The 72,089-nt window shown below is 44.4% G+C and overlaps 2 protein-coding genes across 2 annotated transcripts in view; one reads left to right on the top strand and one right to left on the bottom strand.

Moving 5' to 3' along the window:
* LOC115167123 (START domain-containing protein 10) overlaps nucleotides 1-16,994 on the bottom strand; it is a 19,688-nt gene extending 2,694 nt beyond the window's left edge. Inside the window, exons 1-4 of the mRNA XM_029721235.1 lie at nucleotides 16,546-16,994; nucleotides 3,285-3,432; nucleotides 2,371-2,474; nucleotides 1,664-1,781 (exon numbers count right to left, since the gene is read on the bottom strand). Of these exons, the coding sequence (XP_029577095.1) occupies nucleotides 1,664-1,781; nucleotides 2,371-2,474; nucleotides 3,285-3,432; nucleotides 16,546-16,692 (517 nt within the window). The 5' untranslated portion in view covers nucleotides 16,693-16,994. The remainder of the gene's footprint in view (nucleotides 1-1,663; nucleotides 1,782-2,370; nucleotides 2,475-3,284; nucleotides 3,433-16,545) is intronic.
* Nucleotides 16,995-42,968: 25,974 nt separating this feature from the next.
* Nucleotides 42,969-71,418, top strand: LOC115167117 (transforming growth factor-beta-induced protein ig-h3). The gene is made up of 17 exons (XM_029721224.1): nucleotides 42,969-43,141; nucleotides 43,430-43,528; nucleotides 55,347-55,411; nucleotides 55,624-55,781; nucleotides 58,703-58,867; nucleotides 59,298-59,444; nucleotides 59,613-59,754; nucleotides 59,865-60,077; nucleotides 60,629-60,766; nucleotides 60,956-61,098; nucleotides 62,388-62,524; nucleotides 66,142-66,272; nucleotides 67,221-67,345; nucleotides 68,703-68,805; nucleotides 68,917-68,975; nucleotides 70,722-70,749; nucleotides 70,842-71,418. Exons 1-17 carry the CDS (start codon nucleotides 43,026-43,028, stop codon nucleotides 70,901-70,903), a joined length of 2,031 nt encoding a protein of 676 aa, XP_029577084.1. The 5' UTR covers nucleotides 42,969-43,025; the 3' UTR covers nucleotides 70,904-71,418.
* Nucleotides 71,419-72,089: the final 671 nt, after the last annotated feature.

The following is a 72,089-nucleotide window of genomic DNA, read 5'->3' as shown; positions in this document are numbered from 1 at the left end:
GCACACACACACACACACACACACACACACACACACACACACACACACACACACACACACACACACACACACACACACACAGCGAGTCTCTTCACACTCAAGGACACACACACACACACAGCGAGTCTCTTCACACTCAAGGACACACACACACACACACACACACACACACACACACACACACACACAGCGAGTCTCTTCACACTCAAGGACACACACACACACACACACACACACACACATCAATGGAACAGAAGGCATTTATTATCAACGGGGTAGCTTGGAGCAGCACAGAAAACAGATGACATCAGCAGATTCAGAAAACATGTCTTCAGCAGCAGTGGTGTTATACTGGTGCAGGGGGCATCAAAGGCTTCCTGATGCTTCACCCTCAAGGACACACACACACACTGAGTATCTTCACACTCAAGGACAGACACACACACACACTCACTGAGTCTCTTCACCCTCAAGGACACACACACACACACTCACTGAGTCTCTTCTCCCTCAAGGACACACACACAAACACTGAGTATCTTCACACTCAAGGACACACACACACACACACACTGAGTATCTTCACACTCAAGGACACACACACACTGAGTCTCTTCACACTCAAGGACAGACATTTGGCTGGAGTTAAGCTGTATTATAAACTAGGTCCAATGATGAAAAGTGTTGTTAAATTACAATGGAGCACACAGAGTCCTTTCAGACAATGTGTTGATCTGCTGCCCCCTGACATTGTGTTTACAAAAGGTGCAAGAGAAGACATACTGTATACTATAGTGAAACAGTCTCTCCTCACTTTAATCAGATGCAATGTGAGATCAGATGCAAGCTTTCTGTCAGCAATGGCCTTCTTTAGAGCACGGTCATTAAAAGCACCTTAAATATCTTTGATAGGAAGGATATGCCACAGGTCATATCATCGGCCTAATAGATTATTATTATTTTTTAAGTTACTTATGAAACATAATCTTGTTGCGTTTGATCTTTGCCTGATTCCTTCCTAAGACCTGTGTCTGTGTACACAGAGGTATTTCAACAGGACTCTCTCAGTGTGGAGTGAAGCCAGGGGAGTTTGAGCTAATAGGACTGGTGTTACGTACACAAACAGACAGAGCAGTTTTCTCATAGCACCCTATGACAGCGATGCACTGTATCCAGATCCGGTGTTGACCAGCATAGAGCTGCTGTCACGTCCTGACCCTTGTAAGATGTTATTTTCTATAGTAGAGTAGGTCAGGGCGTGACAGGGGGCGTTTTGTGTGGTTTTCTATGTTTTCTATTTCTATGTTTAAGTTCTAGTTTTTCTATTTCTATGTTTTTTTGGGGGGGGTTGATCTTCAATTGGAGGCAGCTGGTCCTCGTTGCCTCTAATTGGAGATCATATTTAAGTAGGGTTTTTTTCACACCTGTGTTTGTGGGCAGTTATTTTCTGTTTAGTCTCTGTACATGACAGAACTGTATTCTGATCGTTTGCCGTTTGTTATTTTGTCTTTAGTGTTTTTGAGTTAATAAATATCATAATGAGCACTATACACGCTGCCCTTTGGTCCCCTCTATACGACAGCTGTACTGTAAACACCAAAACATGATGTTATGTAAATCATTTAGATGTACAGTACTGTATATAACCAGTTAAAAGGCTTACCTTTGGGATCGACCTGCGTTAGGTAATAGAGAGTGGAGGAGTTTGCTCCGTTGGACTGAATCAAGTAGCCTGTCAGCAGAGACACCGCTCTCACACAGTCCTTTCTGGGTGGATATTGCTGGAATAAGACCAATCAAATGACTAATCAAATGAAAGTATTATTCATACATGGATTACCATAACACATGAAAGCAGTCAGCTGTTCACATTATGTTTAGACTTCTTCTGTTTAACAAACCAGATTTCTTCTGTTCTGAGTCACAACAGAGTCATTTAGAGATGTTCACCTGACTTCTACAGTGACTGGGCCTCTGGCAGAACTTTCTCACTGACTCTGCCAAACAGCACTAATGGAATCTATCTATTGTACAAAATTCACTAGACGACATGTACAACTTTAGATAAGTCAAATCATCTTTGTAATCCTACTTGTATGAAAAAGAGGTCCAGCCACTCGTCCATTGTGACGTTGTTTTTATGTAACTAGGCAAGTCAGTTAAGAACAAATTCTTATTTGCGATGACGACCCTACCACCGGTGCTCCTCCTAATCAAGGCCGGATGTGATACAGCCTGGATTCAAACCAGGGACTGCAGTGACACCTCTTGCACTGAGATGCAGTGCCTTAGACCTCTGCGCCGCTCGGGAGCCCCACGGTTGATAATATTCAGAGCAAAGCAACACCGTGTGTAGATAAAGGTACATACCGGGTGTTTGACAGAGTAGTTGATGATCAGGTAGTCGTTGCCCAGAGGAAGCCATGATCTCATGGTGATAAAGTCCCTGTTCTTCAGGGGGCTCGGGCACTTCCCTACAAACACAATGACAACATGACTTCAGTGGAAGATGTTTCATGAGTCCAAATGTCCACATACAGTAGCATTCTATTGTCTAGTTCTCTAGAGTTCTCAATGATTCTCAGTGACAAACTGCCTCACAACCCAGTCTATACAGTCTATTTCTATGCCTGATTAGATTGCTGTACCTTTCATCTGCAACATGTGGTTACAGCAGGCCTAATCATAAAAACACATTTCACTTTGAGAAACATGGTTCAGTCTACTACATCTGTTGCATACTGACTCATACTGACTGGTGTTCACGTTCGGCAGTTCAGAATCCTCTTTCTCCTCCTCCTCCCCCTCCTCCTCTTCCTCCTCCTCCTCCTCTTTCTCCTCCTCTTTCTCCTCCTCCCCCTCAATCTCCTCCTACTCCCCCTCTTTCTCCTCCCCCTCATTCTCTTTCTCCTCCCACTCCCCCTCCTCCTCTTTCTCCTCCTCCTCCTATTCCTCCTCTTCTTCCTCCTCCTCCTCCTCCCCCTCCTCTTCCTCCTCCTCCTCCCCTCCTCCTCCCCTTCCTCTCTTCCTCCTCCCCCTCCTCCTCTTTCTCCTCTTTCTCCTCCCCCTCCTCCTCTTTCAGCTCTTCCTCATATTCCCCCTCCTCCTCCTCCTCCCCATCCTCCCCTCCCCATCCTACATCTGACAATAACTCTCAGGAGTAAAATCCTATTTCTGAAACTAACTCTCAGGAGTAATATCCTGTCTGAAACTAACTCTCAGGAGTAATATCCTGTCTGAAAATAACTCTCAGGAGTAATATCCTATTTCTGACACTAACTCACAGGAGTAATATCCTACGTCTGCGTTGACAGTAAGTCTGCCGATATCATGGGTGTCGATCATGTTGCTGTCCCAGTTCTTCCGGTAGCTGGTGTCATGAAGGACGTCGTAAAGGGTCTCAGCAGTCACGTCCTTACACACTATCCTCATCTGAAACAATAAGTTAAACAACACATTATATTAAAAAATGTATTGATAGATATATCTGTGTAATAACCTTAAACCTTGTTACCACGTTATTACATAGTAATTTCTATGCCACTACTGTTCTGCTACTGCTAATTACTGTGTAATTACATAGGACTAGGTTAGCTATGAATAACAAGGTAAAACAGAGATTGATTCGACTTGCCTGAACTGGGTCCTCTGAAGCTGTAACTGTCTTTAGTATCGACGAAGTTTAGAACGATGTAGTAGTGCATGCCATAAAAATAGATCTGACACAAAAACCTGCTACAGACTTGATTCCAGAAGGATTTATGTTACAGTTAACACTGTTGGAATGTTCCCAATAGATCAGTCTGTGTTTTACAGTAAAGATTACACTGTGCAGAAAACCTTCATCAACTAGATTTCAAAAGATCTCCAGGTGGGAATACAGTACATTACACCACCATAACAACAACATTTGAAGTTGAGGAAGTTGAATATATTCTATTACTGTAATTCCTGTGTGACCACATGGAACCAACGGAATAAACCAGGACCTAACTACATTCATTTACCATAGGATATATATTAGTTGAATTAAAAATAAACTATAGGAAGTGTTGCCTTGGAGATATTACATAAGATTACATCCATCCTAATGCTCTCTGTTGACATTACATCCATCCTAATGCTCTCTGTTTGCATTGCATCCATCCTAATGCTCCCTGTTTACATTACATCCATCCTAATGCTCCCTGTTTACATTACATCTATCCTAATGCTCATTATACAGTATAATGTACATCATATTAAACTCTATACAGTATAGTGTACATCATATTAAACTCTATACAGTATAGTGTACATCATATTAAACCCTATACAGTATAGTGTACATCATATTAAACTCTATACAGTATAGTGTACATCATATTAAACTCTATACAGTATAGTGTACATCATGTTAAACTCTATACAGTATAGTGTACATCATATTAAACTCTATACAGTATAGTGTACATCATATTAAACCCTATACAGTAAAGTGTACATCATATTAAACTATATACAGTATAGTGTACATCATGTTAAACTGTTTACAGTAGGCCTAGCTACAAGCCAAGCACAGTGTATTATATTACAACGTAAACAAGCAAACAAGTGGATTTCCCCCATATCTCTGACGCATCACTGAGTGACTGATATATATACAGTTCTGCCTGCGCCACAGCAGCAGAGTGGGATGGGAGCGTGGGATAGCTGGGGGTCTTCAAGCCTTTCCTTGTGTTTGGGTTTGAGTGTTTTTATGTCCAAGACAAATGTATATATACAGTTGAAGTGGGAATTTTCCATACACTTAGGTTGGAGTCATTAAAACTCGTTTTTCAACCACTCCACAAATTTCTTGTTAACAAACTATAGTTTTGGCAAGTTAGTTAGGACATCTACTTTGTGCATGACACAAGTAATTTTTCCAACAATTGTTTACAGACATATTATTTCACGTATAATTCACTTTATCACAATTCCAGTGGGTCAGAAGTTTACATACACTAAGTTGACTGTGCCTTTAAACAGCTTGGAAAATTCCAGAAAATAATGTCATGGCTTTAGAAGCTTCTGATAGTGTCACGCCCTGACCTTAGAGATCCTTTTTATTCTCTATTTTGGTTAGGTCAGGGTGTGATTAGGGTGGGTACTCTTGTCTTTGTATTTCTATGTTGGCCTGATATGGTTCCCAATCAGAGGCAGCTGAATCTCGTTGTCTCTGATTGGGGATCATATTTAGGCAGCCTTTTCCCACCTGTTGTTTGTGGGATCTTATTTTGAGTCAGTGCATGTAGCAGCTCTGTCGTCATGGTTTGTTGGTTGTTTCTTTTTTTTTGTTGGTTGTAAAGTTTCACTAAAATAAAATGTGGAACTCAGAGCACGCTACGCATTGGTCCTTCTCTACACACAATCATGACAGAAGATCCCACCACCAACGGACCAAGCAGCGTGCCCAGGAGGAGCAGGGATCCTGGGCCTGGGAGGAAAGCCAGGAGTGGAGGACATCCTGGACTTGTGAGGAAATAATTGCAGGAGACAAAAGCCTGCCATGGAAACAGGCGGAAGCAGCGAAGGAGGAACGACGACGACGCCAGGGTGCGCGGCCAGGACGCAAGCCCAAAAGACAGCCCAAATATTTTGGGGGGGAGGGACACACAGAGTGGTCGGCGGAGCCGAGGGGTGAACCAGAGCCAGTCGGGGAGTCGAGTGAGGAACTCGACAAAAGATTCCGGAGAGAGGTGTTGGCGTTGAGAGCGCTGCAGAGCGGGCGTGCTGAGGAGCGTGACACCAGTCCGGTGTCATATGCACCAGTTTTACACATCTGGCCTCCAGTGCGCCTCCCCAGTCCGGTACGTCCTGTGTCTCCCCCACGCACTCGCCCTGAGGTGTGTGTCACCGTTTCGGTACAATGTGTGCCGGTTCTACACACCGTGTCTCCAGTGCGCCTCCACAGCCCAGTGCGTCCTGTGCCAGCCCCCCGCACTTGCCGTGCGATTGTGGTCATCTGTCCAGGACGTGTTGTGCCAGCTCTACGCTCCAGACCTCCAGTGTGCCTCTACGGTCCAGTACATACTGCACCGGCTCTACGCTCCAGACCTCCGGTGCGCCTCCACAGTCTAGTACGTCCTGTGCCTCCTCCCTGCACTCGCCCTGAAGTGCGTGTCACTAGTCCGGTGCCACCTGTACCGGCCCCACGCATCAGGCCTCCAGTGCGCCTCCCCAGTCCAGTACGTCCTGTGCCTCCTCCTCACACTCGCCCTGAAGTGCGTGTCACCAGTCTGGTGCCACCTGTTCTAGCTCCACGCACCAAGCCTCCAGTGCGCCTTCATAGTCCAGAGCATCCGGCGACAGTTCCCAGTGCAGAGCTTCCGGCGACAGTTCCCAGTCCAGAGCTTCCGCCGACGGTCCACGGTCCGGAACCTCCTGAGACGGCCCACGGTCCGGAACCTCCTGAGACGGCCCACGGTCCGGAACCTCCTGAGACGGCCCACGATCCGGAACCTCCTGAGACGGCCCACGGTTCAGAGCCTCTAGTGACGATCCACCGCCCGGAGCCTCTAGTGACGATCCATGGCACGGAGCCTCCAGGAATGATCCAGGGCCCGGAGCCTCCAGTGATGATCCAGGGCCCGGAGCCTCCAGAGACGATCCAAGGTCCGGAGCCTCCAGCAACGGTTCCCAGTCCAGAGCCTTCAGCGAGGGCTCCCAGTCCGGAGTCCCCGGGGGTGATCCACAGTCCAGTTCCTCCGGCGACGATTCACGGTCCAGAGCCTCCGGCGACGATTAGGGAGCCTTTTCTCACCTGTTGTTTGTGGGATCTTATTTTGAGTCAGTGCATGTAGCACCTCTGTCGTCACGGTTTGTTGGTTGTAAAGTTTCACTAAAATAAAATGTGGAACTCAGAGCACGCTGCGCCTTGGTCCTGCTCTACACACAATCATGACAGATAGGCTAATTGACATCATTTGGGTCAATTGAAGGTGTTCTTGTGGATGTATTTCAAGGCCTACCTTCAAACTCAAGTGCCTCTTTGCTTGACATCATGGGAAAATCAAAAGAAATCAGCCAAGACCTCAGAAAGCAAACCAGACGGCATAATTTCTTGTTTTATTAATTTACGGATAGCCAGGGTCACGCTCCTACACTCAGATGAATGAAGCATGTGTTTAATGAGTCCGCCAGATCAGAAGCATTAGGGATGACCAGGGATGTTCTCTTGATAACTGTGTGAATTAGAAAAAAAATCTGTCCTGCTAAGCATTCCAAAAGTAACGAATACCTTTGGGTGTCAGGGAAAATGTATGGAGTAAAAAGTACATAATTTTCTTTAGGAATGTAGTGACGTAAAAGTTGTAAAACATATAAATAGTAAAATACAGATACCCTAAAAACTAATTGGAAGTATTTGTACTTAAGTACTTTACACCACATGCCACACCAATGTGTTGGAGGAAACACCCTACAGCTGGTGACCGAAGTCAGCGTGCATGCATCCTACCTGCCACTAGGAGTAGCTAGAGCGCGATGGGACAAGGACATCCCGGCCGGCCGGCCAAACCCTCCCCTTACCCGGACGACGCTGGGCCAAACCCTCCCCTAACCCGGACGACGCTGGGCCAAACCCTCCCCTAACCCGGACGATGCTCGACCAAACCCTCCCCTTACCCGGACGACGCTGGGCCAAACCCTCCCCTAACCCGGACGATGCTGGACCAATTGTGCACCGCCTCATGGTTCTCCCAGTCGCGGCCGACTGCGACACAGCCTGGGATCGAACCCGGGTCTGTAGTGACGCCTCAGACCGCTGCACCACTCGGGAGGCCAGACATGGAATTGTTGTGCAATTTAAATATTTAAATATGAAACTATTTGTGAAAAGATTAAATGTAATTTAGCTTCTTAATGAGAGAACGGTTTATCGTAGAGTAAACTATGCTCAACTCAGTGGCCCTGCCCATGTATATTTTCTTCTCTTATTTGATCAGATCTTTTCTAATAATGGTGGCCCCTAGCCTTTCCTTGTGTTTGGGAGAGGAAGGAAGGACTTAGAGAGAGGAGCCAGTGGTCAGAAGTTTAGTGTTTGTATATAACCATGAGGCTGCAACAGGAGTTTCCCATAACATTTCGTATGGATTATAAGCATTATAAGCGCATTTCTAACACCTTATTAGCTGTGCATAATGCATTATAATGTACAACTTAGTTTACTTTCCTGGTGCTCTTCATAGCTGAAGTAAATATGTTTATTTTGTCTCTTCTGTGATCAATGAGCTTGATTCTATGAAACTCATCTTCAGTGGGGACCACTGGTTATTTGGCTGATCAAACGGCTCATCAAATGTTGGACTCTTTGTGAGTAAATAATTAAGAAAAGACAGGATTCAAGATTCAAGTGGAAACAACAGGACAAAGAGTGGATTCATTCAATTCAATTTGACCCATTATCATAGAGGTGTAAAGTACAGGATAGGAAAACTGTAAAGAGGGGTTAGGTAGGCCAAGACCGGAATAAGGATTCCACTTCCTTCCATTCTAAATCTTACAGGATGCCTTTAGTTAATCAGTGTGCAGGGACTACAGTGCTGTATAGCATGCCAGGTGTGACACAATCAGATATTGTGTGTCGGATCAACGTAGCAAACGGCTCCACGTAACTCAATCAGTAGATCGCTTAGGTTGAGTTAATAATTCACCATCACATCCCCCTGTCCAACCCCTGTCTGGGCCTGGCTTCTAACAGAAGGCCTAGTCGCTCCTCATTTCCACTGCCTGGGTTGCCTCCTTAGGTTAGGTTATGTCCCTCTGAATGGAATGTCGTCAATACCTAACTCTATGTTCTATTATTCAGGAGCCAAGAAGTGCATCACTGCCCCGGAAATATTCATGTACTATAAAGAGAGATCAATCTAGACATCATCTCTTGTTTTGTTGATGTTTGTTCCGGGCGTCAACATTTGTTTTCTCATTCATCCTTCTAAACAATTCATCATTCATACCCTGTTTCTTTTGTCTTGCCTCTTTATCTGGGTTCCAGACGGGATCAGCTGGAGTTCCTTCAGTAAGAGCTGTTACCCTCTTGGCCTGGCAGCAGGGGGAATAGGGTTTCCTCGTTACTAGCTGCTAGCCATTACGAAAGTTTTCCACTCTTCATTTTTCAGGACCTCTCCTGGGTGGACGTCACATCAGAGACCCAGCCTGCCTTAGCTTTCTGACAGACAGAAACTGTCTGATGACCTAGTCTTACCCTAGGACTACAGTATAGCTACAGAGGTATGGTCAGATGATTGAGTCTTACCTACTGTAGGACTACTATATAATATAGAAGTATACAATACATATTGCGTAATATCGTCTAGTGTGTTGAGAGTTCTGTTTCTGAATGAATTATTTGGACCCTACTTGGTTACAGTATGCATCTACATTAGGTCAACATAGGCTATACGGCTATACTGCTATGCTACTATACTACAATACCACTACACTACTATTCCACTATACTACTATGCTGCTAAACCAATATACAACTATACCACTATACCAGTATACTACTATACTCCTATAGTAATATACAACTACACTACTAATAAACGGCTATACTCATATACTACTAGGCTACTATGCTACCATACCAATATACTAATATACTGATATGCTACTATACCACTATACTAGTATACCAATATAATGCTACACTGATATACTACTATGCCACTATGCTACAATACTACTATACTACCATACTAATATACTGCAATGCTACTATACTGCTATACCAATATACTACTATGGTACTATACTACTATACTGCTATATTGATATACCGCTATACTGCTATACTGCTATCCTGCTATGCTACTATACTACTATGCTACAATACTACTATATTGCTTCACTAATATACTATTATACGACTATGCAACCATGTTACTATGCTACTATACTAGTATACTAATATACTGCTATACTATGGCACAAATACACCACTATACTACTATACTAATATACAACAGTACTGCTATACTACTATGCTACTACACTGCTATGGTGGTATACTGCTATACTACTATACTGCTCTGTCAATATACTGCTATACTAACATACTGCTATGTCAATATACTGCTATACTACTATACTGTTATACTGCTATACTACAATGATAATATACTAATATACTACTATACCGCTATACTACTATCCCACTACACTACTATACTGCCACACTACTATACTACTATATTAATATACTGCTAAACTACTATAACACTATACTCATATATTACTACACTGCAATACTACTATACTACTATACTATGATACTAATATACTGCTATGCCAATATACTACTACACTTCTATACTACTATGCTACCATGCTATTATACTGCTATACTACTATACTACAATACTACTGCTACATTAATATACCTCTATACTAGTATACTACTACATTACAATACTGCTATACTGGTATATTGCTATACAACTATACCGCTATATTAGTATACCACTATACTACACACATATACTACTATACTACAATAATACTATACTAATATACTACTACACCGCTATACTGCTATCCTACTATACTGATATACTGCTATATTAAAATACTGCTATACTACCATAATACTACACTAACATACTGCTATACTTCTATCCTGCTATACTACTGTACTAATATACTGCTATGCAAATGCACTACGACACTCCTATACTATTATACCGCTATACTACTATACTACTATACTGGTGTACCAGTAGATCCCGTGTGGCTCAGTTGGTAGAGCATGGTGTTTGCAACGCCAGGGCTGTGGGTTCGATTCCCATGGGGGACCAGTACGGAGAAAGAAATGTATGAAATGTATGCATTCACTACTGTAAGTCGCTCTGGATAAGAGCGTCTGCTAAATGACTAAAATGTAAATGTACCAATATACTACTATGCTGCTATGCTACTATACTACCATGCTACTATACTAATATGCTTCTATACCACTATACTGGTCTACTGATATACTACTATGCTGCAAAATTAATATACCACTATACTAATGTATTGCTATACTACTATCCTAATATACTACTATCCTACTGCTATGTTGGTATACTGCTATAATAATATACTGCTATACTACCATACTACAATACTGCAATAATATACTGCTATACTACCATCCTGCTATGCGACTATACTACCATACTGCTATTCTGCAATATTAATATACTGCTACACTACTATAATACTATACTATACTAGTATACTACTATACTATTATCCTACTATACTGCTATGCCAATATACTACTATGGTCCTGTACTGCTACACTACTATACCACTATGTTAATGTACTGCCATACTAATATACTAATATACTAATATACTGCTATACTAGTATACTACTATGCTGCTATGATGGTATACTGCTATACCACTATACTGCTATATCAATGTTCTGCTATACTACTATACTACTATATTGCTATATTAGTATACTGCTATACTACTGCACTGTTATACTACAATACTACAATAATACTATACTAACATACTACTATGCCGCTATACTACTATACTACTATTCTGCTATATTGACATATTGCTATACTAGTTTAATACTATACCAATATACTACTATACTGCTATACTACTATTCTGCTATGCTACTATACCACTATGCCAATAGAATACTATACTCCTATACTACAACTGTACTATGCTTCTATACTACCATGTTGATGTACTAATATACCGCTATACTTCTATACTACTATGCTGCTATACTACTATATTAATATCCCAATATACAAATAAACTACTATGCTGCTATTTTACTATACTACTACACATATATACTACTATACTGCTATACCACCATACTACTATACTGTTGTACCACTATACTACTAGACTGCTATACTAATATAGTACAGCACAGCTATACTGCTACTACTATGCTAAATTACTGCTATATTGATATACTGCTATACTACTATACCGGTCTATTGATATACTGCTATATTAATATACTGCTATACTACTATACTGGTCTATTGATATACTGCTATACTACTATACTGCTACACTGCTATTTTAACATACTACTATACCACTATATTAATATACTGCTATACTACTATATTACTACTATACTGCTGTGCTACTATACTACCATACTAATATATTGCTATACTGCTATGCTATTATACCACTATACTACTGTACTACTATACTGCTATGCCACTATACTAATATACTGATATACTACTATACTGATATACTACTATATTGATATACTACTATACTACAGTGCTGCTATACCACTATACTAATATACTTCTATATCAATATACTGCTATACTACTATATTGTTATGCAACTATACTACTATACTACCATACTAATATACTAATATGTTGCTATTCTACTATACTGCTGTACTACTATGCTAATATACTACTATACTACTTTGCTACTATACCAATATACTGCTACACTGCTACACTGCTATATTACTATACTAATATACTACTATACTACTACACTGCTATACTGCTATGGTACTATACTACTATACTACTATACTACAATGCTGCTATACTGCTATATTGGTATGCTGCTAGGCTACTATACCACTATACTGCTGTATTAGTATATTGCTATACTACTATGCTGTTATACTGTAATGGTACTATACTAATATACTACTATACTGCTATGCTACTATCCTGCTATACTACTATACTGTTATACTGCTATGCTACTATACTGCTCTGCTACTATACTGCTATGCTGCTAAACTGCTATCCTGCTATGCTACTTTACTACTATACTGCTATACTAAAATACTGCTATACTACTATACTGTTATACTGTTATGCTACTATACTGATCTGCTACTATACTGCTCTGCTGCTATACTGCTATGCTACTTTACTACTATACTGCTATACTGCTATACTGTAGGGCAGAATTGGGATCCACCTGAATTCCTATCCAATGGTGCAATAACAAACCTTCCATGAAATGTGAATGAATCCTCTAGAACTGATGAGTATTTTAGGACATGAGTACAGAATTAGACAAAAAGGTGCTATCTAGAACCTAAAAAGGGTTATTGGCTGTCACCATAGAGAACCCTTTGAAGAACCCTATTTGGTTCCAGGTAGAACCCTTTGGGGTTCCATGTGAGGCCCTTTCCACAGAGGGTTCCATATGGAACCAACAGGGTTCTACCTGGAACTGAAAAACGATTCTACAAGGAACCAAAAAGGGTTCTCCTTTGGGGACAACCGAAGAACCTTTCTGGAACCATTTTTTTCTCAGAGTGTAGGCAATGCTTTCGGAAACCGCAACATTCTTGGTACATTGTACTGCATAATGTTGCTGTCCTAAATGATCATAAATGAGAGGAAGCTCTCCTTTTAATAAATAAGCTCTCTCTCTCTGATAAGCTCTCTCTCTCTCTCTCTCTCTCTCTCTCTCTCTCTCTCATCATCATCATCATCATCATCATTATTATCATGTCAGCCCTATTCACTAGACATGAAGCTCTGAGACTGAATAAACTACTCTCGTATCAACAAGCATTTGCTGCAAGATGAGAAGATGAGAAACCTCAGCAGTTATTTATCTAGTGAGTGTTACAGTATAGGAGAGAGTGTATTAGAGCTGACACAGCAGTATGGGTAATAGAATGCTCGAGGGATCTCTAAGGGGGAGGACAGAAGAGAAACACAGCAGTATGGGTAATAGAATGCCCCAGGGGTCTCTAAGGGGGAGGACAGAAGAGAAACACAGCAGTATGGGTAATAGAATGCTCCAGGGGAGGACAGAAGAGAAACACAGTAGTATGGGTAATAGAATGCCCCAGGGGTCTCTAAGGGGGAGGACAGAAGAGAAACACAGCAGTATGGGTAATAGAACGCTCCAGGGGTCTCTAAGGGGGAGGACAGAAGAGAAACACAGCAGTATGGGTAATAGAATGCTCCAGGGGTCTCTAAGGGGGAGGACAGAAGAGAAACACAGCAGTATGGGTAATAGAATGCTCCAGGGGAGGACAGAAGAGAAACACAGCAGTATGGGTAATAGAACGCTCCAGGGGAGGACAGAAGAGAACCACAGCAGTATGGGTAATAGAATGCTCCAGGGGAGGACTGAAGAGAAACACAGCAGTATGGGTAATAGAATGCTCCAGGGGAGGACAGAAGAGAACCACAGCAGTATGGGTAATAGAATGCTCGAAGGATCTCTACGGGGGAGGACAGAAGAGAAACACAGCAGTATGGGTAATAGAATGCTCCAGGGGAGGACAGAAGAGAACCACAGCAGTATGGGTAATAGAATGCTCGAAGGATCTCTACGGGGGAGGACAGAAGAGAAACACAGCAGTATGGGTAATAGAATGCTCCAGGGGAGGACAGAAGAGAAACACAGCAGTATGGGTAATAGAATGCCCCAGGGGTCTCTAAGGGGGAGGACAGAAGAGAAACACAGCAGTATGAGTAATAGAATGCTCCAGGGGTCTCTAAGGGGGAGGACAGAAGAGAACCACAGCAGTATGGGTAATAGAATGCTCCAGGGGTCTCTAAGGGGGAGGACAGAAGAGAAACACAGCAGTATGGGTAATAGAATGCTCCAGGGGAGGACTGAAGAGAAACACAGCAGTATGGGTAATAGAACGCTCCAGGGGAGGACAGAAGAGAACCACAGCAGTATGGGTAATAGAATGCTCCAGGGGTCTCTAAGGGGGAGGACAGAAGAGAACCCCAGCAGTATGGGAAATAGAATGCTCCAGGGGTCTCTAAGGGGGAGGACAGAAGAGAACCACAGCAGTATGGGTAATAGAATGCTCCAGGGGTCTCTAAGGGGGGAGGAAAGAAGAGAACCACAGCATTATGGGTAATAGAATGCTCCAGGGGTCTCTAAGGGGGAGGACAGAAGAGAAACACAGCAGTATGGGTAATATAATGCTCCAGGGGATGACAGAAGAGAAACACAGCAGTATGGGTAATAGAATGCTCCAGGGGTCTCTAAGGGGGGAGGACAGAAGAGAAACACCGCAGCATGGGTAATAGAATGCCCCAGGGGTCTCTAAGGGGGAGGACAGAAGAGAAACACAGCAGTATGGGTAATAGAATGCTCCAGGGGAGGACAGAAGAGAAACACAGCAGTATGGGTAATAGAATGCCCCAGGGGTCTCTAAGGGGGAGGACAGAAGAGAAACACAGCAGTATGGGTAATAGAATGATCCAGGGGTCTCTAAGGGGGAGGACAGAAGAGAACCACAGCAGTATGGGTAATAGAATGCTCCAGGGGTCTCTAAGGGGGAGGACAGAAGAGAAACACAGCAGTATGGGTAATAGAATGCTCCAGGGGTCTCTAAGGGGGAGGACAGAAGAGAACCACAGCAGTATGGGTAATAGAATGCTCGAGGGATCTCTAAGGGGGAGGACAGAAGAGAAACACAGCAGTATGGGTAATATAATGCTCCAGGGGATGACAGAAGAGAAACACAGCAGTATGGGTAATAGAATGCTCCAGGGGTCTCTAAGGGGGGAGGACAGAAGAGAAACACCGCAGTATGGGTAATATAATGCTCCAGGGGATGACAGAAGAGAAACACAGCAGTATGGGTAATAGAATGCTCCAGGGGTCTCTAAGGGGGAGGACAGAAGAGAAACACAGCAGTATGGGTAATAGAACGCTCCAGGGGAGGACAGAAGAGAAACACAGCAGTATGGGTAATATAATGCTCCAGGGGTCTCTAAGGGGGAGGACAGAAGAGAAACACAGCAGTATGGGTAATAGAATGCTCCAGGTGTCTCTAAGGGGGAGGACAGAAGAGAACCACAGCAGTATGGGTAATAGAATGCTCCAGGGGTCTCTAAGGGGGAGGACAGAAGAGAACCACAGCAGTATGGGTAATAGAATGCTCCAGGGGTCTCTAAGGTGGAGGACAGAAGAGAACCACAGCAGTATGGGTAATAGAATGCTCCAGGGGTCTCTAAGTCTACTGTAGACTATTGAGATGCATCCCAAGTGATGGAGAGACACTGACAGTATTTGTCATTATGTGCCACTAATATGGTTAAGAGACCAGCACACATTATAATAAGTTGTGGTTGACTATGTTAACAGTCACCAGTGTGTTATGAAGCCTAAACCCTGGTGTACTTAGTCACCTATCTAATCAGAACATATTAACTTTGTATGAACAGGGGAATTACTCAATGCCATGTTATTCACAAAGGTAAACCTACATCTCAAGTCGAACTTCTCAAGTCTACTCCAGACACAATATCATGAATACGGCTGTATACAGGATGTATTGATGATCGTATTGATTTTAAAGTTAGGGAAAGTATCATTATGATTCCACACGTTAGATTCAAACCTGTTCAGTTGAAAATAAAATGATACTAATCTTGAGAAGCGCTACAATATTTCGGTTTCTCCTGGAAACCTGACTTCCAGTCTCCTCTCCTCTCCGCAGTGCAGTGCTTTCTCTTTAAGCACAGCACCAGACGTACCAGAATTAATCTGTAGTAGCGACACACTTGCCTTTAGTTTCTGGATAGTTTTACACTCTTCATCCCTGCACCACACCGTCACGTTTCCCTTGTAGTAGCGCGCTGTCCATCCTTCCTGGTTTTCACATTGTTCCTTGAAGGAGGTAAAGTCTGTATCGTCTGGTATCTGAACGGGCATCTTCTTGTACCCTACTTGTGATGTGGTACAAATGTATCAGTAGGAGACAACAGACAGAAAGTGGTAATCTCCTTTTGTATTAGATCTTCCTTTGCCTTTGTTAGCTCCCACTGCAGTGCTGAGTTCGATGGTTATGGTAGATGTCAGCACAAAGTGCTTTCCAGGGGATATTCAGTAACAATTCAAGTCCCAATAACAAGTAGAAACTAATTTGAAGGTAGAGGTAAGACTAATTTTCGAGGACTTTTGTCCGGAGTCCTGTTGATTCTGCCACCGCTACGTCGTCCTAAAGTCCCCTGCCTCTGAAGCTCTCACACCCCATCACTAGTCACTGTGGTGCAGCACGGTAAATAGGTAGAGGCGTCCGGTTACCAAGGTGCCGGTATCAGGTGCGGTAGTCCTAGACAACACAACATGGCCGCGTAGTTAGTCACACTGACAGATGAACAACATGATCAGGTGTCATGTTTATGATGTGTTTGTTTTGGTCTAATTGTCTGCTGGTGAGGGTAGGTGAAAAAACGTAGCCTTTTATCTAGCAACCTGTAATAACGTTTATAATCACTTTATAATCACATTTTTATTAATGTTGCATATTTAAAAACGTCACTCTGTCCACTAATGAGTCACTGTATATAAGGACAACGATGTGGGCTCCTACAGATTAGGCATATTATTTTAGATGTGTTTTAAGGTTTTATTTCAGTTTTGCATTGCCACAACCACTAGTTGCCACCTGAAATAAAATGTAAAAAATATGAACAATGGTTTTGAGAATACATTCTACCACTCATCCACCTGAAGAACAGTCATGATGATGATGACGATGATGATGATGATGATGATGATGATGTGTGACATTTATCTTAGCTTGCTATTCATCCATGATAATAGGACCCAATTCATTGCCTTTCTAACAATGAAACCTGACCACAATTGACTACCTCAATGGTTGATGATATTGAATCCAGGGGACAGACGTTGTCAGTGAAACTATACAGATGGGTTTCCCTTTCAAGGGAAGGCTGTTCAACTTTACCACAGTAATGTGAGGCCACAGGCTTTGTGAGTCTACAGGTAGGCAGGGAGTTGATCCCACCAACACAATTCATTGGAGTTCAGTGGGAGCTTGCAGTAAACATGGCTCAGAGCACTTTTGTGAGCCACTGACCCTTGTCACTTCAAGACATCTGCCCTGGTAACCTGACCCAACTACAAGCACAAAGCTACACCAGTATGATAGCCGATTAATCTAAATGACCATATTCTACTTTAAATGGACAGATTAAACAACCTGTTCTTCTTAACGATGAGTACCCTACAAACTCATCATTAAGCTCGGGACCCTGGGAATGAACCCCGCCCTGTGCAACTTGGTCCTGGACTTCGTGACGGGCCGCCCCAAGGTGGTGAAGGTAGGAAACAACACCTCCACTTCGTTGATCCTCAACACAGGGGCCCAACAAAGGTGTGTGCTCAGCCCCCTCATGTACTCCCTGTTCACCCATGACTGTGTGGCCAAGCATGCCTCCAACTCAATCTTCAAGTTTGCAGACGACACAACAGTAGTAGGCCTGATTACCAACAATGACGAGACATCCTACAGGGAGGAGGTGAGGGCCCTGGGAGAGTAGTGCCAGGAAAATAACTTCTCACTCAACGTCAACAAAAAAAAGGAGCTGATCGTGGACTTCAGGAAACAGCAGAGGGAGCACGCTCCTATCCACATCGACGGGACCGCAGTGGAGAAGGTAGGAAGCTTCAAGTTCCTCAGCATACACATCACTGATGATCTGAAATGGTCCACCCACACAGACTATGTGGTGCCGAAGGCGCCTCTCCAACCTCAGGAGGCTGAAGAAATTTGGCTTGGCACCTAAAACCCTCACCAACTTTTACAGGTGCACACCTCCAGAGGGTGGTGCGGTCTGCCCAACGTATCACCGGGGGCAAACGACCTGCCCTCCAGGACACCTACAGCACCCGATGTTATAGGAAGGCCAAAAAGATCATCAAGGCCATCAACCACCCGAGCCACAGCCTGATCACCCCGCTAACATCCAGAAGGTGAGGTCAGTACAAGTGCATCAAAGCTGGGACAGAGAGACTGAAAAACTGCTTTCATCTCAAGGCCATCAGAATGTTAAAAAGCCATCGCTAGCTGGTTACTCAACCCTGCACCTTAGAGGCTGCTGCCCTATATACATAGACTTGGAATCACTGGTCACTTTAATAATGGAACACCAGTCAAATCAAATCAAATCAAATTTATTTATATAGCCCTTCGTACATCAGCTGAAATCTCAAAGTGCTGTACAGAAACCCAGCCTAAAACCCCAAACAGCAAGCAATGCATGTGAAAGAAGCACGGTGGCTGGGAAAAACTCCCTAGGAAAAACTCCTGAGAAAGGCCAAAAACCTAGGAAGAAACCTAGAGAGGAACCAGGCTATGAGGGGTGGCCAGTCCTCTTCTGGCTGTGCCGGGTGGATATTATAACAGAACATGGTCAAGATGTTAAAATGTTCGTAAATGACCAGCATGGTCAAATAATATTAATCATAGTAATTGTGGAGGGTGCAACAAGCACGTCCGGTGAAACAGGTCAGGGTTCCGTAGCCGCAGGCAGAACAGTTGAAACTGGAGCAGCAGCATGGCCAGGTGGACTGGGGACAGCAAGGAGTCATCATGCCAGGTAGTCCTGAGGCATGGTCCTAGGGCTCAGGTCCTCCGAGAGAAAGAAAGGAAGAGAGAATTAGAGAGAGCATATTTACATTCACTCAGGACACCGGATAAGACAAGAGAATACTCCAGATGTAACAGACTGACCCTAGCCCCCGACACATAAACTACTGCAGCATAAATACTGGAGGCTGAGACAGGAGGGATCAGAAGACACTGTGGCCCCATCCGATGATACCCCCGGACAGGGCCAAACAGGCAGGATATAACCCCACCCACTTTGCCAAAGCACAGCCCCCACACCACTAGAGGGATATCTACAACCACCAACTTACCGTCCGAAGACAAGGCCGCGTATAGCCCACAAAGATCTCCGCCACGGCACAACCCAAGGGGGGGGCGCCAACCCAGACAGGAAGACCACGTCAGTGGCTCAACCCACTCAAGTGACGCACCCCTCCCATGGACGGCATGGAAGAACACCAGTAAGTCAGTGACTCAGCCCCTGTAAAAGGGTTAGAGGCAGAGAATCCCAGTGGGAAGAGGGGAACCGACAAGGCAGAGACAGCAAGGGCGGTTCGTTGCTCCAGCCTTTCCGTTCACCTTCACACTCCTGGGCCAGACTATACTTAATCATAGGACCTACTGAAGAGATAAGTCTTCAGTAAAGACTTAAAGGTTGAGACTGAGTCTGCGTCTCTCACATGGGTAGGCAGACCATTCCATAAAAATGGAGCTCTATAGGAGAAAGCCCTACCTCCAGCCGTTTGCTTAGAAATTCTAGGGACAATTAGGAGGCCTGCGTCTTGTGACCGTAGCGTACGTGTAGGTATGTACGGCAGGACCAAATCGGAAAGATAGGTAGGAGCAAGCCCATGTAATGCTTTGTAGGTTAGCAGTAAAACCTTGAAATCAGCCCTTGCCTTAACAGGAAGCCAGTGTAGGGAGGCTAGCACTGGAGTAATATGATCAAATTTTTTGGTTCTAGTCAGGATTCTAGCAGCCGTATTTAGCACTAACTGAAGTTTGTTTAGTGCTTTATCCGGGTAGCCGGAAAGTAGAGCATTGCAGTAGTCGAGCCTAGAAGTAACAAAAGCATGGATTAATTTTTCTGCGTCATTTTTGGACAGAAAGTTTCTGATTTTTGCAATGTTACGTAGATGGAAAAAAGCTGTCCTTGAAGCAGTCTTGATATGTTCTTCAAAAGAGAGATCAGGGTCCAGAGTAACGCCGAGGTCCTTCACAGTTTTATTTGAGACGACTGTACAACCATCCAGATTAATTGTCAGATTCAACAGAAGATCTCTTTGTTTCTTGGGACCTAGGACAAGCATCTCTGTTTTGTCCGAGTTTAAAAGTAGAAAATTTGCAGCCATCCACTTCCTTATGTCTGAAACACAGGCTTCTAGCGAGGGCAATTTGGGGCTTCACCATGTTTCATTGAAATGTACAGCTGTGTGTCGTCCGCATAGCAGTGAAATTTAACATTATGTTTTCGAATAACATCCCCAAGAGGTAAAATATATAGTGAAAACAATAGTGGTCCTAGAACGGAACCTTGAAGAACACCGAAATTTACAATTGATTTGTCAGAGGACGAACCATTCACAGAGACAAACTGATATCTTTCCGACACTAGTCACTTTAATAATGTTTACATACTGCTTTACTCATCTCATATGTATACACTGTATTATATTCTACTGTATTTTAGTCAATGCCACTCCAACATTACTCATCCTAATATTTATATATTTCTTAATTCCATTCTTTTACTTTTCGATTTGTGTGTATTGTTGTGAATTGTTAGATACTACTGCACTGTTGGAGCTAAGAACACAAGCATTTTGCTACACCCACAACAACATCTGCTAAGTATGTGTAACTGACCACTAACATCTGCTAAGTATGTATAACTGACCACTAACATCTGCTAAGTATGTGTAACTGGCCAATAACATCTGCTAAGTATGTGTAACTGGCCAATAACATCTGCTAAGTATGTGTAACTGGCCAATAAAATTAGATTTGATTTAACCCTGCTGCATCATCTGAGACCTTGATTGACAGAAGGTCTACTACAATCTTTGTCAGTGAGATACAGCGGCCAACTGACAAAACACTAGACAAAAAAGTGAAATGCTTAAAAATAAAATGTATACTATTTATTCCATTCCTATATAGGTTGGAGTGACCAATTGACAAATATTTGGTCCCGGCTACTGTGTTTCAAAAGGTTTGGAGAGGATAAGTGTTGAAAAGGCTCTGATGACTCAGATTTATGCTCTGAGGATGTTTACAGGAGAGATTCCGGAGAACTTACGTAACCACTACATCAGCTTTGTCTTTATACACAAAGACACCTGTTTGTCTGAACTGAGGATCTCTCTATGCTTTTAAGGTAACCGCAGTATTTGTTCTGAATGGTCTCTTGCTGAGTCGCTAGCTATTGCTTCCACTCACAACCTACACTATTACCACAGCACATGCACACTTACAGTAACTGTCCTTTTGTAACCTTTTCAGAATTTACTGGATGAAATATCTACATTTTGGGGTTGTCTCCACAGACCAACTCTTCTTCATATATACATATACATGATCTTCTTTCTCCTTATTTGGTTATTTCTCCTTATTTGGGGGTACATTGCATGTCGGTGTAGTTGCAGAATGCGCAGTGGAAGTGATACAGTGAAGTGAGGGAGGGGGGCTGGTGTCCCGGTTTGATTTTGTCTACAGCTAATGCCATACCCATTCCATTTTGTAGTTGAATTGAACCTTAGCATGTATGGTATGGAGGCAGACAAGAAGTAGACCTGTCCTACCCCTGAGTAGAGGAAATAGAAAAAATACTATTCTTTCTACAGCTGCTGGTTTAGAGAGGAAAACCCAGCTACAAACACACATGGGTTCAAATACTATGAAAAATCGTTACAAATACTTAATCTGTGCTTGATCAACTTTGTCTGGCTTAATGGAACCAACAGAGTAGTCCCAAAACTGCCAACCTCCAGGCAGGCATCTGAAACTCCAGGCAGGCATCTGAAACTCCAGGCAGGCATCTGAAACTCCAGGCAGGCATCTGAAACTCCAGGCAGGCATCTGAAACTCCAGGCAGGCATCTGAAACTCCAGGCAGGCATCTGAAACTCCAGGCAGGCTAAAGGAAATTGTTAAAGTATTTGAAAGTTTTCAAATAGTGTTTTCACCCAGGTGTTCGGTAGAAAACCCAGATAAAATGTGATGATATAATCCAATTTACCTTTGTAAAATCTTTGGATTGTATATGTCCCTACGCAAACAAACAATATAAATACATTTAAATAAATCTGTTCGTTATCATTCCATTGGTTCTCTCTGTGTGCAAAGTAAGTTCAGCTCTAGGCCCCATGGCAGCGGTATAGTTAACTGTTCAGCTCTATGTCCCATGGCAGCGGTATAGTTAACTGTTCAGCTCTAGACCCCATGGCAGCAGTATAGTTAACTGTTCAGCTCTAGGCCCCATGGCAGCGGTATAGTTAACTGTTCAGCTCTAGGCCCCATGGCAGCAGTATAGTTAACTGTTCAGCTCTAGACCCCATGGCAGCAGTATAGTTAACTGTTCAGCTCTAGACCCAATGGCAGCGGTATCGTTAACTGTTCAGCTCTAGATCCATGGCAGCGGTATAGTTGACTGTTCAGCTCTACACCCCATGGCAGCAGTATAGTTAACTGTTCAGCTCTAGGCCCAATGGCAGCGGTATAGTTAACTGTTCAGCTCTAGACCCCATGGCAGCAGTATAGTTAACTGTTCAGCTCTAGGCCCCATGGCAGCAGTATAGTTAACTGTTCAGCTCTAGCTATGTCCCATGGCAGCGGTATAGTTAACTGTTCAGCTCTAGGCCCCATGGCAGTGGTATAGTTAACTGTTCAGCTCTAGGCCCCATGGCAGCAGTATAGTTAACTGTTCAGCTCTAGCTATGTCCCATGGCAGCGGTATAGTTAACTGTTCAGCTCTAGGCCCCATGGCAGCGGTATAGTTAACTGTTCAGCTCTAGGCCCCATGGCAGCGGTATAGTTAACTGTTCAGCTCTAGGCCCCATGGCAGCAGTATAGTTAACTGTTCAGCTCTGGCCCCATGGCGGCAGTATAGTTAACTGCTCAGCTCTAGGCCCCATGACAGCAGTATAGTTAACTGTAAAGCTCTATGTCCCATGGCAGCAGTATAGTTAACTGTTCAGCTCTACACCCCATGGCAGCAGTATAGTTAACTGTTCAGCTCTAGGCCCCATGGCAGCGGTATAGTTAACTGTTCAGCTCTAGACCCCATGGCAGCAGTATAGTTAACTGTTCAGCTCTAGGCCCCATGGCAGCAATATAGTTAACTGTTCAGCTCTAGCTATGTCCCATGGCAGCGGTATAGTTAACTGTTCAGCTCTAGACCCCATGGCAGCGGTATAGTTAACTGTTCAGCTCTAGGCCCCATGGCAGCGGTATAGTTAACTGTTCAGCTCTAGGCCCCATGGCAGCGGTATAGTTAACTGTTCAACTCTAGGCCCCATGGCAGCGGTATAGTTAACTGTTCAGCTCTAGGCCCCATGGCAGCGGTATAGTTAACTGTTCAGCTCTAGGCCCCATGGCAGCGGTATAGTTAACTGTTCAGCTCTAGGCCCCATGGCAGCAGTATAGTTAACTGTTCAGCTCTGGCCCCATGGCGGCAGTATAGTTAACTGCTCAGCTCTAGGCACCATGGCAGCAGTATAGTTAACTGTAAAGCTCTATGTCCCATGGCAGCAGTATAGTTAACTGTTCAACTCTAGACCCCATGGCAGCAGTATAGTTAACTGTTCAGCTCTAGATCCCGTGGCAGCAGTATAGTTAACTGTTCAGCTCTAGGCCCCATGGCAGCGGTATAGTTAACTGTTCAGCTCTATGTCCCATGGCAGCGGTATAGTTAACTGTTCAGCTCTAGACCCCATGGCAGCAGTATAGTTAACTGTTCAGCTCTAGGCCCCATGGCAGCGGTATAGTTAACTGTTCAGCTCTAGGCCCCATGGCAGCAGTATAGTTAACTGTTCAGCTCTAGACCCCATGGCAGCAGTATAGTTAACTGTTCAGCTCTAGATCCCATGGCAGCAGTATAGTTAACTGTTCAGCTCTAGACCCCATGGCAGCGGTATAGTTAACTGTTCAGCTCTAGGCCCCATGGCAGCGGTATAGTTAACTGTTCAGCTCTAGACCCCATGGCAGCAGTATAGTTAACTGTTAAGCTCTAGCTATGTCCCATGTCAGCGGTATAGTTAACTGTTCAGCTCTACACCCCATGGCAGCAGTATAGTTAACTGTTCAGCTCTAGGCCCAATGGCAGCGGTATAGTTAACTGTTCAGCTCTAGACCCCATGGCAGCAGTATAGTTAACTGTTCAGCTCTAGGCCCCATGGCAGCAGTATAGTTAACTGTTCAGCTCTAGGCCCCATGGCAGCGGTATAGTTAACTGTTCAGCTCTAGACCCCATGGCAGCAGTATAGTTAACTGTTCAGCTCTAGGCCCCATGGCAGCAGTATAGTTAACTGTTCAGCTCTAGCTATGTCCCATGAAAGCAGTATAGTTAACTGTTCAGCTCTAGACCCCATGGCAGCAGTATAGTTAACTGTTCAGCTCTAGGCCCCATGGCAGCAGTATAGTTAACTGTTCAGCTCTGGCCCCATGGCGGCAGTATAGTTAACTGCTCAGCTCTAGGCCCCATGACAGCAGTATAGTTAACTGTAAAGCTCTATGTCCCATGGCAGCAGTATAGTTAACTGTTCAGCTCTAGGCCCCATGGCAGCAGTATAGTTAACTGTTCAGCTCTAGCTATGTCCCATGGCAGCGGTATAGTTAACTGTTCAGCTCTAGGCCCCATGGCAGCAGTATAGTTAACTGTTAAGCTCTAGGCCCCATGGCAGCGGTATAGTTAACTGTTCAGCTCTAGACCCCATGGCAGCAGTATAGTTAACTGTTCAGCTCTGGCCCCATGGCGGCAGTATAGTTAACTGCTCAGCTCTAGGCCCCATGGCAGCAGTATAGTTAACTGTTCAGCTCTAGACCCCATGGCAGCAGTATAGTTAACTGTTCAGCTCTAGGCCCCATGGCAGCAGTATAGTTAACTGTTCAGCTCTAGATCCCGTGGCAGCAGTATAGTTAACTGTTCAGCTCTAGGCCCCATGGCAGCAATATAGTTAACTGTTCAGCTCAAGGCCTCATGGCAGCAGTATAGTTAACTGTTCAGCTCAAGGCACCATGGCAGCGGTATAGTTAACTGTTCAGCTCTAGATCCATGGCAGCAGTATAGTTAACTGTTCAGCTCTAGATCCCATGGCAGCAGTATAGTTAACTGTTCAGCTCTAGACCCCATGGCAGCAGTATAGTTAACTGTTCAGCTCTAGGCCCCATGGCAGCGGTATAGTTAACTGTTCAGCTCTAGGCCCCATGGCAGCAGTATAGTTAACTGTTCAGCTCTAGACCCAATGGCAGCGGTATCGTTAACTGTTCAGCTCTAGATCCATGGCAGCGGTATAGTTGACTGTTCAGCTCTACACCCCATGGCAGCTCTAGCTATGTTCAGCTCTAGCTATGTCCCATGGCAGCGGTATAGTTAACTGTTCAGCTCTAGGCCCCATGGCAGTGGTATAGTTAACTGTTCAGCTCTAGGCCCCATGGCAGCGGTATAGTTAACTGTTCAGCTCTAGGCCCCATGGCAGCAGTATAGTTAACTGTTCAGCTCTGGCCCCATGACAGCAGTATAGTTAACTGTAAAGCTCTATGTCCCATGGCAGCAGAATAGTTAACTGTTCAGCTCTACACCGCATGGCAGCAGTATAGTTAACTGTTCAGCTCTAGGCCCCATGGCAGCGGTATAGTTAACTGTTCAGCTCTAGACCCCATGGCAGCAGTATAGTTAACTGTTCAGCTCTAGACCCCATGGCAGCAGTATAGTTAACTGTTCAGCTCTAGCTATGTCCCATGGCAGCGGTATAGTTAACTGTTCAGCTCTAGGCCCCATGGCAGCAGTATAGTTAACTGTTCAGCTCTAGACCCCATGGCAGCAGTATAGTTAACTGTTAAGCTCTAGCTATGTCCCATGGCAGCAGTATAGTTAACTGTTCAGCTCTACACCCCATGGCAGCAGTATAGTTAACTGTTCAGCTCTAGGCCCCATGGCAGCAGTATAGTTAACTGTTCAGCTCTAGCTATGTCCCATGGCAGCGGTATAGTTAACTGTTCAGCTCTAGGCCCCATGGCAGCGGTATAGTTAACTGTTCAGCTCTAGGCCCCATGGCAGCGGTATAGTTAACTGTTCAGCTCTAGGCCCCATGGCAGCAGTATAGTTAACTGTTCAGCTCTGGCCCCATGGCGGCAGTATAGTTAACTGCTCAGCTCTAGGCCCCATGACAGCAGTATAGTTAACTGTAAAGCTCTATTTCCCATGGCAGCAGTATAGTTAACTGTTCAGCTCTACACCCCATGGCAGCAGTATAGTTAACTGTTCAGCTCTAGGCCCCATGGCAGCGGTATAGTTAACTGTTCAGCTCTAGACCCCATGGCAGCAGTATAGTTAACTGTTCAGCTCTAGGCCCCATGGCAGCAATATAGTTAACTGTTCAGCTCTAGCTATGTCCCATGGCAGCGGTATAGTTAACTGTTCAGCTCTAGACCCCATGGCAGCGGTATAGTTAACTGTTCAGCTCTAGGCCCCATGGCAGCGGTATAGTTAACTGTTCAGCTCTAGGCCCCATGGCAGCGGTATAGTTAACTGTTCAACTCTAGGCCCCATGGCAGCGGTATAGTTAACTGTTCAGCTCTAGGCCCCATGGCAGCGGTATAGTTAACTGTTCAGCTCTAGGCCCCATGGCAGCGGTATAGTTAACTGTTCAGCTCTAGGCCCCATGGCAGCAGTATAGTTAACTGTTCAGCTCTGGCCCCATGGCGGCAGTATAGTTAACTGCTCAGCTCTAGGCACCATGGCAGCAGTATAGTTAACTGTAAAGCTCTATGTCCCATGGCAGCAGTATAGTTAACTGTTCAACTCTAGACCCCATGGCAGCAGTATAGTTAACTGTTCAGCTCTAGATCCCGTGGCAGCAGTATAGTTAACTGTTCAGCTCTAGGCCCCATGGCAGCGGTATAGTTAACTGTTCAGCTCTATGTCCCATGGCAGCGGTATAGTTAACTGTTCAGCTCTAGACCCCATGGCAGCAGTATAGTTAACTGTTCAGCTCTAGGCCCCATGGCAGCGGTATAGTTAACTGTTCAGCTCTAGGCCCCATGGCAGCAGTATAGTTAACTGTTCAGCTCTAGACCCCATGGCAGCAGTATAGTTAACTGTTCAGCTCTAGATCCCATGGCAGCAGTATAGTTAACTGTTCAGCTCTAGACCCCATGGCAGCGGTATAGTTAACTGTTCAGCTCTAGGCCCCATGGCAGCGGTATAGTTAACTGTTCAGCTCTAGACCCCATGGCAGCAGTATAGTTAACTGTTAAGCTCTAGCTATGTCCCATGTCAGCGGTATAGTTAACTGTTCAGCTCTACACCCCATGGCAGCAGTATAGTTAACTGTTCAGCTCTAGGCCCAATGGCAGCGGTATAGTTAACTGTTCAGCTCTAGACCCCATGGCAGCAGTATAGTTAACTGTTCAGCTCTAGGCCCCATGGCAGCAGTATAGTTAACTGTTCAGCTCTAGGCCCCATGGCAGCGGTATAGTTAACTGTTCAGCTCTAGACCCCATGGCAGCAGTATAGTTAACTGTTCAGCTCTAGGCCCCATGGCAGCAGTATAGTTAACTGTTCAGCTCTAGCTATGTCCCATGAAAGCAGTATAGTTAACTGTTCAGCTCTAGACCCCATGGCAGCAGTATAGTTAACTGTTCAGCTCTAGGCCCCATGGCAGCAGTATAGTTAACTGTTCAGCTCTGGCCCCATGGCGGCAGTATAGTTAACTGCTCAGCTCTAGGCCCCATGACAGCAGTATAGTTAACTGTAAAGCTCTATGTCCCATGGCAGCAGTATAGTTAACTGTTCAGCTCTAGGCCCCATGGCAGCAGTATAGTTAACTGTTCAGCTCTAGCTATGTCCCATGGCAGCGGTATAGTTAACTGTTCAGCTCTAGGCCCCATGGCAGCAGTATAGTTAACTGTTAAGCTCTAGGCCCCATGGCAGCGGTATAGTTAACTGTTCAGCTCTAGACCCCATGGCAGCAGTATAGTTAACTGTTCAGCTCTGGCCCCATGGCGGCAGTATAGTTAACTGCTCAGCTCTAGGCCCCATGGCAGCAGTATAGTTAACTGTTCAGCTCTAGACCCCATGGCAGCAGTATAGTTAACTGTTCAGCTCTAGGCCCCATGGCAGCAGTATAGTTAACTGTTCAGCTCTAGATCCCGTGGCAGCAGTATAGTTAACTGTTCAGCTCTAGGCCCCATGGCAGCAATATAGTTAACTGTTCAGCTCAAGGCCTCATGGCAGCAGTATAGTTAACTGTTCAGCTCAAGGCACCATGGCAGCGGTATAGTTAACTGTTCAGCTCTAGATCCATGGCAGCAGTATAGTTAACTGTTCAGCTCTAGATCCCATGGCAGCAGTATAGTTAACTGTTCAGCTCTAGACCCCATGGCGGCAGTATAGTTAACTGTTCAGCTCTAGGCCCCATGACAGCAGTATAGTTAACTGTAAAGCTCTATGTCCCATGGCAGCAGTATAGTTAACTGTTCAGCTCTAGGCCCCATGGCAGCGGTATAGTTAACTGTTCAGCTCTAGACCCCATGGCAGCAGTATATTTAACTGTTCAGCTCTAGGCCCCATGGCAGCAGTATAGTTAACTGTTCAGCTCTAGCTATGTCCCATGGCAGCGGTATAGTTAACTGTTCAGCTCTAGACCCCATGGCAGCGGTATAGTTAACTGTTCAGCTCTAGGCCCCATGGCAGCGGTATAGTTAATTGTTCAGCTCTAGGCCCCATGGCAGCGGTATAGTTAACTGTTCAGCTCTAGGCCCCATGGCAGCGGTATAGTTAACTGTTCAGCTCTAGGCCCCATGGCAGCGGTATAGTTAACTGTTCAGCTCTAGGCCCCATGGCAGCAGTATAGTTAACTGTTCAGCTCTGGCCCCATGGCGGCAGTATAGTTAACTGCTCAGCTCTAGGCCCCATGGCAGCAGTATAGTTAACTGTAAAGCTCTATGTCCCATGGCAGCAGTATAGTTAACTGTTCAGCTCTAGACCCCATGGCAGCAGTATAGTTAACTGTTCAGCTCTAGATCCCGTGGCAGCAGTATAGTTAACTGTTAAGCTCTAGCTATGTCCCATGGCAGCGGTATAGTTAACTGTTCAGCTCTACACCCCATGGCAGCAGTATAGTTTACTGTTCAGCTCTAGGCCCAATGGCAGCGGTATAGTTAACTGTTCAGCTCTAGACCCCATGGCAGCAGTATAGTTAACTGTTCAGCTCTAGGCCCCATGGCAGCAGTATAGTTAACTGTTCAGCTCTAGCTATGTCCCATGGCAGCGGTATAGTTAACTGTTCAGCTCTAGGCCCCATGGCAGCGGTATAGTTAACTGTTCAGCTCTAGGCCCCATGGCAGAGGTATAGTTAACTGTTCAGCTCTAGGCCCCATGGCAGCAGTATAGTTAACTGTTCAGCTCTGGCCCCATGGCGGCAGTATAGTTAACTGCTCAGCTCTAGGCCCCATGGCAGCAGTATAGTTAACTGTAAAGCTCTATGTCCCATGGCAGCAGTATATTTAACTGTTCAGCTCTACACCCCATGGCAGCAGTATAGTTAACTGTTCAGCTCTAGGCCCCATGGCAACGGTATAGTTAACTGTTCAGCTCTAGACCCCATGGCAGCAGTATAGTTAACTGTTCAGCTCTAGGCCCCATGGCAGCAGTATAGTTAACTGTTCAGCTCTAGCTATGTCCCATGGCAGCGGTATAGTTAAATGTTCAGCTCTAGGCCCCATGGCAGCGGTATAGTTAACTGTTCAGCTCTAGGCCCCATGGCAGCGGTATAGTTAACTGTTCAGCTCTAGACCCCATGGCAGCAGTATAGTTAACTGTTCAGCTCTGGCCCCATGGCGGCAGTATAGTTAACTGCTCAGCTCTAGGCCCCATGGCAGCAGTATAGTTAACTGTTAAGCTCTAGCTATGTCCCATGGCAGCGGTATAGTTAACTGTTCAGCTCTACACCCCATGGCAGCAGTATAGTTAACTGTTCAGCTCTAGGCCCAATGGCAGCGTTATAGTTAACTGTTCAGCTCTAGACCCCATGGCAGCAGTATAGTTAACTGTTCAGCTCTAGGCCCCATGGCAGCAGTATAGTTAACTGTTCAGCTCTAGCTATGTCCCATGGCAGCGGTATAGTTAACTGTTCAGCTCTAGGCTCCATGGCAGCGGCATAGTTAACTGTTCAGCTCTAGGCCCCATGGCAGAGGTATAGTTAACTGTTCAGCTCTAGGCCCCATGGCAGCAGTATAGTTAACTGTTCAGCTCTGGCCCCATGGCGGCAGTATAGTTAACTGCTCAGCTCTAGGCCCCATGGCAGCAGTATAGTTAACTGTAAAGCTCTATGTCCCATGGCAGCAGTATAGTTAACTGTTCAGCTCTACACCCCATGGCAGCAGTATAGTTAACTGTTCAGCTCTAGGCCCCATGGCAGCGGTATAGTTAACTGTTCAGCTCTAGACCCCATGGCAGCAGTATAGTTAACTGTTCAGCTCTAGGCCCCATGGCAGCAGTATAGTTAACTGTTCAGCTCTAGCTATGTCCCATGGCAGCGGTATAGTTAAATGTTCAGCTCTAGGCCCCATGGCAGCGGTATAGTTAACTGTTCAGCTCTAGGCCCCATGGCAGCGGTATAGTTAACTGTAAAGCTCTATGTCCCATGGCAGCAGTATAGTTAACTGTTCAGCTCTAGACCCCATGGCAGCAGTATAGTTAACTGTTCAGCTCTAGGCCCCATGGCAGCAGTATAGTTAACTGTTCAGCTCTAGATCCCGTGGCAGCAGTATAGTTAACTGTTCAGCTCTAGACCCCATGGCAGCAATATAGTTAACTGTTCAGCTCAAGGCCTCATGGCAGCAGTATAGTTAACTGTTCAGCTCAAGGCCCCATGGCAGCGGTATAGTTAACTGTTCAGCTCTAGGCCCCATGGCAGCAGTATAGTTAACTGTTCAGCTCTAGGCCCCATGGCAGCAGTATAGTTAACTGTTCAGCTCTAGACCCCATGGCAGCAGTATAGATAACTGTTCAGCTCTAGGCCCCATGGCAGTGGTATAGTTAACTGTTCAGCTCTAGGCCCCATGGCAGCGGTATGGTTAACTGTTCAGCTCTAGGCCCCATGGCAGCGGTATAGTTAACTGTTCAGCTCTAGGCCCCATGGCAGCGGTATAGTTAACTGTTCAGCTCTAGGCCCCATGGCAGCGGTATAGTTAACTGTTCAGCTCTAGGCCCCATGGCAGCGGTATGGTTAACTGTTCAGCTCTAGCTATGTCCCATGGCAGCAGTATAGTTAACTGTTCAGCTCTAGCTATGTCCCATGGCAGCGGTATAGTTAACTGTTCAGCTCTAGGCCCCATGGCAGCAGTATAATTAACTGTTCAGCTCTAGCTATGTCCCATGGCAGCAGTATAGTTAACTGTTCAGCTCTATGTCCCACGGCAGCGGTATAGTTAACTGTTCAGCTCTAGGCCCCATGGCAGCAGTATAATTAACTGTTCAGCTCTAGATCCCATTGCAGCGGTATAGTTAACTGTTCAGCTCTAGGCTCCATGGCAGCGGTATAGTTAACTGTTCAGCTCTAGGCTCCATGGCAGCAGTATAGTTAACTGTTCAGCTCTATGTCCCATGGCAGCGGTATAGTTAACTGTTCAGCTCTATGTCCCATGGCAGCGGTATAGTTAACTGTTCAGCTCTAGACCCCATGGCAGCAGTATAGTTAACTGTTCAGCTCAAGGCCCCATGGCAGTAGTATAGTTAACTGTTCAGCTCTAGGCCGCATGGCAGCGGTATAGTTAACTGTTCAGCTCTAGGCCCCATGGCAACAGTATAGCTGACTGTTCAGCTCTAGACCCCATGGCAGTAGTATAGTTAACTGTTCAGCTCTAGTCCCATGGCAGCGGTATAGTTAACTGTTCAGCTCTTGGCCCTATGGCAGCGGTATAGTTAACTGTTCAGCTCTAGCTATGTCCCATGGCAGCAGTATAGTTAACTGTTCAGCTCTAGGCCCCATGGCAGCAGTATAGTTAACTGTTCAGCTCTAGCTATGTCCCATGGCAGCAGTATAGTTAACTGTTCAGCTCTAGATCCCATGGCAGCAGTATAGTTAACTGTTCAGCTCTAGCTATGTCCCATGGCAGCAGTATAGTTAACTGTTCAGCTCTAGCTATGTCCCATGGCAGCGGTATAGTTAGCTGTTCAGCTCTAGCTATGTCCCATGGCAGTAGTATAGTTAACTGTTCAGCTCTAGGCCCCATGGCAGCGGTATGGTTAACTGTTCAGCTCTAGGCCCCATGGCAGCGGTATAGTTAACTGTTCAGCTCTAGGCCCCATGGCAGCGGTATAGTTAACTGTTCAGCTCTAGGCCCCATGGCAGCGGTATAGTTAACTGTTCAGCTCTAGGCCCCATGGCAGCGGTATGGTTAACTGTTCAGCTCTAGCTATGTCCCATGGCAGCAGTATAGTTAACTGTTCAGCTCTAGCTATGTCCCATGGCAGCGGTATAGTTAACTGTTCAGCTCTAGGCCCCATGGCAGCAGTATAATTAACTGTTCAGCTCTAGCTATGTCCCATGGCAGCAGTATAGTTAACTGTTCAGCTCTATGTCCCATGGCAGCGGTATAGTTAACTGTTCAGCTCTAGGCCCCATGGCAGCAGTATAATTAACTGTTCAGCTCTAGATCCCATTGCAGCGGTATAGTTAACTGTTCAGCTCTAGGCTCCATGGCAGCGGTATAGTTAACTGTTCAGCTCTAGGCTCCATGGCAGCAGTATAGTTAACTGTTCAGCTCTATGTCCCATGGCAGCGGTATAGTTAACTGTTCAGCTCTATGTCCCATGGCAGCGGTATAGTTAACTGTTCAGCTCTAGACCCCATGGCAGCAGTATAGTTAACTGTTCAGCTCAAGGCCCCATGGCAGTAGTATAGTTAACTGTTCAGCTCTAGGCCGCATGGCAGCGGTATAGTTAACTGTTCAGCTCTAGGCCCCATGGCAACAGTATAGCTGACTGTTCAGCTCTAGACCCCATGGCAGTAGTATAGTTAACTGTTCAGCTCTAGTCCCATGGCAGCGGTATAGTTAACTGTTCAGCTCTAGGCCCTATGGCAGCGGTATAGTTAACTGTTCAGCTCTAGCTATGTCCCATGGCAGCAGTATAGTTAACTGTTCAGCTCTAGGCCCCATGGCAGCAGTATAGTTAACTGTTCAGCTCTAGCTATGTCCCATGGCAGCAGTATAGTTAACTGTTCAGCTCTAGATCCCATGGCAGCAGTATAGTTAACTGTTCAGCTCTAGATCCCATGGCAGCAGTATAGTTAACTGTTCAGCTCTAGCTATGTCCCATGGCAGCGGTATAGTTAGCTGTTCAGCTCTAGCTATGTCCCATGGCAGTAGTATAGTTAACTGTTCAGCTCTAGGCCCCATGGCAGCAGTATAGTTAACTGTTCAGCTCTAGGCCCCATGGCAGCGGTATAGTTAACTGTTCAGCTCTAGCTATGCCCCATGGCAGCGGTATAGTTAACTGTTCAGCTCTAGGCCCCATGAAAGCAGTATAGTTAACTGTTCAGCTCTAGACCCCATGGCAGCAGTATAGTTAACTGTTCAGCTCAAGGCCCCATGGCAGCGGTATAGTTAACTGTTCAGCTCTAGACCCCATGGCAGCAGTATAGTTAACTGTTCAGCTCTAGACCCCATGGCAGCAGTATAGTTAACTGTTCAGCTCTAGACCCCATGGCAGCAGTATAGTAAACTGTTCAGCTCTAGCTATGTCCCATGGCAGCGGTATAGTTAACTGTTCAGCTCTAGGCCCCATGGCAGCACTATAATTAACTGTTCAGCTCTAGCTATGTCCCATGGCAGCGGTATAGTTAGCTGTTCAGCTCTAGCTATGTCCCATGGCAGTAGTATAGTTAACTGTTCAGCTCTAGGCCCCATGGCAGCAGTATAGTTAACTGTTCAGCTCTATGTCCCATGGCAGCGGTATAGTTAACTGTTCAGCTCTAGACCCCATGGCAGCAGTATAGTTAACTGTTCAGCTCTAGATCCCATGGCAGCAGTATAGTTAACTGTTCAGCTCTAGACCCCATGGCAGCAGTATCGTTAACTGTTCAGCTCTAGGCCCCATGGCAGTAGTATAGTTAACTGTTCAGCTCTAGACCCCATGGCAGCAGTATAGTTAACTGTTCAGCTCTAGACCCCATGGCAGCAGTATAGTTAACTGTTCAGCTCTAGGCCCCATGGCAGCGGTATAGTTAACTCTTCAGCTCTAGACCCCATGGCAGCAGTATCGTTAACTGTTCAGCTCTAGGCCCCATGGCAGTAGTATAGTTAACTGTTCAGCTCTAGACCCCATGGCAGCAGTATCGTTAACTGTTCAGCTCTAGGCCCCATGGCAGCGGTATAGTTAACTGTTCAGCTCTAGGCCCCATGGCAGCAGTATAGTTAACTGTTCAGCTCTAGACCCCATGGCAGCAGTATAGTTAACTGTTCAGCTCTAGATCCCATGGCAGCGGTATAGTTAACTATTCAGCTCTAGCTATGTCCCATGGTAACTCACTCCTGTTGGACATGGCTATAAAACCCTGATAGAAGAAACAGATGGCTGTCCGCAAGTTAACCTGTCATATTTCATCTCTGTCTTCTTTCAATAACAATAGAAGAGATGCAGCCCCAACAACCACTCTCTCAGATAAAACGGTATATCTATCCATTTGTATGTATTACTTTGAAAATGTGAGAAATTACTTCTCAAATACTTTCCTCCCTTCCTGACCATTATTTAAAAAATGATGAAATAAATACACACACACACACACACACACACACACACACACACACACACACACACACACACACACACACACACACACACACACACACACACACACACTCATGTAGTGTTTCTCTGTTTGTTTGAGGAGGGTAACAGTGTACCTATACAGTTCTCAGGGGCGTCACAACCTTTCAGTCTTCCCTGATGATGTAGAGGGGTCCTCAGCTGTGCAGCTCTATGCTAACCCACCCCTCCCTGAGAAATGCCCATTAAAGAATTAGAATGTTCCCCTCCAATGCGCCAGCCAGTAAAGAGACCCACAAACATATAGCACACTAACTAAAGATGTACTGTTAAGAATCCTACTATTACTCCTTAAGGATCCTACCATTACTCCTTAAGGATCCTACCATTACTCCTTAAGGATCCTACCATGACTCCTTAAGGATCCTACCATTACTCCTTAAGGAACCTACCATTACTCCTTAAGGATCCTACCATGACTCCTTAAGGATCCTACCATGACTCCTTAAGGATCCTACCATTACCCCTTAAGGATCCTACCATTACTCCTTAAGGATCCTACCATGACTCCTTAAGTATCCTACCATGACTCCTTAAGGATCCTACCATTACTCCTTAAAGAGCCCTTAAGGATCCTACCATTACTCCTTAAGGATCCTACCATTACTCCGTAAGGATCCTACCATTACTTCTTAAGGATCCTACCATTACTCCTTAAGGATCCTACCATGACTCCTTAAGGATCCTACCATGACTTCTTAAGGATCCTACCATGACTCCTTAAAGAGCCCTTAAGGATCCTACCATTACTCCTTAAGGATCCTACCATTACTCCTTAAGGATCCTACCATGACTCCTCAAGGAGCCCTTAAGGATCCTACCATTAGTCCTTAAGGTTCGTGGATCTTCTGCGATATCTCAGAGGTACACCAGCTCTGGCAGACAAAGCAGCCAAATACTCCACCTAAACGTGAATCGATTCTCAATTGCGGTACGGTTATAGAAACATAAATCCCTCTACTTTCATATCACATAAAAATTATTTCACAAATGCAAAATCTACACTTACTGTACACTGTTTTAACCGGCTTTAACCTGTTTTAACCGGCTTTTTATCACAGTTGCAGATGACAGTATTTTTCAGTGACAACATATTTCTGGAGGTCCTTCTTCCACTACACACAGTAGCATGCTAGACAGCTAATTAGCACAAGTGGTCCCTCCGTCTTCTGTCTGTCTTCCACAAACAAGTCCTGTAACATGGAGATATGGCCGTGAGGGAACACTAACCCCTTAATTAAAAAGGTATGTATCAATTTAACCTTTTGGTTTTTTGGAAATTATTTATTGCTGATATGAAAGATAAGGTCCTTATGCTTTCAAAAAAGTTCAGACCGAGCGTCAGGGCGCTTAACAAAACTCCCCAGTACAGAAGACCCCTTTCTCTAATGACTCCTATGTGTAAAGGTCACTAGAACACATAGACAGGAAGGAAGAGAAGGTCTTACAGCCTTATTCTAGAATGTATTAAATACATTTTTTCCCTCATTAATCTACACACAATACCCCATAATGACAAAGCGAAAACAGTTTATTTGAAATGTTTGCAAAGGTATTAAAAATGAAAAACAGAAGTGCCTTATTTACATAAGTATTCAGTTCCTTTGCTATGAGACCAAAACATTTCTGCAGCATTGAAGGTCCCCAAGAATGCAGTGGCTTCTATAATTCTTAAATGGAAAAAGTTTGGAACCACCAAGACTCTTCCTAGAGTTGGCCGCCCGGCCAAACTGAGCAATCGGAGGAGAAGGACCTTGGTCAAGGAGGTGACCAAGAACCCAATGGTCACTCTGACAGAGTGCCAGAGTTCCTCTGTTGAGATGGGAGAACCTTCCAGAAGGACAACCATCTCTGCAGCATTCCACCAATCAGGCCTTTATGGTAAAGTGGTCAGACGGAAGCCACTCCTCAGTAAAAGGTACATGACAGCCCGCTTGGACCTTGCCAAAAGGCACCTAAAGGACATTTAGACCATGAGAAACAAGATTCTCTGGTCTGATGAAACCAAGATTGAACTATTTCGCCTGAATGTCAAGCGTCACGTCTGGAGGAAACCTGGCACCATCCCTACGGTGAAGCATGGTGGTGGCAGCGTCATGCTGTGGGGATGTTTTTCAGTGGCAGGGACTGGGAGACTAGTCAGGATCGAGGGAAGATGAACAGAGAAAAGTACATAGAGATGAAAACCTGATCCAAAGCACTCAGGACCTCAGACTGGGGCGACGGTTCACCTTCCAACAGGGCAATGACGCTAAGCACACAGACAAGACAACGCACGCTAAGACTCTGAATGTCCTTGAGTGGCCCAGTCAGAGCCCGGACTTTAACCCGATCGAACATCTCTGGAGAGACCTGAAAATAACTGTGCAGCGATGCTCCCCATCCAACCTGACAGAGCTTGAGAGGATCTGCAGAGAAGAATGGGAGAAACTCCCCAAATACAGGTGTGCCAACCTTGTAGTGTCTTACCCAAGAAGACTCGAGGCTGTAATCGCCGCTAAAGGTGCTTCAACAAAGTACTGAGTAAAAGGTCTGAATACTTACGTAAATGTGATATTTCCGTTTTTATATTTGTATAAATGTGCAAAAATTTCTATAAACCTGTTTTTGGTTTGTCATTATGGGGTATTGTGTGTAGATTGATGATAATTGTTTTTTCATTAATCCGTTTTAGAATAAGGCTGTAACGTAACAAAATGTGGAAAAAGTCAAGAGGTCTGAATACTTTCCGAATGTACTGTAGTCTACTAATATTGATCAGAACCCCTAACCCTTGACCCTCTAACCTCCTTGAACTAACCCCGGATCTCCAACCTCCCTGAACTAACCCCTGACCCTCTAACCTCCCTGAACTAACCCCTGAACCTCTAACCTCCCTGAACTAACCCCCGAACCTCTAACCTCCCTGAACTAACCCCCGAACCTCCAACCTCCCTGAACTAACCCCTGACCCTCTAACCTCCCTGAACTAACCCCCACACCTCTAACCTCCCTGAACTAACCCCTGACCCTCTAACCTCCCTGAACTAACCCTGACCTTCCAACCTCCCTGAACTAATCCCCAAACCTCTAACCTCCCTGAACTAACCCCTGACCCTCTAACCTCCCTGAACTAACCCTGACCCTCCAACCTCCCTGAACTAACCCCTGACCCTCCAACCTCCCTGAACTAACCCCTGAACCTCTAACCTCCCTGAACTAACCCCCGAACCTCTAACCTCCCTGAACTAACCCCTGACCCTCTAACCTCCCTGAACTAACCCCCGAACCTCTAACCTCCCTGAACTAACCCCTGACCCTCAAACCTCCCTGAACTAACCCCTGACCCTCCAACCTCCCTGAACTAACCCCCGAACCTCTAACCTCCCTGAACTAACCCCTGACCCTCTAACCTCCCTGAACTAACCCCTGACCCTCTAACCTCCCTGAACTAACCCCTGACCCTCTAACCTCCCTGAACTAACCCCCAAACCTCTAAGCTCCCTGAACTAACCCCCGAACCTCTAACCTCCCTGAACTAACCCCTGACCCTCTAACCTCCCTGAACTAACCCCCGAACCTCTAACCTCCCTGAACTAACCCCCGAACCTCCAACCTCCCCGAACTAACCCTGACCCTCTTATCTCCCTGAACTAACCCCTGAACCTCCAACCTCCCTGCTCTCTCTCTGTGAGGAAATAACCCTCCAACCTCCCTGCTCCCTTTTCCCTCTCTCTCTATGTGGAAGTGTGCTAGTATAAAATACCATTTGGTCAATGAAGCATTATAATGGTATGGAGGGGAACAAGAGAGGTCTTTTAGAGACTGGTATTGTAGATTTATTGGTCTTCCTTCATACCTGACACACACTGGAATCTACAGGATCCTACAGCTGGGTAGAAATTATTCCTAAAGTTTGTCTGACTGACTGGACTTTAAGCTTTAGTCTGCCTTGTTTGTTGGACCCTCTAGAAACCAATGCTTCATGGTCGCCTTGGTCGATTTGGCAAGACCTCTTGTGTGTTCAGTCAAATATTTGTGTGGTAGACCTAAATCAACATTAATGTAATTATTAGCTCCAGTGTGAGGAAGTACCAAGGCTGTAGAGGTAGAGAGGCATTACTTTACAGCAGCTTAAGTCAACTTCTGGGTTGGCATCAAAGCTGCAGCAACTCCCAGTCTCCCTCGCTGGATCTTGAGGGCTTTAAAAGTCTTCTGTTTGGCATAAAAGCTGGAGCCGTGTCTGGGGGAAACACCTTGAAATGTGTCTTGTTCCATTTGCCCAAATACTACCCATCAAGGGCAGACAGGGCAGACAGGGAGGACATGGGAGACAGGGCAGACAGGGAAGACAGGGAAGACAGGGGAGACAGGGCAGACAGGGAAGACAGGGGAGACAGGGGAGACAGGGCAGACAGGGCAGACAGGGCAGACAGGGCAGACAGGGTAGACAAAGCAGACAGGGCAGACAGGACAGACAGGGCAGACAGGGGAGACAGGGCAGACAGGGGAGACAGGGGAGACAGGGGAGACAGCGCAGACAGGGCAGACAGCGCAGACAGGGCAGACAGCGCAGACAGCGCAGACAGGGCAGACAGGGCAGACAGGGCAGACAGCGCAGACAGGGGAGACAGCGCAGACAGGGCAGACAGCGCAGACAGTGCAGACAGGGAAGACAGGGCAGACAGTGCAGACAGCGCAGACAGGGTAGACAGGGCAGACAGGGAAGACAGCGCAGACAGGGCAGACAGGGCAGACAGCGCAGTCAGGGCAGACAGGGCAGACAGGGCAGACAGTGCAGACAGCGCAGACAGGGAAGACAGGGCAGACAGGGCAGACAGGGCAGACAGGGAAGACAGGGCAGACAGCGCAGACAGCGCAGACAGCGCAGACAGCGCAGACAGGGAAGACAGCGCAGACAGGGCAGACAGCGCAGACAGGGCAGACAGGGCAGACAGGGCAGACAGCGCAGACAGCGCAGACAGGGCAGACAGGGCAGACAGGGCAGACAGGGCAGACAGCGCAGACAGGGCACACGGGCAGACAGGGCAGACAGCGCAGACAGGGAAGACAGGGCAGACAGCGCAGACAGCGCAGACAGGGCAGACAGGGCAGACAAGGCAGACAGCGCAGACAGGGCAGACAGGGCAGACAGTGCAGACAGCGCAGACAGGGAAGACAGGGCAGACAGGGCAGACAGGGCAGACAGGGAAGACAGGGCAGACAGCGCAGACAGGGCAGACAGCGCAGACAGGGCAGACAGCGCAGACAGGGCAGACAGGGCAGACAGGGCAGACAGCGCAGACAGCGCAGACAGGGCAGACAGGGCAGACAGGGCAGACAGGGCAGACAGCGCAGACAGGGCACACGGGCAGACAGGGCAGACAGGGCAGACAGCGCAGACAGGGAAGACAGGGCAGACAGCGCAGACAGGGCAGACAGGGCAGACAAGGCAGACAGCGCAGACAGGGCAGACAGGGCAGACAGGGCACACAGGGCAGACAGCTGGCACCCTGGCAGTGTAATTAACCCTGGCAGTGTAACTAACCCTGGCAGTGTAACTAACCCTGGCAGTGTAATTAACCCTGGCAGTGTAACTAACTCTGGCAGTGTGATTAACCCTGGCTGTGTAACTAACCCTGGCAGTGTAACTAACCCTGGCAGTGTAACTAACCCTGGCAGTGTAACTAACCCTGGCAGTGTAACTACCCCTGGCAGTCTAATCTAGTATGTTCCTTATCACTGTTAGCTTGTGTCAACATTATCCTTTTACTGAAACATATTGGATTCACTCTTGAATAGTTTGATGCATTGTTCGTAAATGTGCATAATATTACTAGAAATCATTCATCTGTGATTTTATTGCCTTCAAGTGTAGAATTTCACCATATGTAACAGACTGAACCCTATCCCCCGGCAGATAGACTACTGCAGCATAGATACCGGAGTCTGAGACAGGAGGGGTCGGGAGACTCCGTGACCCTATTTGACGATACCCCTGGACAGGGCCAACCAGGCAGGATATAACCCCACTCACTTTGTCAAAGCACAGCCTCCACACTAGAGGGCTATCAACAGACCACCAATGTTCTACCCTGAGACAAGGCTGAGTATAGCCCACGAAGATCTCCCCCACCGCACGAGCCCTGGGGGGGGGGGGCGCAAAACCGGACAGGAAGATCACGTCAGTGACTCAACCCACTCAAAGCCGAGTATAGTGAAAAAAGCCTGGCACGACGTGATGCACCCCTCCTAGGGACGGCATGGAAGAGCACCAGTAAGCCAGTGACTCCCACGCAATAGGGTCAGAGGAAGACAATCCCAGCAATGTATTCATCCCTGCTGAAACACTCTGGGTGTGGGTGAGACAGATGTATTAACAAAAAGCAGTTTTGTCAGAGTTCCCAGTCCAGGGTTCCCAGTCTAAGCCAATGACTGAATCTATTGGCTGAGAAACTTTGTTCAGGTCAAACTGAGAATTTCTGTGGTAAAATAGATGTCCTGGCTATGATACTCTCTACAGTGGATATCCTCAGAAGGCTAGATGACGTGGCTATGATACTCTCTACAGTGGATATCCTCAGAAGGCTAAATGTCCTGGCTATGATACTCTCTACAGTGGATATCCTCAGAAGGCTAAATGTCCTGGCTATGATACTCTCTACAGTGGATATCCTCAGAAGGCTAAATGTCCTGGCTATGATACTATCTACAGTGGATATCCTCAGAAGGCTAAATGTCCTGGCTATGACACTCTCTACAGTGGATATCCTCAGAAGGCTAAATGTCCTGGCTATGATACTATCTACAGTGGATATCCTCAGAAGGCTAAATGTCCTGGCTATGACACTCTCTACAGTGGATATCCTCAGAAGGCTAAATGTCCTGGCTATGATACTCTCTACAGTGGATATCCTCAGAAGGCTAAATGTCCTGGCTATGATACTATCTACAGTGGATATCCTCAGAAGGCTAGATGACGTGGCTATGATACTCTCTACAGTGGATATCCTCAGAAGGCTAGATGTCCTGGCTATGATACTCTCTACAGTGGATATCCTCAGAAGGCTAGATGACGTGGCTATGATACTCTCTACAGTGGATATCCTCAGAAGGCTAGATGTCCTGGCTATGATACTCTCTACAGTGGATATCCTCAGAAGGCTAGATGTCCTGGCTATGATACTCTCTACAGTGGATATCCTCAGAAGGTGAAATATTCATGTATCTAATGGCTGACCCAGGCATTAGTTTGAGGAGCTGATGCAAGTCTTCATGTCTCAGAGGAGGGATGGCATTGCATTTGGGACTAATTTGATGACCAATAAATCTCAAAAAATATATTTGTTCACATTAATTAATCTATTTTCTTTCCATATCATTACTGTATTTGTGGTAAAATAAGATTGACTCGGTTAGTTTGACTTATTTTCTTATTCTATTTTTTTGTGCAAAAGGTTTTCATTCCCCACGCCTATCTGGGCTCACTCCCGACGCCCCTCCCAGAACGGTTCCCTTCACTATATATTCATGGTCGCGTCGTTCTCGGATTTGTCTGGAGTGCGGAGGCGGACGGAATAAGGGGAAAAGGTCAAAGATGCAGCACTTAACTTTATTCACTTTGGCGCTCACCTTGATTGCAACGATTTGTTTGGCAAAGTCCCCGTATCAATCAGTTCTTCAGCACAGCAAGATAAGAGGTAGACAGCATGGGTAAGGCTGCTTACTTATTCAAATCATGCACTTAGTTCTGCGCTATGCAACTTCAAGCAAACATGACTTCTGTTCGTATAATTACGAAGGATGATTATTGTTTTATGTGAGAAAAATATATAACCTACTACGGCTACTGATTTTTAATGGCATACTTTGTGCTTCACAACTGCTTTGTAGTAAAGTGAACAAGTAATTTGATGTGATGTGCAAAACTCACAATTATCTACTGTAATGTGTCGCCAAAAATAAAACGCAATGAAATATTATTCTCTCATCTCTTTTTAGACCCAACGTGTGCGCGATGCAAAAGATACAAGGGACTGACAAGAAATACTTCACCAACTGTAAGCAATGGTACCATCGCAAGATCTGCGGCAAGCCAACGTGAGTGTAATATAAACATGTTATTAACGTGCGTGTTCATTTGAATGGTTGACAGTGAGTTCATTTATTATAACATGCTGCGTCAATATATTTGTATTTTAGCCTAGTGGTGTAGACTATAAATCTAGTGTGGATGGATAGGATGTCCTTCATCGGAAAGGATGAGGATCCCAAACTTTTTTTTATCATTTGTGCTGAGCAGACCATTTCCTTTATTGTTCATTTAGATATGTAAACAATATATTTTAAGCATGATTTATGAGTTTTCCACTGGTTCAAATGAGGAATTTTCCTTTCGTATGGGTTTCATGAAGGAGAACTCCCAACTAAGATTGTCAAGTGAAAACATTAGACCTTAACCTCTATTCTGCTGGAAGCAGCAGGGGTAAGGACAGAAACCAACAGATTTGGGGATGTAAGCATAGCATAGAGGTACAGTAAATGGCATACAGTGACAAGGAATTGATTTGACTTTGAGTTATGCTCAAGTTAGTCCCAAATCACCAGCTTGCATAAAATCTCCATCTTCAAAGAGTAAGTATGATGAAGGTGACAGTTTTAAAGAGCACTTAAGTGAAATTCCTTCCTGAATAAGTAGCCCAAATATTTAAGTCGCTAACCATAATGACTCGCTGTTGTAAAAATGACATGCAGTGAGGTCTGTTTTCAATCATCTGCTGAGATTGAGGTTGTTATTACAAAACCTTGTTAAGATTGGTTCAGTTGGTAACCAGAATGTTGAAGTGGGAAATGCTTTTTCTTCATCCTTTTACGAGAACTTCTCCTGCAGTCGTTGGGTCCTGCCAGGACAGTCTGATGCCAGTGTAGATGAGACAGTGAGTACGTCCCAAATGGGAGAGAACTTCTCCTGCGGTCGTTGGGTCCTGCCAGGACAGTCTGATGCCAGTGTAGATGAGACAGTGAGTGTGTCCCAATTGGCACCCTATTCCCTATATAGTGCACTACTTTTAACCAGAAACCTATTACTTTTGACCAGGGCCCCTAGGGTTCCATTTGGGATAAATAGGGTGCCATTTGGGATGTATAGTCTGCTATAATGCAAGATGTCCCAACAGTCCTGGAAGAAAGAATATCTTCTTAGAATGTTAATGACTTAATGGTCCAGTTAGTCTAGTGGTTAGAGCATTGGGCCAGTAACCAAAAGGTTGCTTGATCAAATCCCAGAGCTGACAAGATAAAAATATGTCGTTCTGCCCCTGAACAAGGCAGTTAACCCACTGTTCCTAGGCCGTCATTGTAAAATAAGAATTTGTTCTTAACTGACTTGCCTAGTTAAATATAAATAAATCAATTGTGGATTTCACCGCAGAAAGGTGTCCGCATGCCTCCCAGCCAAAAGAGTTTGTGCATATATTATGATTTCGTTTTGGACATCGGTGAGGGTTTTTTTGGGGGGGGGAAGGGGGTTGTTTCGGGCACAGAACATTTTTGTTCTTGAAGCAAGCCGAAGTCAATAGCCAAGGTATACACCGCTTCGTTGGTGATTCGTCAACAGTAGCGATTCTTCAATAAAGACGTTGTTGTCATTCAACGTGACACGACTCGTTTTCAATCACATTTTTCTTTCATGTAGAAATACTGCACCAAAAATCTTAGTTAAATGTAAAATTGCGAAACGACTTAGGAAATGACTCGTCCATGAATCGTTGAGTCATCCGCTTTGTTGCTGTATCCTCTTCGCGTTTAGTGACGTTGACATGAACTGGAAGTTTGATAAGTTTTAGTGTTAGTATGGGGAGATAAATAACTGGGTTAGTTGAGGTAGTTAGTTTGGAGGAGAGAAATGCTGGGTTATCTAGGTAGTTCGTTTGGACGAGATAAATAGCTGGGTTAGTTAGTTTGGACGAGATAAATAGCTGGTTTAGCTAGGTAATTCGTTTTGGGGAGATAAATAGCTGGTTTAGTTTGGGGGAGATAAAGAGCTGGGTTAGTTAGTTTGGACGAGATAAATAGCTGGTTTAGCTAGGTAGTTAGTTTGGATTAGTTAGGGAGTTAGTTTGGGGGAAACAAATAACTTGGTTAGCTAGGTAGTTACACAGTAGATCATGGATACCCTGTGTCTCTCTAATCAATCAGTCCGGGTAGTGTTAAATAGCTTAACCACCTCTGAGGGTAAAAAAAACAACTCAAGTTACCAACATCAATATTCCAGATTGGCCCTGTCCTGGACAACGGGCAGTAAAAGCACTGACAGCCTTCCACAGTAGCTGCGGTTTGATCAACGTCAACGTCCCTGCAGGGGGCAAGATGCTATTGGTTATTGCTCTGTCTAACATTCCTCTGAGATTGTGTTGTAGGTTTTGTATGGCATGGGAAAGTCATGTGTCGACCAATGCACCATTATACTGCCTTGCCCTGCAGTGCACGGGAATGGGTGTTAAGAAAACAGGCATTTCCTATTTAAGATAAGTGAGTCTTGGTGTGTGAGTTGTGTGAGAGAGAGAGTCTTCTGTTCCTGGATTTTTCTTGTTATTTGATCTCACTTGATGAGTATTGTGAAATTATCTGGAGGTTTCCTGTAGAAAAGTTTACCACAGACACAAACTTGATGACTTTGTAACGGGAAACGTTTGCTGGCGATTCAGAACAGTGTTTCTTTCATTGGAAATCTCATGAAAGTTGAAGAGGAAGTGAAACTTTGCTGTGGGCGCTGGATGTTTGGAGGAAATGATGTCTTTAGAAGGTACTGTTGAGGGACTTCCGTCCCTAAACGCACACTAATCATTCATAAGGGAGCCATGAAAAATGTACTTTTTCCATTGCAAGCCAGGCCTAACTGTGTCAATTTGAGAGGGCTGGGACTGGGAGATTGAGAGTTGCGCTCGAAAGGACAAACCTGGGCTTGTGTCAAAAAAGGTTTCAAAAAGCTTTTATCTGCTTGGATTTAATTACATTTCCAGACAGAGACAGCCATCCATGGAAAGAGAGAGTCGAGTTAAAATACTATGTAGAATATTTCTAATACTTGTATCCTTTAGCCTGTCTGTAGTGCTGGATATGCAGGTTGTTTGCAGTTTTGGGACTATTAGATTGGCCTGTTAGGCCAGGCAAGCAAAAAACAAATCACAGAACGTTTTTTTTTTTTTCATGATTTCAAAAAGGGATGCACCGATATGACATTTTTGTCCGATTCCGATAACCGATATTTAAAATTTTAGCGGCCTTTTAAGCATTCTAGTACAGTTAAATAGTTAACACACACACATGGACGCAGTGGTCTAAGGCACTGCATCTCAGTACAAGAGGTGTCACTACAGTGCCTGGTTCAAATCCAGGCTGTATCACAACCGGCCGTGATTGGGAGTCCCATAGAGCAACACGCAATTGGCCCAGCGTCGTCCGGGTTTGGCCGGAGTGGCCGTCAATGTAAACAAAAATGTGTTCTTAACTGAGTTGCCTAGTTAAATAAAGGTTACACACATCACACTGACCAAAACGTTTTTTTTGTTGCCATTCACGTATGTCCCCATTACCAGTAAAACATAATCAAAACCTATTTATTTAACTTACTTGCTGTGCTGTTTCGTTGTTCAATTGTTCAGTCGTTTCATTCTCAAACAGGATTTCATTATACATGTCAAGCAGTGCAGTTTCAGCTCTGTCTGTCCGATGCCTCTCTTCCTCGGGGCGCACTGTCAATGTGTCCGTTTCCATCTTGTCCAGCTGTGTCTGTAACATTTCACATAAACCCTGTTTCTTGTCTGCATCAAAGTAGCGGTCCTTGTACCTAGCAAATCAAATATTATTGGTCACATACACATGGTTAGCATATGTTAATGCAAGTGTGGCGAAATGATTGTGCTTCTTGTTCCAACAGTGCAGTAATATCTAACAAGTAATCTAACAATTCCCCAACGACTACCTAATACACACAAATCTAACAAGTAATCTAACAATAGCATCGAGCATGGTGGCGACACAGTAAAGAGGCTCCGAGATAATGTCACCGAATTGCTTGTTCACCTCCTCGAGTACTTTTGTAAGTTTTAACCCCACGGTCTGTGTGGGCAGTTATGTTGAGCAGGCGTTTCAATGCCATGACAGAGGGTATTACGTCTGTTGTTGATGAGCTTATTTCTCCAGTCAGTTGTTTGAATGGCGCCAGGACTGTGTTCATGTTTCCTTCCATGTTTCAAACATGTTCTCAAATACCATTGAAATGGCAGCAGCGGTATGAGAACCAGCACATTCTTGAGCATTCCTTGAGCTTTCCTCAGTACTAAATCCTCGTCGACCCACTGTGCAGTCAGACTCTGCATGCTCATGGGGCTGACATCACTGGTCCAAATGTCAGTCGTGAAGCTAATAGCAGCTTATAGATGTACGTTTCAACAATACTGTGTAACTTCGGTAGGGCAACATCTGAAAAATAGTGTGTACCGGTGCTCGACCAGTCGGGGGAAAGCCAACATCACCCACGACAGAGGACGTTTGATTGTCAAGGGCAATGAATTCCATTATCTTGGCGTTAATGGATTTCGCCTTTGAGTTGTCTCGCTGAAATTTTCTTACTCTTTCAAATGACTGCTGGACTTGAACTTGTTTAGTTGTTGGAAGTGTGCGCTTAGTATATTTCTGCTTTTGTTCTGTGTAGCGCTGTATTTTCCGTGGCGTCATTACACCATCTTCTTACGTTATAGAGGTATGCACGTCAGCTTTGACATCGGTTTTGCACATCGGCGTTAAACTAGTGTCACGACTTCCAACGAAGGTGGATCCTCTCCTTGTTCGGGCGGTGCTCGGCGTCGCCGGCCTACTAGCCATCACCGATCCATTTTTCCTTTTCTGTTGGTTTTGTCTTTGATTCATTCACACCTGGTTTTCATTTGCTTTAATTTCTGTGTGTATATTTACCCCTGTTTCCCTGCTTAGGTTTGTGCGGGGTTATTTTCATGTTGCTCGTGGAGAATTTTTCCTCAGTTTATTCACGTGTGTACTGTGTGTTAAGTATAGTAGGAGCGTTGTTTTCCTCCTTCCGTGAATAACTGTGTGTTCCATTGTCTCGGGCGTTTATGGACCTTGTAACTGTACCGTTTTGGGACTTGCCTATTAAAGACGCTACATTGACATCTCTGCTCTCCTGCGCTTGACTCCTTAGCTACCTTCAGTATGATTACGCAATAGAACCCCGCACCACAGATTATGGACTCAGCAGGAGCAGACGCTCTCCCGATATCTATGGAGGAGCGCGTTCAACAATACACGGCAGTACTGCAACGTCTGGGAACAGCGATGGATCAGGTGATGGCAACGATGGACAGGTGGGAGAGAGGTGGCCTTCCTACACCTCCACCAGCCACACTACAACCAGCCCCACAACCCTCTCATTCGTCGCCTGGTTCCAGTGGTATTCGGCTCGCGCTCCCGAGGGATTACGATGGGATGGCTGCCGGGTGCCAGGGGTTCCTACTCCAGCTGGAGCTCTACCTGGCAACCGTTCACCTGGCTCCTTCGAGACGTGAGAGCGTGAACGCCCACGTCTCCTGCCTCTCAGGCAAAGCCCTAGAGTTGGCCAACGTGGTGTGGAATGAGGTAGACTCGGCGAGGGACCATTACCCAGAGTTCACCCGCCACTTTCGGGCAGTGTTCGACCACCCACCTGAGGGCCGAGCGGCGGGTGACCGTCTGTTCCATCTGAGGCAGGAGACGAGGAGCGTGCAGGACTTCGCACTGGAGTTCCGGACCTTGGCTGCCAGTGCGGGATGGAACGACAGGGCCCTGATCGATCAGCGGGGAATTTTATTGACCGTGGTTTTGCTTATAGTTTAGGGATCCCCCTTGTTCGGATCGATAAGCCCTTCCCAGTTCATGCTTTAGATAGTCGACCATTAGGGTCAGGGCTAATCAGGGAGGCCACGGCTCTACTGGACATGGTTACGCAGGAGGGTCATGGGGAGAGAATTAGTCTCTTCCTTATTGATTCTCCTGCGTTTCCCGTGGTGCTGGGGATACCCTGGTTGGCCTGTCACAACCCCAAGATTTCGTGGCAACAGAGGGCTCTGAAGGGGTGGTCAGAGGAGTGCTCAGGCAGGTGTGTAGGAGTTTCCATCGGTGCAACGACGGTGGAGAGTCCAGACCAAGTCTCCACCGTGCGCATTCCCTCAGAATATGCCGATTTGGCTATCGCCTTCTGTAAAAGGAAGGCGACTCAATTACCACCTCATCGATGAGGGGATTGTGCGATAAATCTCCTGGTAGATGCCGCACTTCCCAGGAGTCACGTGTATCCACTGACACAGGAGGAGACGGTGGCTATGGAGACATATGCCTCTGAATCTCTGGGGTACATTCAGCCCTCCACGTCACCTGCCTCCTCAAGCTCCTTTTTTGTGAAGGAGGGAGGTCTGCGTCCGTGCATTGACTATAGAGGTCTAAATTCCATTACAGTGGGGTACAGTTACCCGCTACTTCTCATCGCCACGGCGATTGAGTCATTTCACGGGGCACGCTTCTTCACAAAACTGGGTCTCAGGAGAGTGTATAACTTGCGTATCCGGGAGGGAGATGAGTGGAAGACAGCGTTTAGTACCACATCCGGCCATTATGAGTACCTCGTCATGCCGTACGGGTTGAAGAATGCTCCAGCCGTCTTCCAATCCTTTGTAGACGAGATTCTCAGGGTCCTGCACGGTCAGGGTGTGGTGGTTTATATCGATGACATTCTGATATATTCCGCTACACGAGCCGCGCATGTGTCTCTGGTGCGCAGAGTACTTGGCCGACTGTTGGAGCATGACCTGTACGTCAAGGCTGAGAAATGCTTGTTCTTCAAACAGGCCGTCTCCTTCCTAGGGTATCGCATTTCCACATCAGGGTTGGTGATGGAGTGTGACCGCATTGCAGCCGTGCGTAATTGGCCGACTCCCACCATGGTAAAGGAAGTGCAGCGGTTTTTAGGGTTTGCCAACTACTACCGGAGGTTTATCCGGGGTTTTGGGCAGGTGGCTGCTCCCATTACCTCACTGCTGAAGGGGGGACCGGTGCGTCTGCGGTGGTCGGGTGAGGCGGACAGAGCTTTTAGTCTCCTGAAGGCTCTGTTTACCTCGGCTCCCGTGCTGGCGCATCCGGATCCCTCTTTGGCATTCATAGTGGAGGTGGACGCGTCCGAGGCTGGGATTAGAGCCGTGCTCTGACAGCGCTCAGGTACGCCACCGAAGCTCCGCCCCTGTGCTTTCTTTTCCAGGAAGCTCAGCTACTAAAGACGCTACATTGGCATCTCTGCTCTCCTGCACTTGACTCTTTAGCTACCTTCAGTACGATTACGCCACAACTAGACATCGGGCCGATGTTGTAATTTTTTAGCTAATATCGCCCGATTCCGATATGCTCACGATATGTCGTGCATCTCTAATTTCAAATAGTATTTGAACCCAGGTCTGGATGGAACGCTGTGGTGTGTAGCAGCTTTCATCGTCCTGAACTGAACTGTCTGTGTGACTGTGAGTGGCCACTGGGCTTAACAGGTAATGGGTTCGGATGTAGGCCATGGAGACGTGGTGCTGTTGGTGCTACAGAGGTTACAGGTCACTTGAGGGGAGAACCCATAACTCTGAGTCACCAATAACCCTAACAACACATCTTAGTTATCTCTCAACGTCAATGCATTGGTTCTTCTGCTTTGCTCAGCAATCACACTATGTTTTGAAGTAGTAACATTAGACCAAAGGTGAATCCCAAAGCTAACTAGTCTATAAAGCTTTATACACGCTTGCTTTTACTACAAATTACATCTTGTTATTTTGTCTGGGAAAGGAATGTTTTTGTTGTCTATTCTTAATCAATAAAGCAAGAGAACTTTTTTTTTTGATACAGTACCTATGAATATAAAGCCAAAGTGAGAGATGACTGTGTGGGAAATCCAAATCTATCTAGCATGCTGATTTCAACATGGAACCCATGAAGTCAAATGGACCTTCGGTGTCTTCTTTAGTACTTCTGTCTGGTGGACAGCTCGCCTCAACACTTAGTCTCAATGTACACAGTGTTTGAGTTATCCGACTTTACTGTTTATTTTGTCAGAAATCCATGGCTACCATCTATGTTTATGCTTGCAGAGAACAAATCAAAGTTGAGTTACCATCTGTTTTGATAATCAGTCTGGTCTGGTTTCCTGGCTACTGTGTTTTACAGGGTTTCCCCGTACCCCCCACCCCCACTCTCGCTAAATGTTAGGATTGTCCCCTAACCATGTTTCTGAGCTACCAACTACCCTCTCCCTAGGAGTATAACAGCAGCTGATTGCTCAGATCATTGTCTGGTCTTTAACAGCTTTTACAGTATAGTTCATTATGCTTGAAGTGGATTGTGGGGACGGTGTGGTTAACTAGGGTCGGCGTAACAAGTGGGTATAGACTGTCTGGCTCAGGTAGTTTTCCATTGACTTTCATCAATATTAGGACTCAGAGTTGGTCCTCTTTTACATTTTAGTCATTTATCCAGAGTGACTTACAGTTAGTGTATTCATCTTAAAATAGCTAGGTGTGACAACCACATATCTCAGTCATAGTAAATTGCATAGTGGTTAGAGCTTTGGGCCAGTAACCGAAAGGTTGCTGGATTGAATCCCCAAGCTGACAAGGTAAACATCTGTTGTTCTGCACCCCTGAGCAAGGCAGTTAATCCACTGTTCCCTGTGCGCTGTGGATGTCGATGAAGGCAGCCCCCCCGCACCTCTCTGATTCAGAGGGGTTGGGTGAAATGTGGAAGACACATTTCAGTTGAAGGCATTCAGTTGTACGACTGGTATCTCCCTTTCCTTTACATTTTCCCCAGTAAAGAAGCTGTGGGGGTGGGGCTACAGTTTGAAGAGAGGGTTTCAGATGTTTTCAGAAGATGGGCAGGTACTCTGCTGAAGAGCTTTGACTGGTCTGAGTGGGAACTGACCTCCCGTGGGAGGGTCAAGAGACCAGAGCTGGAGTACTTGGGTTGGAGTGTAGGGGCTGCAAAATGCCAAATTATTTTTGTGTAGCTTTCCACAGCTGTTTCCCTGTCTTTTTTTTGTATGTTATGCATTGTTAATATTGCCACTGTGTGTTCCACACTATAACCTATGTGTGCCACTGTGTGTTCCACACTATAACCTATGTGTGCCACTGTGTGTTCCACACTATAACCTATGTGTGCCACTGTGTGTTCCACACTATAACCTATGTGTGCCACTGTGTGTTCCACACTATAACCTATGTGTGCCACTGTGTGTTCCACACTATAACCTATGTGTGCCACTGTGTGTTCCACACTATAACCTATGTGTGCCACTGTGTGTTCCACACTATAACCTATGTGTGCCACTGTGTGTTCCACACTATAACCTATGTGTGCCACTGTGTGTTCCACACTATAACCTATGTGTGCCACTGTGTGTTCAACACTATAACCTATGTGTGCCACTGTGTGTTCAACACTATAACCTATGTGTGCCACTGTGTGTTCCACACTATAACCTATGTGCGCCACTGTGTGTTCCACACTATAACCTATGTGCGCCACTGTGTGTTCCACACTATAACCTATGTGCGCCACTGTGTGTTCCACACTATAACCTATGTGCGCCACTGTGTGTTCCACACTATAACCTATGTGCGCCACTGTGTGTTCCACACTATAACCTATGTGCGCCACTGTGTGTTCCACACTATAACCTATGTGCGCCACTGTGTGTTCCACACTATAACCTATGTGCGCCACTGTGTGTTCCACACTATAACCTGTGTGCGCCACTGTGTGTTCCACACTATAACCTGTGTGCGCCACTGTGTGTTCCACACTATAACCTGTGTGCGCCACTGTGTGTTCCACACTATAACCTGTGTGCGCCACTGTGTGTTCCACACTATAACCTGTGTGTGCCACTGTTTGATTAGTAAAACTAATGTTTACACAATGGACTAGCATCCTTTTAGTTATTTTTCTTGTTTTCTGGTTGTATGAAGAACTTGCCACTGAATGTACAGTTGAAGTCAGAAGTTTACATACACCTTAGCCACCTTTTTCCTCCAAACATAACGATGGTCATTATGGCCAAACAGTTCTATTTTTGTTTCATCAGAACAGAGGACATTTCTCCAAAAACTACGATCTTTGCCCCCATGTGCAGTTGCAAACCGCAGTCTGGCTTTTTTTATGGCTGTTTTGGAGGAGTGGCTTCTTCCTTGCTGAGCGGCCTTTCAGATTATGTCGATATAGGACTCGTTTTACTGTGGATATAGATATTTTTGTACCTGTTTCCTCCAGCATCTTCACAAGGTCCTTTGCTGTTGTTCTGGGATTGATTTGCACTTTTTGCACCAAAGTACGTTCATCTCTAGGAGACAGAACGCGTCTCCTTCCTGAGCGGTATGACAGCTGCGTGGTCCCATGGTGTTTATACTTGCGTACTATTGTTTGTACAGATGAACGTGGTACCTTCAGGCGTTTGGAAATTGCTCCCAAGGATGAACCAGACTTGTGGAAGTCTATCATTTTTTTTTTATAAGGTCTTGGCTGATTTCTTTTGATTTTCCCATGATGTCAAGCAAGGAGGAACTGAGTTTGAAGGTAGGCCTTGAAATATATCCACAGGTACACCTCCAATTGACTCAGATGATGTCAATTAGCCTATCAGAAGCTTCTAAAGCCATGACATCATTTCCTGGAATTTTCCAAGCTGTTTGAAGGCACAGACAACTTAGTGTATGTAAACTTCTGACCCACTGGAATTGTGATACAGTGAATTACAAGTGAAATAAGCTGTCTGTAAACAATTGTTGGAAAAATTACTTACGTCATGCACAAAGTAGATGTCCTAACTGACTTGCCAAAACTATAGTTTGTTAACAACAAATTTGTGGAGTGGTTGAAAAACTAGTTTTAATGACTCCAACCTGTAACGGCCGTCGTCAGAATTAGACCAAGGTGCAGCGGAGGATGTGTTCATCATTAGAATTTTAATTGAAAAAGAGAACACTACAAAAATAAACAAAAGACGACAGCAAAACAGTCCTGTCAGGATTAACTCTACACAGAAAACAATCACCCACAAAAACCCAAAGGAAAAACAGGCTACTTATTTGTGACTCCCAATCAGCAACAACGAACAACAGCTGTGCCTGATTGGGAGCCACACACGGCCCAAAACAAAGAAATACAAAAACATAGAAAAATGAACATAGGCCAGGGTGTTACATTGGGTGGGCGTCCTAACCAAAATAAAGAACAAAAAACCCCTCTCTATGGCCAGGGCGTTACACAACCTAAGTGTATGTAAACTTCCGACTTCAACTGTAGCTAGTTAAAAGCTTCCTTTTCGTGGATATAGACCACTTATTTTTTACTTAACATTAAGGTTCACATTTTTATCTGGTAGCTTAGTGGTACACCTTTGCTTGGCTGTTCTCTTTTTGGTTTTACTGGACGGGAGCCTGTGTTTCAGTATCGGTCCCTTAGTCCCCTTTTAGGAGTTTCCTTTGGCCAACCCTGGGTCAGTGGATTCCTCTGCTCCCTCTCTCTCTCTCTCACTCTCTGAGGAAATTAGCTTTTATTACCTTCCAGGACCAGCTGAGCCCAGTTTAGATTTATTGTGGAAATATCTTAAATGTACAAAATGACAGAACTATGTGAATAGCATGTGGTTGAATCATTTAGACATATTGCTCAATCTTTTGTAGCCTGGTCACAGATCTGTTTTTGGCAAGACAACACAAACAATATCTGGGACAAGGCTAGAGTCTTTTGATTTGAAAGGGTAATGAGAAACTGACCTGTTTTCATCTCTGATTGGCAGCAGTCATCCTTAACGTGTGTTCTTATTGGTCGACAGGGTGATCAGCTATGAGTGTTGCCCCGGTTACGAGAAGCTTTCAGGAGAGAAGGGTTGTCCTGCTGGTAAGAAGAAATATGCAAATCAAGTTATAGCTCAGTCACTTACTATCCGTATAATGCAACAGCTAGTTATCAATTTGGGAGAATTATTTCTAGACAAAAGGCCTGTCAAACAAAACATGGCATCTCACTTTGGTTGTGAAATATACATCCGTCAACATTTTAATTTCATACATTCCCTCATATGACATTTAAGATTGTATTTTTTTTCCCAGCCCTGCCATTGGTGAACATCTACAATACGCTGGGTACGGTTGGAGCCACCACCACTAAGATGTACTCAGAGAGGGCTCAGCTGAGGGAGGAGATCGAGGGACCAGGGAGCTTCACCTTTTTCGCTCCCAGCAACCAGGCCTGGGCGGCCCTACCCACTGTGAGTCTCGTCTTCACAGGATACAGGGATACACTGAGAGAAAACCAGAAAATGAAATATAATTCACCCCAATCCTGTTGCATCTAGAGATATTGTATTATGCTACGTGTTATCCGCCTAACCAACCACACTGGCGTTTCAAAGTTCCTTTTTAGGAGCAGTAGCTATAACCAAGTTCATGTCTGTTTTAATATATACAGTGCATTCTGAAAGTATTCAGACCCCTTGACATTTTCCTCATTTTGTTATGTTACAATCTTATTCTAAAATGGATTACATTTAATTACATTTTCCTAATCAATCTACACACAATACCCGATTAGGACAAAGCACATTATTTTTTTATTTTTTTGTATTGCAAATGTATCAATATTAAAAATCAGAAATACCTTATTTACATAAGTATTCAGAGCCTTTGCTATGAGACTCAAAATTAAGCTCGGGTGCATCCTGTTTCCATTGATCATCCTTGAGATGTTTCTACAACTTGATTGGAGTCCACCTGTGGTAAATTCAATTGATTGGACATGATTTGGAAAGACACAGACCTGTCTACATAAGGTCCCACAGTTGACAGTGTATGTCAGAGCAAAAAACAAGCCATGAGGTCGAAGGAATTGTCCGTAGAGCCCGGAGACAGGATTGTGTTGAAGCACAGATCTGGGGAAGGGAACCAAAACATTTCTGCAGCATTGAAGGTCCTCAAGAACACAGTGGCCTCCATCATTCATAAATGGAAGAAGTTTGGAACCACCAAGACTCTTCCTAGAGTTGGCCGCCAAGCTGAGCAATCAGGAAGAAGGGTCTTAGTGAGGGAGGTGACCAAGAACCCGATGGTCACTCTGACAGAATTCCAGAGTTTCTCTGTGGAGATGGGAGAACCTTCCAGAAGGACAACCATCTCTGCAGCACTCTACCAATAAGACCTTTATGGTAGAGTGGCCAGACGGAAGCCTCTTCACAGTAAAAGGCACATGACAGCCCGCTTGGAGTTTGCCAAAAGGCACCTAAAGGACTTTCATACCATGAGAAACAAGATTCTTTGGTCTGATGTAACCAAGATTGAACTCTTTGGCCTGAATGCTAAGCGTCACGTCTGGAGGAAACCTGGCACCATCCCTACGGTGAAGCATGATGGTGGCAGCATCATGCTGTGTCGATATTTTTCAGCGGCAGGGACTGGAAAACTAGTCAGGATCGAGAGAAAGACGAACAGAGCAAAATACAGAGATCCTTGATGAAAACCTGCTCCAAAGCGCTCAGGGCTTCAGACTGGGGCGACGGTTCACTTTCCAACAGGACAACGATCCTAAGCACACAGCCAAGACAACGCAGGAGTGACTTCGGGATAAGTCTCTGAATGTCCTTGAGTGGCCCATCCAGAGCTCGGAATTGAACCCGATTCCCGATCGAATATCTCTGGAGAGACCTGAAAATAGCTGTAGCGTCATTCATACCCAAGAAGACTCAAGGCTGTAATCGCTGCCAAAGGCGCTTCAACAAAGTACTGAGGAAAGTGCCTGAATACTGACGTAAATGTGTTATTTCAGTTGTTTTTTTTTAATACATTTGCAAAAAAAATCTAAACCTGTTTTTGCTTTGTCATTATTGGGTATTGTGTGTAGATTGATGAGGGGGAAAATAACGTTTTAATTCATTTTAGAATAAGGCTGTAACGTAACAAAATGTGGAAAAAGTCAAGGTGTCTGAATACTTACCGAATGCACTGAATATACTGAACAAAATAACAAAACGCTACATGCAACAAAAGTTAATATAAGGAAATCTGTCAATGTAAATACATTCATTAGGCCCTAGACTATGGATTTCACATGACTGGGAATACAGATATGCATCTGCTGGTCATGGATACCTTTAAAAAAAAGGTAGGGGTGTGGATCAGAAAAACAGTCAGTATCTGGTGTGACCACCATTTGCCTCATGCAGCGTGACATCTCCTTCACATAGAGTTGATCAGGCTGTTGATTGTGGCCTGTGGAATGTTGTCCCACTCCTCTTCAATGGCTGTGCGAAGTTGCTGGATATTGGCAGGAACTGGAACATTCTGTCATTCACGTCGATCCAGAGCATCCCAAACATGCTCAATGGGTGACATTTCTGGTGAGTATGCAGGCCATGGAAGAACTGGGACATTTTCAGCTTCCAGGAAATGTGTACAGATCCTTGCGACATGGGGCCGTGCATTATCATGCTGAAACATGAGGTGATGGCGGCAGATAAATGGCACAACAATGGGCCTCAGGATCTCATGGTATCTCTGTACATTCAAATTGCCATTGATAAAATGCAATTGTGTTCGTTGTCCGTAGCTTGTGCCTGCCCATACCATAATCCCACCGCCACCATGGGGCACTCTGTTCACAACGTTGACATCAGCAAACCACTCACCCACACGACACCATACACGTGGTCTGCTGTTGTGAGGTCGGTTGGACATACTGCCAAATTCTCTAAAACATTGGATCCGGCTTATGGTAAAGAAATTAACATTCAATTCTCTGGCAACAGCTCTGGTGGACATTCCTGCATTCAGCATACCAATTGCACTCTCCCTCAAAACTTTAGACATCTGTGGCATTGTGTTCTGTGACAAAACTGCACATTTTAGAGTGGCCTGTTATTGTCCCCAGCACAAGGTGCACCTGTGTAATGATCATGCTGTTTAATCAGCTTCTTGATATGCCACACCTGTCAGGTGGATGGATTATCTTGGCGAAGGAGAAATGCTCACTAACAGAGATGTAAATTAATTTGCGCACAACATTTGTGCGTACGGAACATTTCTGGGATCTTTTATTTCAGCTCATGAAACACATTACATGTTCCGCTTATATTTTTTTGTTCAGTATATATTGTTAGCTTGTGACTGTTATTCTGATGAAAATCTGTTTTTTATGTAGGAAATCCTGGATGCTCTGGTGAGCAACGTGAATATTGAGCTCCTCAACGCACTCCACTACCACATGGTGAACCGCCGTTTGACCTCTGAGGACCTGAAGCATGGATCTGCCTTCCCCTCCATGTACCAAGACTTCAACGTTCACATCCACCACTACCCCAACGGAGTGAGTAGCATCTGTCCAATGTTAATGTTGCATTATATTGGAAGCACAGGCGGTTGGTTACACCTTAATTTGGGGAGGACGGGCTCATAGTAATAGGCTGGAATGGAATGAATTGAATGGTATTGACACATCAAACACAGGGTTTTCCATCTGTTTGATTCCATGCTCTTCATTCCAGTCATTATTATGAGCCAAGCTGCTCTCACCAGCTTCCTGTCATTGGAAGGTAGATGATGTGGTGACCTGGCCTGGGCCCAGATCTGTTTGTGCAATATGACCAAGCAAGCTGTAACCTCTAGAGAGACAGCTCAACGACAAAAAGACACATGAACAGACATTTAAAAATCGTTATTTTTCAAATGGTCACGTTGACCATCGATCGAAAGACAGCTGAACAAAAGATCAAAGAAATGTTCTCTTGTCATTGCAGATTGTAACAGTGAACTGTGCTCGTCTGGTGAAAACAGACCAGCATGCGACCAACGGCATCGTGCACATTGTGGACAGAGTCATCACCGCGGTAACCAACAACGTGCACACTTTCATCGACACCGATGATGATCTGGAGACTCTTCGTGTAAGTAAACGACTTTAACAGTTTGTCACTCCATTCATCCATTCATTAATTCATTCACAGAACAGTCTATCATACAGAACTCTCTTACCATTTCCTACCTGTTAAACATATGATATGATTCAGTGTTGATTCAGTGTGTGATTCAGTTTGTGATTCTATGTTTTTTAGACTGCTGTTGCTGCTGCTGGTCTGACCCAAATGCTGGAGAGCGATGGTCACTACACGGTGTTTGCTCCAACCAACGAAGCCTTTGAGAAGATCCCCACTGAAATGCGCAACAGGATCCTGGGAGACCCCGTGGCTCTGAGAGGTGAATCCAAGGACAGTTGGATATAGAACGGGAGATAGATATCAGAGACGGGAACCCAATGACTTATTAACGTGAACTAAGTTCTACTTGTGTCTGTACTCTCCATCCAGACCTGCTGAACTACCACATCCTGAAGAACATGCAGTGTGCAGAGTCCATCACATCTGGTACTCCCCTGGAGACCCTGCAGGGGACTGTTCTAGAGGTGGGCTGTGATGGGACTGACATGACCCTCAACGGGAAGGCCATCGTCCAGAAGAAAGACCAGCTGGGGACCAACGGAGTCGTCCATTACATCAACGAGCTCCTCATCCCAGACTCAGGTATTTAAATCAGAGCCAGATCCTTAAGTTGAGAGTTGTTGCGTCAACGCCAAATATAAAGCTGTAATTCAAACTATTCGGCTTCTACCTTCTTTTATGAGATTATTAGTAATGGTGATTTAGTCTGAGAAGGTCTCTGACTGCCATAGGAGTTGAGTCTAGTCTGGAAGGTCTCTGACTGCCATAGGAGTTGAGTCTAGTCTGGAAGGTCTCTGACTGCCATAGGAGTTGAGAGTCTGAGAAGGTCTCAGACTGCCATAGGAGTTGAGAGTCTAGTCTGAGAAGGTCTCTGACTGCCATAGGAGTTGAGTCTAGTCTGGAAGGTCTCTGACTGCCATAGGAGTTGAGAGTCTGAGAAGGTCTCTGACTGCCATAGGACTTGAGAGTCTAGTCTACGTGTGTCTGTATGGAATGCTACTGCAACGAATATAAAGTATACCATTCAACTCAATGGTTCATGTTGAGACAAGACCTCAAGGCTACTTAATGAAGAGTCTTCTCCATCTCTGTTCAATGACAAATGTTCATTTATGTACTGATCTCTTTTTAAGCTAAAACCTTGTTGGAACTGGCCCAGGGATCCGTCGTTACCACAGCAACCAAGTTGTTTGTTGATGCTGGTCTTGGCTCCCACCTTTCTGGCTCAGAGACTCTGACCATCCTGACCCCTCAGAATGAAGCTTTCAAAGGTAACATTGATCGATGGCGCTCCCTCCATCTTTTTCTCCCCCCATCTCTATCTCTCTTTCTCTCCCTCTCTCGTTCTCTCTGTCTCGCTCTCTGTGTCCCTCTCTCTGTGCTAACAAACAGGAGTGACTTGAGCCATGATTCTTGAGCCATTTCATAAATCTGAGAACTTCTGTATGTATTGTTAACAGAGGGTGTGACGATGACTGGTGAGCTGAAGAAGCTGTTGAAGAACCACATCCTGAAGGAGAAACTGTCTTCCAGTTTACTGTACCACAGACAAGAGCTAGAGACTCTGGGAGGAATCAAACTCAGAGTGTTGGTCTACCGTAACGTAAGTACCACAGATCAAATCCCTCTGGAGGACCTACAGCTGGCATCCGATGATACAGAAGCCTCAGTGCAGATTGAGCTGAATTAAGAGATTTATCAAAATGTAACTCTGAGCACAGTTGTTCTTCTGGAAAAAGACAATACTCTTCCTAAAGGTTAACTCATTATGTAGATTACTCTCTTCCTAAAGGTTAACTCATTACATAGATTACCCAAAATACACTATACCAAATTATACAAAGCATGATTGTGCTGTTTTCATATTAACAATGAACAGTTTCTGGCTGGTCAATTCTCCAAATGAGTCAGGGAAGTAGGCCTAATACGTGAAGTTTTACCCCCGAAACAGGTGTTGATCCAATGACACATCCTCATACTGTAGAATAGTTATCCAGAATGTTGTTTCACACTGTATTTCACAGCTCTGCTCTGTTCTCTCCTGGGTGGCAGATGAAGGTTGTTCGGGCAGCAGCTCTCACATTTCTGCTTTATAATGGAATTTCCAGACGACCACAATAAAACATTTTTTTCCAGAGAGAGAGAGCGAGAGAGAGAGAGAGAGACCACTTGTGAGCCATCGGTTCAGAGTGAAGGGAAGACAGGAAGGGAGTCATGTGTCAGGCTATGTCCCAAATGGCACCCTATTACCTATATAGTGCACTACTATTGACCAGGGCGCATGGAGTTCAGGGCTAATAGGGCTCTGGTCAAAAAGAATGCACCTGCTGTCTCTATCTCTGAATGCTTGGCTATGAAAAGCCAACTGACATTTACTCCTGAGGTGCTGACCTGTTGCACCCTCAACAACCACTGTGATTATTATTATTTGACCCTGCTGGTCATCTATGAACGTTTGAACATCTTGGCCATGTTCTGTTATAATCTCCACCCGGCACAGCCAGAAGAGGACTGGCCACCCCTCATAGCCTGGTTCCTCTCTAGGTTTCTTCCTAGGTTCTGGCCTTTCTAGAGTTTTTCCTAGCCACCGTGCTTCTACACCTGCATTGCTTGCTGTTTGAGGTTTTAGACTGGGTTTCTATACAGCACTTTGAGATATCAGCTGATGTAAGAAGGGCTTTATAAATACATTTGATTGATTGAGGTAATGGGATGCCATTTGGGATGCAATCATGGTGATGGTAGAGCAAACATTACTCTAACCTCTGTATGTTCCCCTCTGTCTCCCTCTCTCTCTTCCTCTCTCTCTGTCTCTCTCTATGTCTGTTCCCCTCTCTCTCTCTCCTTCTCTCTCTATGTCTGTTCCCCTCTCTCTCTGTATTTTAATAACAGAGCCTGTGCATAGAGAACTCCTGTATCGCTGCCCACGACAAGACTGGACGTTTTGGCAGCATGTTCACAGTCGACAAGGTCCTGACTCCCCCAATGGGCACCATCATGGATGTCCTGAAGGCTGATGACCGATTCAGGTGAGAGTCAATGAATCAGTGAATGAATCAGTGAATGATTCAATGGAAAGGCTTACCAAGGTTGTCCTTAATAATATCTTGAGGCAATATGATTCAATTTCAGAAGAACAAGAACAGACATGTAGCATATGCACAAAAGAGGGTACACTGTAAAAATAAAAAGTCTCAAAACACCATGATTGTGTAATGAAAACATGACAAGTAGTACACCTAAACTGAAATCTGGTGTTTGGAGGTTGTTTGAATGTAAACCCAATGTAAATGGTATGATGCACATCATAGATTTTAAAACAGAAGTACTCTGAAACACCCAAAGTGGTTCTTCAACCTGACTATTGTTAATTTTACAAAAGTGTTGTGAAAACACTTTTGGGGGTTTCAGTGAATGTAAAAGGCAACGTCAAAACACGGAAAGTTGTCATACCATCAGTTTAGAAATGGTTTAAAGTCTAAATATTGATTGATGGAGGAGGCCTATGGAGAAGTTTTTTTTTCCACCTTTATTTTTTCAATGCTTTATTTAGACAGAAACAGGAGGAGCATTACGATGGTACATTTCCTCTGAATTTTACCCACCTGTAACGGGTGTCGTAATGTAGAGATCAAAGCGCAGCGGGTTGCGTGCTCATAATTATATTTATTCAAGCGAACACAGAAAAACAATAAGCAAAGAACGACAGCTAACAGATTTGCAGGCTAAACAACAGCAGTGCAAATACAACTACCCACAATGAGACAGGTGAAAACAAGCTCCCTAAGTATGACTCCCAATCAGGAACAACGATGTACAACTGTTCCTGATTGAGAGCCACACCAGGCCAACAAAGAAATACAAAACCTAGAAACCCAAAACAAGAACATACACCAAAAACCCCGGAACACATAAATACAATACCCCTCTACATACACATAACCCCCGAACCATATAAAAACAAATACCCTCTGCCACGTCCTGACCAAACTACAATAACAAATAATCCCTATTACTGGTCAGGACGTGACACCACCAAATCACACAGCCACACTATTAGAAATTATTCTGGAGTTAATTGAAATTAACACACACACACAAAAAAAACATATACTTAATAAAAAATGAATGCAAGTCGTGCTAAACCTGTTGTCTAGCAGTAACGCCCCCGGATCAGAGACGTCATCCCTCTCCCAACCGAAGACCGAAGTTAAATTCCCTTCTCCAACCCTTCAGTATGTTTCTCCAACCTGTCTGTAACCACCTGTTCCAACCTGTCTGTAACCACCTGTTCCAACCTATCTGTAATCACCTGTTCCAACCTATCTGTAATCACCTGTTCCAACCTATCTGTAATCACCTGTTCCAACCTGTCTGTAACCACCTGTTCCAACCTATCTGTAATCACCTGTTCCAACCTGTCTGTAATCACCTGTTCCAACCTGTCTGTAATCACCTGTTCCAACCTATCTGTAATCACCTGTTCCAACCTATCTGTAATCACCTGTTCCAACCTATCTGTAATCACCTGTTCCAACCTATCTGTAATCACCTGTTCCAACCTGTCTGTAATCACCTGTTCCAACCTGTCTGTAATCACCTGTTCCAACCATTCAGTCTGTTTCTCCAACCTGTCTGTAATCACCTGTTCCAACCTGTCTGTAATCACCTGTTCCAACCTGTCTGTAATCACCTGTTCCAACCATTCAGTCTGTTTCTCCAACCTATCTGTAATCACCTGTTCTAACCTATCTGTAATCACCTGTTCTAACCTATCTGTAATCACCTGTTCTAACCTATCTGTAATCACCTGTTCTAACCTGTCTGTAATCACCTGTTCCAACCTATCTGTGTCCCCTTTGTCATTTCATAACTGTCTTTTTTTAATGTATGCTAGTCGTTTCAATGATTTGTTCATTTCAATTTACCAAAATAATGTAAAAATGAATCAAACTGAATATGTTGTTAAAAACGTAAGTATCTTTCATGAGTATAACCAACGAGAGAAAATTGAGTGATTGAACTCATTGGAAGTCTTTGGTTTTAACCACATTGCATTTCCTTATCTTGCCACGTGATTCTGTTTTTAGAGGATTGTGGGTTATTTTTAAAAAAGTTGACTTTTTGATTCTTTCACACAATGTATGAATGTTTTGAAGAAAGAAAAGTATATTTCTAAATTAGTATTAAGCTTGTTGTGCCATGAAGTGTAATGGATCATGATGAACGCATATCAAAACCGGCAGACAAATTGGCGTTCAATGAGCACAGCACCCATTCCCACATTCATGATTGTCAATGGAAGAGGCAAGTGCAGAATCCTCATGTCTTGCAGTTTTACTGTCGTCGTAGTAAGTGGACCAAGGCGCAGCGGGTCGAGTGCTCATCTTAACTTTATTAGTGAACACTTAAATAAATAAACAAAAAACGAACGAACTAACAGTCTTGCAGGCTAAATACAGCAGTGCTAAGAACAACCTCCCACAATCCCCAAAAACAAACATACTCCTAATTATAGGACCTTCAATCAGAGGCAACGATATACAGCTGCCTCCAATTGAAGGCCCCAATCCCAAATACCTAAACATAGAATTAAACACCCTAGAACAGACATAGAAAGATACAATATAGAACAATGACTAAAACCCCTGAATACATAAATCAAACACCCCTCTACATAAACACATACTCAAAACCATATAAAACAAATACCCCCTACCACGTCCTGACCAAACTATAATAACAAATAACCCCTTTACTTGTCAGGACGTGACATTTACATCCAGTTAGTGCTGGTGGTTTGAACACTACGCTTGACAATGCCTGCCAAACCTGTATAAAATGGCAAATTATCAAATACGTAAAACAATGTTACCATTAAGACACCAGACAAGGGGATTTAATTCTGCATTAGACAGAATTCAAAACATAATAGTGTTTAGAAGCTTTAGAGAGAGGAAACGACACCAAAAGAGACGGTATCTAATTCTGCGCTGAACAGGACACGAAACACCAAAATAGTGTTTTCAATCTTTTTCAGAGAGTGCTCCCAGTCCCTGGCAAGGTGTTGCACAACACTTGATTAAGTTGTGTTACGACACACCAAGTAATGTTTTAGAACATCTCAGGATGATGTGTTTCAGTACTCCAGCAAAGTGAAGGTTTTGTCTCCTTCAAGTTGGTGGCAGCTCAGTTGCCACTGGTTTTGGTGTTACAACACACTTCATTTTAACAGTGTAGCTTCTGCCTACGTAGCACAGCGTGTGTTCTTCTGTAGCTATAGGCCCCCAAGCGTAATGGGTTTTCCAGAATTGAAAGGCTCAAAAGGCAATATGCTGCTTCATTTCCACCCACGTTCAGAGACCTGGTTCTTTTCCGTTTACTCTGTATGTTTTCACTACCATTGATCTGTTCTGTTCTGCCATTATTCAACTCATACATGTTTGGTATATTTGGCACATCAGAAACCACAACTCTTCGATGTGGTAAAAACTTTCCTCTTAGTCAACTGAAGTCCTCTTTCTTCCTCTGAAGATGTTTTTTTTTTTTGCAAACTGTGTGTGTTGGAAATCAGTCAGTCGTCAAGTCGTCTTTGTTGCTTTGAGGGTGGTCTTTCTAAAGTGTGTGTTCCCTTCTTTTTTTCCAGTCTGTTGGTCGGTGCCATCCAGACGGCCGGCATGACAGAGCTGATGAACCAGGCCGGTCCCCATACCGTGTTCGCTCCCACTAACGATGCTTTCAGCGCCTTGCCAAAAGCTGACCTCAACAAACTCATGGGTAAGGACAGCCCTGGCTCCAGACATTCTGGTTTTTCTAGAACAAAGCCAGTCTCAAACGAGAATACAAGGTTGAGGTCTGGTAATGTGAGACTAGGATAATTATAACAGATACCTCTCCGCCATATGTGCTCTATCACATGTATGTCATATGTAGTGTATGTAGTGTATGTCATGCATGTAGTGTATGTCATATGTAGTGTATGTCATATGTAGTGTATTTGGGTGACTGGCATCCTGCCTTACAAACAACCAAACCGTGAACAGGTTTCACATGACTGGCTTTGCAAAACACTGTACTTTTCCAGCAAAGAAAAATCAATGGAACCCAAGGACAACCTGATTTGTCCCACAGTGAGAATATGTTTGGCAGACAGACAGACAGAACTATTGGAATGAACCTAATAACCCATCTACACCCAGGAAAGGATGACATGATGAAATGCGTCTTGGATGCTGCCACTCGTACGAATGCCAAACAGCAGTGGTTAACTGGAGCCAGTTGTTCAGTTACAGTATGTTACCTACCTACAGTATGACCTACCTACAGTATACTGCAGCTACATTTACTGCAGCTACATTTACTGTTGTTTGGGGATATAAAATAATGTAGAATGAATAAACACTGCCAGTTGTTTAATGATTGCCTAACTGTTTTGCAACAACAACTGTTTAGATGAGCAGGACACATTTAGACAAATAGAATCATGTTGAATGACTTCATGGTCAATGACTTGAGAATGTAGCTGTAATGCTAAAGTTATGCCAAGTACCTTAACTCGTCAGTTCCATGTTGCACAACCAATTCCTTTTTCCTTTTTAAGCCTTCATTCTTCAGCAGTGTTTTAATGCAGACTGGTAGTTTTCCTAATTCCTCAGTTTGTAAACGTCTAGACCATAGAGATACAACATGATCCGGTAGGTGTTCTGATATCAGCTTGTTGTCTAGGTAACCCCCAGGAGCTGGCCGGTGTGTTGAAGTACCACATGGCTAAAGAGATTCTGGTCAGTGGAGGAGTGGGCTCCCATACCAGACTGAAGCCTCTGCAGGGAGACAAGCTGGAGCTGAACATGGTACAGTAGGCCCTTATGACTGTTTGATCCGGGAACACACGATCCTGGAACACACGATCCTGGAACACACGATCCTGGAACACACGATCCTGGAACAATTTGATCCAATAACACATAATGTTTGATATTGATACTACTAACATGTGTACCACCAGTTCTACCAGTACTAACATGTAATAACAGTATGAACATGTACTAACATGATCCGAACTGAAAGGCTACTAACATGTACTGGTAGTACATGTTAGTACTGGTAGTACATGTTAGTACTGGTAGTACATGTTAGTACTGGTAGTACATGTTAGTACTGGTAGTACATGTTAGTACTGGTAGTACTGGTGGTACACATGTTAGTACTGGTGGTACACATGTTAGTACTGGTGGTACATGTTAGTACTGCTATAACATGTACTAACATGTAATAAGAGTACTAACATGTACTACCAGTACTAACATGTACTACCAGTACTAACATGTACTAAAATATAGTAACAGTACGAACATGTATTAACATGTACTACCAGTACAAACATGTACTACCAGTACAAACATGTACTAACAGTACATACATGTAATAACAGTACACACATGTAATAACAGTACACACATGTACTACCAGTACTAACAGTACAAACATGTATTAACACATGTACTACCAGTACTAACAGTACAAACATGTACTACCAGTTTGATACCAGTCTATTATTTATGATTTTGTTTTCAGTGGAGAAAATGTTACTTTTTTTATTGTGTACTTCTATGGCTTACATAATTTGTGCACAATGTATTGATATACAGTACCAGTCAGAAGTTTGGACACGCCTACTCATTCAAGGGTTTTCTTTATTTTTACTATTTTCTACATTGTAAAATAATAGTGAAGACATCAAAACTATGAAATAACACATCATGTAGTAACCATAAAAGTGTTAAACAAATCAAAATCTATTTTATATTTGAGATTCTTAAACGTAGCCACCCTTTGCCTTGATGACAGCTTTGCACACTCTTGGCGTTCTCTCAACCAGCTTCACCTAGAATGCTTTTCCAACAGTCTTGGAAAAGTTCCCACATATGCTGAGCACTTGTTGGCTGCTTTTCCTTCACTCTGCGGTCCGACTCATCCCAAACCATCTCACATTGTAGTGTATGCCAATGTAGAAAATAAAGAAAAACCCTATTTTCTTTACTATGTAGAAAATAGTGAAACATAAAGAAAAACCCTGGAATGAGTAGGTTTGTCTAAACTTTTGACTGGTACTGTACATTCTTTCAACATGACTTGATTGTCGTGAACCCCTGTTATGAAAATATTAAGTGTCACCTTATAAATGCCCTGTATGTTTTTCTCCTTCAGAGGAACCAGACCGTGTACATCAACAAGGTCCCAGTGGTTGAAGCTGACTTGATGGCCTCCAATGGAGTTGTCCACGCTGTGGGAGCCATCATAAAGCCACTGTGTAAGAGCAATCGCTTTACTGTCCATAAATACTGAATAAACCATCTCACATTACGGATTTTGGCATACTGTATTATCCTCCAATGTCTCGTTCTCTCTCTATCTCCTCCAGCTCCTAAGGTTGACAGGGAACAGGCTGATGACCCCATCAGGACTGCCTCTTCCATGAGAGTAAGACATTTATAGACAGTTAACTTATCATGTCTCTTTTGACTGATTTATTAGATGACTGTCGTTGTAAATCTGCAGCTATGTGAATGTACATTATCTTAAAAGAGATTTGTTTTTTGTAGATGTATATCTACAGTTGAAGTCGGGAAGTTTACGTACACTTCGGTTAGAATCACTAAAACTCGTTTTTCAAACCACTCCACAAATTTCTTGTTAACAAACTATAGTTTTGGCAAGTCGGTTAGGTTAGTTCTACTTTGTGCATGACACAAGTAATTTTTCTAACAATTGTTTACAGACAGATTATTTCACTTATAATTTACTGTATCACAATTCCAGTGGGTCAGAAGTTTACATACAATAAGTTGACTGTGTCTTTAAAAACAGCTTTGAAAATTTCAGAAAATAATGTCATGGCTTTAGAAGCTTCTGATAGGCTAATTGACATCATTTGAGTCAATTGGAGGTGTACCTGTGGATGTATTTCAAGGCCTACCTTCAAAAGCAGTGTCTCTTTGCTTGACATCATGGGAAAATCCAAAGAAATCAGCCAAGACCTCAGAAAAAAAATTGTAGACCTCCACAAGTCTGGTTCATCCTTGGGAGCAATTTCCAAATGCCTGAAGTTACCACATTCATCTGTACAAACAATAGTACGCATGTATAAACACCATGGGACCACGCAGCCGTCATACCGCTCAGGAAGGAGACGCGTTCTGTCTCCTAGAGATGAACGTACTTTGGTGCGAAAAGTGCAAATCAATCCCAGAACAACAGCAAAGGACCTTGTGAAGATGCTGGAGGAAACAGGTACAAAAGTATCTATATCCACAGTAAACGAGTCCAAATCGACATAACCTGAAAGGCCGCTCAGCAAGGAAGAAGCCACTGTTCCAAAACCGCCATAAAAAAGACAGACTACGGTTTGCAACTGCACATGGGTACAAAGATCGTACTTTTTGGAGAAATGTCCTCTGGTCTGATGAAGCAAAAATAGAACTGTTTGGCCATAATGACCATCGTTAGGCTTGCATCATGAAGCACGGGGGTGGCAGCATCATGTTGTGGGGGTGCTTTTCTGCAGGAGGGACTGGTGCACTTCACAAAATAGATGGCATATTGAGGAAGAAAAATTATGTGGATATATTGAAGCAACATCTCAAGACATCAGTCAGGAAGTTAAAGCTTGGTCGCAAATGGGTCTTCCAAATGGACAATGACCCCAAGCATACTTCCAAAGTTGTGGCAAAATGGCTTAAGGACAACAAAGCCAAGGTACTGGAGTGGCCATCACAAAGCCCTGACCTCAATCCTGTAGAAAATTTGTGGGCAAAACTGAAAAAGTGTGTGCGAGCAAGGAGGCCTACAAACCTGACTCAGTTACACCAGCTCTGTCAGGAGGAATGGGCCAAAATTCACCCGACTTATTGTGGAAGCTTTTGGAAGGCTACCCGAAACGTTTGACCCAAGTTAAACAATTGAAAGGCAATGCTACCAAATACTAATTGAGTGTATGTAAACTTCTGACCCACTGGGAATGTGATGAAATAAATCATTCTCTCTACTATTATTTTGACATTTCACATTCTTAAAATAAAGTGGTGATCCTAACTGACCTAAGACAGGGAATTTTTACTAGGATTAAACGTCAGGAATTGTGAAAAACTGAGTTTAAATGTATTTGGCTATGGTGAATGTAAACTTCCGACTTCAACTGTAAATATTGTTGTATTTGTTTATTCACAGACGGACTCAAGAATTGGAGTCAAAAATGGTAAATATTCTTTTATCTCTCACAGTTTCGTGAAAAAACGAAACAAACTACTGTCGAACTGGTGTTAAATGTTGTTTTGATCTTTGTTTCAGATGATCTCTTCCAGAAGGTCAGGAAAAGTATCTCCAGTAGAACGATGACTCGCATCCAGTAAATTAAGAGAAAAACATAAACATCAACACAAATCAGTGGATTGTTCCTTTTGTTTATGGAATATAATCTTATCTGGAAGAAAGAAAAGAAAGGAAGGCTAATGGATCTAATTTTGTCAAAGACGGTAAATATTAAACTAGATGAAGACAGAGATGGGGTATATTTTAGTGGAATATCTTGTATAATTGCTTTCATATACCAAAGACCGAAGATTTGAATTACTTGTCTATTTTCTTTTATGTGAAAATGGACAACCAAAGCACAGCAACTAGCTATGACTACATCTACTGTAGTTTCATAAAAGGTTTTGAATGTTCACACGTGACTTCTGTTTTAAATGTAAACGCAGAGTGGATTTTCATGAGAATTATATACTGTGTTTTTGTTTTGATATGATAGATGTAGCATGTTTGCATGTTTAGGCTGGAATGGAAAAGCTATTCGGGCATACGCAAATAAGTTCTGATTGTCTTCGTTTTTTTGTTTTTTTTTCATTAAACCTGTTGAAAACAATAATGCACCCATAGTTATGTCACATGCTTTCCATTTGTAACACACTGTAGTAATATATTTATGTGTGGAAACCAAAGAGCAATGTCTGCACATCTCAAAAAAATGTAATGTTAATTTTGTAGTTTGTTGGGATTTATACAAGTTCTATCCATGACGACACCTAAGTGTTTCAAGATATTGGCACGGCACTTGTGTATATTATATCATATTCTCTGCATCAAAAATGGCATCCTATTCCCTTTTTAGTTTCCTACTTTTGACCATGGTCCATAGGGCTCTGGTCAAAGGGTAGTGTACTGTATAGGAAATAGGGTGCCTTTGGGACGTACCATACTCGATGTCTGAGAACAATGTCTTCTTTTTGTTTGAATTAGACAAACTGCTGCTGAAAACCACCAAAACAGGTCCAACTGTAGAACAACGTCAACACCTCACTGTACAGGAACGGAAAACTGAAAATCTCATCCATGTGATATCAAATCAAAATCAAATCAAATTTATTTATATAGCCCTTCGTACATCAGCTGAAATCTCAAAGTGCTGTACAGAAACCCAGCCTAAAACCCCAAACAGCAAGCAATGCATGTGAAAGAAGCACGGTGGCTGGGAAAAACTCCCTAGGAAAAACTCCTGAGAAAGGCCAAAAACCTAGGAAGAAACCTAGAGAGGAACCA

The sequence above is a fragment of the Salmo trutta genome, chromosome 3, assembly GCF_901001165.1.
Source record: "Salmo trutta chromosome 3, fSalTru1.1, whole genome shotgun sequence".
Taxonomy (NCBI): Eukaryota; Metazoa; Chordata; class Actinopteri; order Salmoniformes; family Salmonidae; genus Salmo; species Salmo trutta.
Note: the sequence above shows the minus strand (reverse complement) of the source record. Positions and strands in the feature narration are given on the sequence as shown.

Excerpts from the sequence above, each read along its gene's own strand:
- LOC115167117 (XM_029721224.1), top strand. The coding sequence starts at position 43,026 with ATGCAGCACTTAACTTTATTCACTTTGGCGCTCACCTTGATTGCAACG. Across the intron at positions 61,099-62,387 it reads GAGTGTTGGTCTACCGTAAC|AGCCTGTGCATAGAGAACTC; the intron begins GTAAGTACCACA and ends TTTTAATAACAG. Across the intron at positions 70,750-70,841 it reads AAGAATTGGAGTCAAAAATG|ATGATCTCTTCCAGAAGGTC; the intron begins GTAAATATTCTT and ends TCTTTGTTTCAG.